The following is a 72,089-nucleotide window of genomic DNA, read 5'->3' on the forward strand; positions in this document are numbered from 1 at the left end:
GGGGGATGAGCAAGTACAGTTTGCACGCAGAGAGAAATAATTCAAAATGGTGGCACACATGCTAAGCTAAGAACACTGCAAACGATATCACACGCATAAGTGAATAACTGCATAATGAGAACATAAACGTAAATGCGTAAATGTAAGTAATTAGTTAGACACATTCCGCTAACTCATAAGCATAATGTACGAAGGGGGCGGGGCTTGGAATTGACGCCTATCAGACCCTCCTTTTAGCGGACTGTGGCTAACACGTTTGTTTCCATTTATTAACCAAAAGGAGGGCCTTTACAGCAAAATCTATGGGCCGGGCAAAACTGGAAAGACATACTTAAACCAGAACATCATCATGAATGAGTATCAACCAATTAGCATCAGTAAGTTCAACAGCATTGGAGACAGGGTATTGTTTCAATCTGTTCGTAGACTTTTTCATATTGCTGGCACACATAGAGCAACAAGGGGGAAGGCAGTAAACGCAGAGGCAGCATGACAGTAGGAAACCTATAACACCTATAATGACCATGAATATTTTCCAACCCCAAGAAGAGAAAAGACCCCACAACCATGTCTGTAGGGACCAGGTACCAGTATCTTGATGAAGTTCAGCAGCCAACCTATGAAGTTTCTGCACAGCCAAGTTAACTGTCGGGGCGGAGTCAGGAATATACACGCAGCAAGACGTCCCGATGACGCGGCAAGCTCCACCCCTATCTGCCAAGATGACGTCAAGAACCATTCTATTCTGAATCGTAAATAATCTCATAGCCTGCATCTCCAGTGACATATTAGCTGCAATATCAGCTTCAGTATTCACTACCTTTTCCATAACCCGTGAAAGACGTCTGATGGACCTACTATTAAAGATAGGGCCCCAGAATGGCAACAGGCCTTTAGAAAAATCGTTAAACTGCTGTCCAGCGGTGTCCGTCTGATCAACGTCATCAACTTGAAGATCCCTCCTTTTTCGCTGTCCTTGCACCACATCAAACCTCCTATGTGTCTTATGATAATCCGAAGGTGCTACATAAACAGGAGGGAGTAAATATGCCAGGTAACATGTCCCACCCCAACCCTCAGGCAACCACAGGTACCCGTTATCTCCACATACAAAGTAGACATTAGGGGGAGTGACAAGCGAAGGACTAAGGGTCAGCCGAATCGATGTCGTCACATTACAAATACTGTCGCCCACCTTAATCGGACCTCTACCCTGTATACAGAAATAAGGCGAGGGTCCCACTACTGCTAGGGGCACCAGAGAATGACCACTACTGTTTGTTGCAGGAGGGCGTCGGTATGCTAGAGAAGAGTTTAACTGTAGAAAACTCTCTCGTACCTTATCAGTGTCATTAGGTATCAGAAATTTGTCCAACTTTTTCGAGCAAGTCTCTAAAAACTTTTGGTCGAAACGTCCATCAGTAAATAATCGTCCAAGGGATGAGGGAGGCAAAGGGCGTACTCTCATCGTCAGTGTAGACTTACTGTAGGGGAGTCGTGGGGTGAGAGAGTCAGGCTGCTGGAAAAACTTCACCCTACCTATCAAGGTATACCAGCCCACGCAGCTATTCACAGGGGTCAATTGCAGTGCCAATAACCTGTCCTTCTTATATGCTGCAGAAGGAAGCAACCCACATACCCAGCAATCTGTCACATTGTATACAGCGTGTGCATGATGTAGCGTTTTTATGAAGACATTATCACGGTAACCTTTTCTCATACATTGTTCACCATAATCAACAGTAACCATATTATGTTCTGGTAAGGGAGAAGGGGTAGGAACCAATTTGTGGACGGGGTAAGCTTTATCCAGAAAAAACAGTATTCCAAGCATTATCAGAAAGACAATAATGAGCACCACAATAACCACAATTTTGCTTTTTCGTGATAGGGCACGCCATGGTGAATCTGGTTCTGGTCTGCGAGGGGCAGCAAAGGCTGTTCCTCATCAGGTATTGGGCGACCAAAAGGATACATTTCTGCTAAAGAACGGGGCAAAGGATATCCTAAAAGTTCAAAAGCTAGGGACACTACTAAAAGTTCAGACACTCCAAAACCGGCCAGAGGGGTTCTTCACCCTTCGATGGGCTGTTCTCCCTATGTCCGTTAAAGCCTCATAGGCAGGCTTTCGACTTCGTAAACCCTAATCCCTCGACGGAGTCACACAACTGCAGTGACTCAGGAGCACAAAACTTGGGCCCACGTACAATTCTAATGTTCCATCCAGCAATGTCTCAGAAGTGCACCAGGGCTCCTTTCAGCAGTCCATCCCTATTGCTACACTAACCTATCGACTATAGTCCACTCCTAGTCCCTATCTCAGCCCTTCTTCCAGTGCTCAATGCGTTTGCCTCTCTTTCCTGGGCCGCAAATTATAGCGAGTGCTCCCTCGCACTTCGGGGTCTGAAAACAGAATTGGTGGATCGTTTGGAAAAGAGGTGGCTTTGGTCACTTGAGCACCGTGACCGATAGGGGCCTCGCTACTCGTACTCAGGGCTGGCTTCCGTGCTTTGTCGTCGTGCTCCTCCCCAATCAACACAGCATCAGAGAAAGGGAGATACTTAGGCAACGATTCTGTTTCGTGATCTGCAATGCCACCTCTTACCCAGGCATCATAGGGTAAAGGCAGTGGAACTTTCTTTACGTGAGAGGCGTGCGTCCACGCTTTTCGACCCTCCACTCGAAGTGCGGTGCGGGTGGTGAGCAGCACCAACCGCGGCTCAGACCACCTGGGCTCCAAACAGGACTTCCGCTGGTACTTCTTAACGACGACCCAGTCCCCTGGGTTGATGCCGTGGCCGGGCCCCTCAGGCAGCGGCTTCAGTGTGTCTGCTACCTGCTGGTGAACAGAATGGAGGTCTTTAGTCAAAGCATACAAGTAGTCTGTCAACATAGGATATTCTATCTCTGAGAAACATTTTGGTCTAGGAACTCCCCACACATTGGCGGGCCTGCCGAATACAACTTCGTGGGGAGAAACACCTGTCTTGGAATTTACTGTAACTCGTGTGGAGAGTAGAGCAAGGGGAAGAGCGTCTGGCCAGCGTAGCCCAGTACTTTCCTGTATCTTGGCCATTTTCAGTTTCAACGTACCATTAAATCTTTCAACTAAACCCGCAGCCTGTGGGTGTAAGGCTGCGTGGAATTTTTGAGAAATTTGTAATCCCTTGCATATATTTTTCATCAGTTCTGCATTGAAAGATGTACCGTTATCACTCCAGATCACCCTAGGTAACCCGAACCTGCTAAAGTATTCCTTAATCAACATTTTAGCTGTCGACATGGCTGTACAGTCTTTCGTTGGAAAGGCCTCCACCCACCTACTGAATGCGCACACCACCACAAGTACATACTTAAGGTTGTTCACTCTTTCCATTTCAATGTAATCCATCTGTATTACTTCAAAGGGGTATGTTGGGGGTGCAAAATTACCCACAGGGACAGGTGTTCCCTTCCCAGGATTGTGTCGTAAACAAATCATGCACTGCTGTACCATACGTGTGGCCACCCTGGAAATATTCTTATTACTCCATACTGGGTCTAATAATTTACATATTCCTTTGGCACTTATATGAGCTGGTCCATGAGCCATTGTCACCACTGGGAGGACATATGCATTTGGGAGCAACCATCGTCTTTTGTCTGTCACATCCGTCCAACACTCATCCGAGTCCAACTGTCCCTTTCCATTCTTCCATTCCCTCAGCTCCTCCTCAGTCACTTTCTCCTGTATGTTCCGCACACTCTGTACAGTATCTGCAAACATATTAATGTCTGGTACCCATCTAGCCGGTCCAGCCACAAACATTCGCGGGAGTCTATTCCTGGCAGTTTCTTTGGCTGTCTGATCTGCAAACGCGTTTCCCCGCCCTACATCATCAACCACCGCTTTGTGTGCGCTGCACTTTATGACTGCTAGCCTTCTGGGAAGCGTTAGAGCCGTCAACAGGCGCAATATCAATGGGCCATGTTGAATTCGTTGTCCGTGTGATGTCAAGAATCCCCTCTCTGCCCACAGTCTTCCATAACTATGAGCCACGCCAAAGGCGTATTGGCTGTCAGTATAAATGTTCACATCCAATCCTTCACTCAGTTCACATGCACGCATCAACGCTATTATCTCTGCAGCTTGGGCTGAGTTGTACGGGACTCTAGAAGTCTCCACCACTGTTTGTAATGTCGTGACTGCATATGCTGCTGTTGTGGTGCCGTCCGCTAGTTTAAAACAAGACCCATCAACATACAACTCTCCGTCAGGGTCATCTAGGGGCTTATCCGTCAAATCTACTCTCCCTTTTGTCTCCTCCTCTGTTCGGAACAGGCAGTCATGCATTTCACCATCTTTCTCATCTGAAGGGAGAGGCAACAGTGTGGCTGGATTCAGGGTAGCGCATCTTTTTATCATTACATGTGGGGCAAATAGTGTCATCTCATAACCTGTCAGACGAGCGCTAGTTAAATGCTGCATCTGTGTTCTGTTTAGTAAAATGTCCACTGCATGTGGTACCATTACCGTAAGAGCTGAACCCAGTACGAGCCCTGCCGATTGTCTTATCGAGACTGCAGCAGCCGCTGTAGCCCTTAGACAGCTCGGAAGCGCTCTTGCCACATTGTCGAGCATTGCAGAGAAGTAAGCACACGGTCTCTGTTTCCCTCCAAAATCTTGTGTTAAGACAGACAACGCGCAACCTTCCGCCTCGTGCACATAGAGTACAAAAGGCTTCTGGTAATTCGGTGTTCCCAAAACGGGTGCAGAACATAGAGCAGTCTTCAACAACTCAAACGCTTCTTGGCATGCAGGTGTCCAAGGTAGGGGCTCACACACCTCTTTCGTGGTCAGATATAGCAGGGGTTTTGTTAGTAAAGCATAATTAGGTATCCACTGACGACAGTACGATGTTATACCCAAGAATGCGCGCACCTCTCGCTGTGTTTTAGGTACTGCCATGTTAGTTATTGCCTTAACGCGTTCTGGTGTCAGCCTTCTCCCGTCCTTCGATAGGAGGTGACCGAGGTAGGTGACTTCCTGTCGACAGTATTGGAATTTGGGGAGGGACACCTTGTGTCCCTTACGAGCCAAATGGTGTAACAATTTAACAGTAGACTCTCGGCACCCCTCCTCAGTATCAGAGGCGATGAGAATATCATCCACGTATTGCAACAAAACATTGCCTTGCGGGAGCTCCAAATCATCTAACTGTGCTTTTAATGCTTGGCTGTAAATACTAGGGCTTTCTGTATAACCTTGAGGAATTCTACAAAATCTAAAACTGCGGCCGGCCAATGAGAATCCGAAGAGATACCTGCTATCTGGGTGTACAGGTATACTGAAGAACGCATTCTTAAGGTCCAACACTGAAAAATATTTAGCTGAGGGGGGTATCATAGTCAAAATGGCAGTAATGTCAGAAACCACTGGGTACTGGGGCTCAACCACTTTGTTAACATGGCGTAAATCAATCACAAAACGATAGACATCAGGTGTATTCTCACCCGCGTCACCTGAGGATCTTTTAAGTATCGGAAGTATCGGACTATTACAGATATTCGAGTCCGTCTCCTCGACTACTCCCGATCCAATCAAATCCTGTATAATCTGCAACAGAGCCCTCTCTCCATCTCTAGATATCTTGTATTGAGGTATGCGAGGCAGCTTCGCTCCCACCTTAACATTTATGGACACCGGTGCAATGTCCATTTTTCCCACATCAGTATCGCTACTGGCCCACAGACTCGGAGGGACATCCCTGAACTCAACTGGGAGGGGCTCATCCTTAGAAAAACATTGCTGCGCACGCGCGACAGAAGGACCCATCGTAAGGTACACACCATCCGGGGAACAGAAAATCGTAGCATGCAACCTTTTTAACAAATCCAAACCCAGCAAGTTTTCACCACAATTCGAAGTCAAGAGAAAAGGGGAGTCAACAGTAAAGGGGCCAATCGTAAGTGTCAACGGCTTAGAGATGGGGCTAACCACCGGGGTACCAGAGAACCCCACTGAAACATTAGTCTTGCCAGACAGAGCCGCCCCTGGAACCTGAGAACGTGCTACAGAACTTTTCGTAGCACCTGTATCCAATAAAAATTTCTGATGGGATCCCGACAAGTCTGCCGTTACATAAGGCCCACGTTGATCAACATCCACAGAAACAGGTCCCTCACTCTGCCCTACGCTGTCCTAGTTATAAGAAAATCCTGTGAAATCATCCATAGCGTACGTATCGTTGTAGAACTGTCTATCCCTGCCATCATCGCCCTCCCTCTGAGAATGCTGTCTATCCCTTCCTCCGTCAAAATAATTTCCTCCTTGTCTCCTGCCCTCCTCAGACTGTCTAGTGTCTCTATTCGCTTCTCCCCGACCTCGTCCCCTACCAGGTCCAGCCTGGGATCGTAGTAGTGGACAATCTTTCCACCAGTGCCCTTCCTGTTTGCAGTTAGCGCACTGGTTGGGTCCCAAACGCTCTCTTCTCTCTCCTCTCCCGAAGCTACTTCCTCGACCACCTGACACGGGCGGGGCTCCCCGTCCTCTGCCCTTCGCTACTTGCTGCAACAAAACCTTCGTCTTTAAATCTTTCGCCTTCTTTTCCTGCCTGTCCTTATTCTCGTTCTCTCTATGTTCATAGTACTGGGCCATGCTCAAAATGCCTGAGGGGGTAGATGTTGTCCATGTACTCTCAGATGCTTGCAGTCGGGCCGATATTTCTGGCAGCAGATTCGTAACGAATCTATTGACAAAAAGACGGAGCCCTCCATCTTGAGAGATATCTTGTCCGCTAAAATCCATAAACGTTTCCTCAAAGCGGGGGAAGAAATCTGAAACTGCCTCATCCTTTTTCTGCTTGCAAGCCGTTAACTTATCCCAATCTACCTTTTTAGGAGGAATGAGTGAATGCATATATTGAATTATACGCCCTGGTAATGCTAGTATCTCAGATTTCGGCTTTTCGCCTGGCTTACGTTCCTTATCCCAATCTGTAAATTCTTCCCAAGTTCCGCCTAACTCATCTCGATGTTCCGCACCCTTCACCTGTCTCCACACATCCACGGGGACCAATAATCCGAAAAACAGTTCAATATCTGCTAACGTCATTACTGTCGAGGAGGCTGCCTCTGTTAATTCCTTGTAGTAAGCCGTTGGATTTTTTCTAGAGTCGGGTAACTGCGCCTTCAGAGCTAAAACCTCACTCCTTTTCCAGGGCGTATACACCCATTGTTCTTGGAAATGAGCATCTACACGTGGTCTAGTCACTACCAAGGTGGTCGGGTCTACTATTTCAGATACCTCAGGGTGAAATATAGGGTGTACTTCACGCATTGGATGTATCCCCGGGAAGTGGGTCTCACCTGTTGCTGTTAGCTCATTCCTGTATTCCAACAAATACCCCAAACTACGGAGCACTTCCGCTGCTCCAGTATTAGCCCTGTAGGCATGAGCCTTAATATCGCGAAGAATCGCTGGCGCCTCACCACCATATCCCTGCTCCCATAGCGCTATTAGTGTCGTTGACATGTGCCACAAAGCATGCTGCTGCATCAAAGGCTCATAATCCTTCATAGTAGACCAAATATCCTCTAGTGAATAAATGTTATTCCTGGCCCATTGACAAGCTTGATTAGCTACCATTGTCTTCTCGTCTAGGGGTACAGTAGCACGTGTGAGTAACTTTCGTACCTGATGGAGTAGTCCTCCCTCCGCTCCTCTAGCAGGTGTTCGCAACGCGCTCTGAGGGGTGGCGCTGGCAGAAACAGTGGGGATAGCAGGGCCAGCAGAGAACAGCGGGGATAGCGCCGCAGACGCAGGGCTCGCCGCCGAGAAAGGGAGCAAGGGTGCCGTGGTAGAAGGGGAAGTAGGTCCCCCTGCAGAGGAAGCAGGTGCACCGGACAAGGGATGGGCACTGACTTGGGGAACTGAAACCACCGCCTGTGGGGCGGAATCTCCGAGCACGGGGTACAGCGGCTGTGGAGCATATGGGGGAGGGGGTCGGGCGCTCAAAATATCTTCCATCTCGTCTGTATCCTCTTCCTTTACCACATAGCACTTATTTTCCAATAACCGAAAACGCCTATCTGCGCGCTCAATCCGCAGCTCATTCTCTTTCTTAGTGTGTTCCCTCGCCTTCTGCGCCGATCTTTTCTGAGCAACCTTCTCCTCCCTTATCTGCCGTTCTCGTGCCTCCTTCTGCCACATTCGCAAAGAATCAAACATACTCTGACGGCTGCGCCTAGCAAACAATTTGTCCTGTAAATAGTCTAATTTTTCCGCATCAAAAGAGCCTAGTAAAGGCCACTGCAAATCCACATTATCCATTGTATACTTATGCCATAAAGAGGAAAACAAAATAGGAGGCAAGCCATGTTTGACGTACATGTCGAAATTTGGAGAGCCTTCCTGCGGGGCAGGTTGGCTCTTAGCCAATCTCACATCTGAAACCTCCTCACAACACCCGAAACACCGCAATTTACTAAAGCACGGCATTTTGTTCTCTTACAAACACACAACAGCACAACAAAAATTCACAGTATCAATATGCATATATCAATCAAATAGAATCCGCACCAAAACACGTGTTACCAAAATGGGACAAGGCCCGTCGACCAAGTCCTGGGAAACCTGGACCCTACCGCAGACTGAACAGCACACACCCGCTGTTCCGAGACTGGGAAACCAATCCGTTTCCCGGGCAGCACTACAAATCGGCAGGCGCCACACCGCGCGGGACCCGGCACTCTCCCGTAAATCACCACATTAGGTGTTCGGGCGAGGCCAAAATCCTCGCGCAGCAGCCGCTCACCAACCCGCAGTACTATCCAGTCGGATTGTCACAAACCCACGTTCCCCAATCTCCATCAAGTCTGTCAGAGCGCTATCCGCACCCTGAGTTTCCCGGAGCACACTAGCCCCAGAAGCACACCGGCTCCTCCAATCACCAGAGACACACCGGTCTCACGGAGCACTCCGGCCCCTCAATCACCGGTCGGACCACTTACCTTCCGTGCGCGGTCCCGACCTCTACCGTTCTCCACTTCCGGCTGGCTGGACCAACACGGTCAGCTCCAAGGTTCTGCCTTCCGGACTCCGGCGTAGGATCATGGACCGAGACCTCCTCCGATCAGCAGGGTGGGGCAGCGCTGCGAGAACCAAGCTCAGCATCAAAGTGGGTACCCGGACCCACCGTGCCGACCAGGGGGTCTCCGGCCTTCTGCTACCCACTTACGGGTGAGAAAGGTCCTAATCGCGGAGTCCCTGTTCGGGCGCCATCTGATAAGCGTGGCTAAAATACCACCAGAGTGACTTACCTCACTCACCTATAGTTACCCAAAATAAGTCAGCCGGACAGTGGAGAAGAATAAACAAAGCAAGTTTATTAGGCCACAAACTCCCATATGAGAGGGCCCTATATCGACCTCACCCCTAAGAGTGTGCCGAGAAGGACTGACTCACATCATCATGGTGATACATTATATTACGAGAAGGCAAAGTAAACACGCCCATAATGGAAAAGTACTGGTCCACCAGGAGTGTGGACAATGGCCTCATACAAGAGGCATCTGCACCTGTAATAGCAACACTTGTTATCATCTCCCAAGGACACAGAGCCAGGCCGCTACATCCCCAGCGCATGAGAACGGCCTGATAAGGAGTTTCGCTAGCAGGAGCTTCAGCTACAGTAAACCAAGAAATGCATATATGCTGACACGAGGAGTTATTCCTATTCCTACGGGAGGGGGGATGAGCAAGTACAGTTTGCACGCAGAGAGAAATAATTCAAAATGGTGGCACACATGCTAAGCTAAGAACACTGCAAACGATATCACACGCATAAGTGAATAACTGCATAATGAGAACATAAACGTAAATGCGTAAATGCAAGTAATTAGTTAGACACATTCCGCTAACTCATAAGCATAATGTACGAAGGGGGCGGGGCTTGGAATTGACGCCTATCAATATCAGTAAAATTAGGCAAAGACAAGACACAAGCCAGGTGATGACGCAGATAGCTATACTAAAGTCAGAACTGAACTCTAAACTAAGTCAGAAAGCTGCTGAGATATATCAGTCGCATAGGAAACAAGTTTATGAAAGCGGAGAGAAAGTGGGCAGACAGCTGGCACTTAGTACGCGTCAGAAAATTACAAAAAGGGACATAGCTACTATAATAGAAAACGGGCAGACATTTACTCATGCAGTTGGAATTAACTCCCAGTTTCAAGGGTATTACCAGAAATTATATACAGAGGATATCAACAGATCAGAGAAAGAAATAGAAGCATTTATAAATAATTTTCTTAGTAACTTCGAGGCTATGGAAACATTGGACACTGATACAAGGGAGGACCTTGAAAAAGAAATAACAATTGCAGAAGTCAGGACTGCATTATCATTATTAGCTTCCGGCAAAGCAGCAGGTCCAGACAAGATACCGATTGAGCTATTTAAGATACTTAGCCATCAGTTACTACCGATCCTACATGATTTATTTCTTGGAATACAATATAATGGTGTACCTCCAACTTCTTGGGAGGAAGCTAATATAATCGTCTTTCCAAAAAAGGGAAAATCCCCAGAGCTTCTCACATCATATCGCCCTATATCCCTTATTAATTCGGATTCCAAATTATATGCAAAAGTCCTAGCACTCAGGCTCAGTGGGGTCATGGAACAGCTCGCCTCCCCATGGCAACATGGTTTCATCCCTGGAAAGGGAACCACTGAACACATCCGCAGGGCAATTGCCTTATTTGACGTCATGACAGCTAAGGGGGAGCGAATGTCTATGATTCTACTGGATGCTGAGAAAGCTTTCGATCGTGTCACCTGGAAATTTCTATGGGAAGTTATGGCACGTAATAATTTTGGCCCCAAATTTATTAACTCAATAAAATCAATGTATCACCGCCCCAAAGCGAAAGTCCTCGCGGCCAGATTATTCTCTGAATCTATTAATATAACAAGAGGTACTAGACAAGGTTGTCCATGTTCACCCTTGCTATTTGCTTTATATATCAACCCTCTTATTTTGAAATTATTAGAGAGCTCTGTTATAAAACCGATTGTTAGTTATCAGTTTGAAACGAAAGTATTGGCGTATGCTGACGATATTGCGATAGTCACACCGGATCCTACAGAAGCTATTCAGGAAATAGAGGTAATTACGTCGGAATTTCGGACTTACTCTGGGTACTCCCTTAACAAAGGAAAGACGATTATAATAAGCACACCCGATACAGTTTGTATTGATCCACGAAGAAGTGAAAAAGCTACTTATCTGGGCATTGAACTTTGTGCAAACACTAAAACAATCTCACAAATTAATTTTGATCCGTTACTGAAAAAAATTGAGAACGACTTTAAAAGCGTCAATAGCCTTCATCTGTCTATTATAGGGAGAGTTAACTATGTTAAAATGAATACGCTACCCAGATGTCTCTACTTATTTAGAGCAATACCGCTAGCCATTAAAAAGGAGGCTTTAACAGCGATTAATTCACTTATATCTAAGTTTGTGTGGCAGAATGGAAAAATTAGGAGATCTATTGAATTACTGTCTCTGCCTATTGAGAAAGGTGGCCTTACTATACCTAATATGGAACTATATTATTGGGCAGCACAACTAAAACAGCTTATGCCGTTGCTTAGAGGTTATAGCGAACGGAATTTAGAGGGTCGTGTTGAAATACCGTCCATATATGAACTTATAATCGGGCGGGAGGCAAAAGGTTTGTTATTGCGAAAAACTGAGACAAGAAACTATAAAGCTTTTAAAGGTGAAATTATGATCAATGTTTGGAAAATTTGGAGTAAAATTGCTAAATATAGTAAAATTGAGAAAATTAATCGTTATACACCACTTCTCTACTCTAATTTTATTCGAATACAGGATTCAGACGCCTTTTTAAAACATTGGGCTAAGATAGGAATTAAGACAATTGGTGATTTTCTAATAAAAGACTACGATACAACTTTTTCAGATTTAAAAATTTAATATAATTTACCAAATGGGGATTTTTTTAAGTTTGCACAGATATTTGCCACACTAAAAGCTAAGGAATCGTTAATTTGCCTACACAAGTATGAAATTATGGATGTAATTTTTAGAACAAATATTAGAATTGGAACTCTATATAATACTCTTTTAAGCATGAAGAAAGATGATCTTGATAAAACGGAAAAAAAGTGGTGCTTAAAATTGAATAACCCAAACGTGGATTTAGACCAGGTGTTAAATATGGGTCAAAAGTTATTGATGGCTAGTAATCTTAAGGCACAATTGTACAAAACTATCTTTGACCTTTACTTTACTCCTGCTAAACTATTTACATGGGGTAAACGAGAGAATGATTTATGCCCAAGATGTACTCAAGGGCCGGCAACTCTTACTCATATGTTGTATACTTGTCCTAGTCTGACATTAGTGAAAACCATGATAAATTCCTTTTGGGAGGAAATTTTTGGACACATTATACCAGAGTCGGAAACCCTATTTCTTTTTGGTTATGACCTTACCTTAAATTTGGAAAAAGCTGAAGAAAGATTAGTTTTTATTGGTATGGCTGTTTTCAGGATACTCCTATCTGCGAGATGGAAAGACACAGAGCCTCCAAGTTTTCAGATGTGGTTAGCACGCCTTTTGGCAGCTTACAGATATGAATCTGCAATATTTAAAACAAGAGGGATACGATCTAAATTACGAGGAGATGCGCTTTGGTGCCCAATAACTGAATGGAAAAATCGCATCCTCCCTGGTGGTATTGGGTGATTTTTTTTTTAATTTTTTTTTTTTCTTGACCATATTTATAACTGACTTAGAGTGTGTTTATACTGCTGTGTAATCTATAATTATCTAAAATGCTATCTATGCTGTTCCTTTGTTTTTTGTTTTTTTTTGTGTATCTCAAACCCTGCGATTCATTTATTTATAACATTGTATTATTTGAGTTGATTTTGAACTGATGTACTGCTGTAATGATGTCCTACTTATTATGCCTGAATAAAAAAATAATAAAAAAAAAAAAAAAAGGATCTCGAAACTCCTCCCACTTACGTGGGCGGAGGCCGAGCCCTAAAAAGGACAATAACAGTTACAGGCAAAATGATTGGTGTGAATAAGAGAGGCTTACATTATGTATCGAGATCATAATACAGGGTGAAAGATGACCAAATAAGATAATATTGACATGAAGGAAGTCATGGAGGTTTAGACACTTCTGGTTTTGCGGGATTCAAGCTATCTATAGGTGTTTATAGATGTCCAAATCCTCTATTGTAAATAAACAAAAGGACATTCACACTTCAGTCCGCACTGCTTATAAATGGAGGGTTGTGTTCTCCGCAGGCGCGCAACACCCTTTGGGCTCACGGGGCTTCAGCCCTCCCCCCGTTGTGCGTGTCAGCCCGGGCTGAGACACCTTCGTGGGCTGGCGACCATCTAATTGCAGCTGCACCTGACCTCACAGGTCTTTAAAAGACCATTTACTTGTTGACCCCTTGGCCGCCGCGGTGCTGGGGAGGAGGGGTGGGGCGCGCGGTGCCACCATGCTGGTGACGGAACCACTCCGTCACCAGCCACGGGTGGGCTGTGCTAATGACGGAGCGGTTCCGTCACACCCTCGCCTGCCTAATAGAACGCGCCGAGCAGGCGTGAAATTGGTGCCGCGCAGGCACGGCGGCCGGGCCGTGACGGAACCACTTCATCATTAGCACAGCCCACCTGTGGCTGGTGACGGAGTGGTTCTGTCACCAGCATGGAACGGGTTAATGAGGCTTTTGTTGTGTTTTCACCCCGTCTTAGAGCCACTCTGCCTATGGTTGGAAGAATTACTCCCCCCCCTCCTAATCGTTTCACCATCCCCCCCTCTGTAATTTGGCTCTAGTGCCCGCCTGGTTCTCCGTTACTGCCTTTTCCTAACAACACCTTCCTCAATGTCACAGAGTGACAAAGTGGAGCTGAAGGAACTGGATATTTCAGGGTTCTTGGTTTGCGTGGTTTGTCTGGTCAGATACTGCTGGGTGCCTTTATCTCTTCGCACATGCTGTTGAGGGCGTTGCTGCTGGTGCTGTTCCTCCTCAGTGGTTAACCCAAACTGCCTGACATTGGCATGCGAGAGTCACATCATGTAGAATGCTGCCCACTAAGAAAACAGCAGCAGAGTGGCGCAGCGGAAGCGTGCTGGGCCCATAACCCAGAGGTCGATGGATCGAAACCATCCTCTGCTAGCCTTTTGCTTTCTGTATTTTTTTGAATCACAATAATTTGTGTTTTTAGACATACATCGGTCTTATGTTCTTTATTGTGTAATTTTGCTATACATGCTCAATTGTGTCATCGTTGCGCCGGCTGGCACAGGGCATAATTAAGGGGCAGTTCTGAATCAGAACCTCACGAGCTCGGGACGCACCCGCACGCAGGTGGGCAGCACAGAGCTGTGAAGGTGGCTGGCACCGGTCACGCGGCGCTTTGTAATTAAAACAATATATGTGAGGTAGAATCGTGCCCTGAGCAGCCTTGGTCGCCAGCTCACTCCTCCAAACTGCAGCTACGATAAGTCTGCAGTGGGCAGGCGGGGTCCACAGAGCCACGCGGGAGACGCGGGACTTCTAAGCACGTGCTCGTGTTAGAAGCGACTCTGTGCTTTCTAATCGTATCGCACCCTCCCAGCAGCGAGTACCCGGGCAATGTTGGACGGAGCTGTGAGTTCGCCAAGAATATGTATTTTTCTACGTTTTGACCCAGTAGCTGCTAATGATCAAAAACCAAAGTGTCACCAGCGTAAGAAATTCATTGAACTATCACAAACGGGTGCAATGTATACAAAGGCAAATTGTATGCCTATGATGTAAAATTTAGTTCCAAAGTTTATATAGCGCTACTGGACCCGGTGGGAAATGAACTGGTTTACTATTCCAGTAACAGTTATTTGGCATCTTAAAGTGCTCAAACTCCCCCTCCTCCCCTTTGCCCCTGGGCTACCAACGATTGGGGGGAGAGGGGCAGAGCTTAGAGGGCAAACAAAAGCAGCGGTTGTAAAAGTACCCAAAAGGAAAGACATGAAAACACAGGAGATTAATGAACAGAAGCAGTTTAAACTGACAGGAGGTGACCGTTAAAGGACATTTTGCAAAGTGTGCATGGGTAGATGTAAAGCCACTAGTTACACCGTTCCAGTGGTGATTCTGTAAGTCCTGCTACCAGCATATGTGAATACAGAGAGAAAGGAGAACCCGTTTAATGCTTCTGATAATGAAAGGGGAAAATAAAATGAATAAACAAAGAGGAGTACTTCCTCCTCTACCTAGAAACAATTTCATTTTGGGAGACCTATTCATACATCTAGTTTCCGTAGTGTAGTGGTTATCAGCATTCGCCTAACACGCGAAAGGTCCCCGGTTCGAGACCGGGCGGAAACACTTTTTTTTCGAGTACGATTTTGCATGTGAAATCATAAAGTTGTTTTCATTATAATGTATATTTCTAACCGCTAAACCCTCTGCCTGACATCGGTGTCATGTACATTGCTTTACCTAATTAAGAAATCTCTGTCCTTCTAGCGCCACATTTACAACACAAGAATGTTCTGCTGCACGAGGAGCTCACGATGAGCTGTGTGACATGACTGCATTGCCACGCTATGGATCCATATCTGGTGTATATATCAGCAGTTATTCTGCTGTCATCATGTGACAAAGAACTGGTTGAATATTTGCTGCGTTTATTTTCTCTTTATGCTCGCAGCTCAGGGCCAGAGGTGCTACAAAGCCTGTTCCAATCACAGTGCTTAATTTGGGCTGGTGGTTGCAGGTGGGAAACACCTGCACTCGTTTTTAGGGACCAGCACTTATTTTCAGGCGAGGCTCTTCCGTAATGGCGGAGGAGTGTCACCCCACAGTCCACGCCTGCAGAGGTCGGTTACCGTCATTTTATTTAGGCTGTCTGCCAGACTCCCCAATGAACATAGGGCAGGGCATGTCAGGGGGGAGTAGAGGGCACTCATACGTGCACATGTGTGCTTGGCCGGGCGCCCTAGGCCAGCCAAGCGCACATGCTCACTTAATGTTTCTCCAACCCAGCTGTGTCACACAGCCGGTTGGAGAAAAGGCACAGGCTCCAATGCACCATCTGAGCGGCACTAATCCTGGCACTGCCCTCATGTGAGAGCAGCGTCATGATTGGGCTCATCCCAGGGCCGGCGCTAGGCATGGGCAGTGTAGGCAGCTGCCCAAAGCCCGGTGCTCAGTTCAAAACATGGGGCCCGCTTCTGTCTGAAAGGCTACACTATCATAGTCAGCCAGGCAACAGAAGGCTCTTTTGTTTCCAAAAGGAGCCAGACATTCACTGGTAATTGGGCCATTATCCAGTTCTGAGAAGTCCAAGGCAGGTGGGCCTTGCACCCCTCCATCAAGCTGCAAGGTCTAGATGTGACCCCCTTTTGCAGGGCGTTGTAGCCATTATGTAGTGGTAGGAGGCCCAGGGCAGGGGGACCCTATCCTTGCCCTCGCCGTGCTATACTGTTGGATCACTACATTTAATTCCACAGAGGGACTAGCATGTTTGCTTCCCAGGTCACCAGTGCTAAACTTAGAGGGCTGTCTAGTAAATGCAGCTAAGTGCGGAAAATCTGTTAGTTAAGTTTCTATTATTTTGCTAAGTCTTTGATTAGTTTGCACTCATCAGGTCTCACCTACGCAGCGCAAATGCGTTGCATAGGAGGCCCTTTAGCCGTCTCTCTGCTCTTTTTGGTAGCACATACTCATGCTTGTGGCGGCATCCACCTTGTGGGAGCGAGTAGGGGCATGCCACAAGCACAAATATGTGCTATCAAAAAGTCCAGACTGCGAGCGCACGCATGCAGCACTCCCGGGCTCTCTCCCTTGCTCTCTCTCTCTCCTCTCGCTTTCTCTCTCTCTCTTTCTCTCTGTCTCTCCCGCTATCTCTTTCTCTTTCTTTCTGTCGCTCTCTCTCTCCCCCTCTCTCTCTTTCTCACTCTTTCCTTTTCTCTCTCCCCCTCCCACCCCACTATTTTTGTCGGCCCCCCCCCAAAAAAAACAATGGAGGAGTGCTTGTTAATTCGAGGGCCGATTTAAACAAAAAGAGACCTTCCTGAACCACCGAAAAGTAAAACACAAGTCCGTCAATTACCTGAGAAGCCAGTAAACCTATCTCTTGCTCCTGTCCAGATAAAGGCTTCTCCCTACACCAAAAAGCAGATGGCGGGAAGCGTTGAAGAAAGCTGCAATACTCCCCAAAAAGAAGTTGAGGAAGCAACATGTCCACTCTTGTAAATACCCTACTTAATCTTGCTGATCCACTCCGCGTTGCCCAAACAATTGCACGGTGAGCCTAAATGACGTCCCTTCTGGTGCCACCGGAAGTGCGTGCCAACAATACTTCAACCAACATGTTACGTTTTGCTTATAAATGTGACCCCCACAGTTCTTTAAACAGCTGTTGCAAGAAAATGAGATTGCAAGCTGGCTTGCAGGACTCTACTGAGATACTTACATTTTCTATTCGTGAGTATCATAACCTCACCCAATCCAGGCGTTTTGCTGTGCATTCTGGGATTTGTTGTTATGTTTATCTCAACTTGCAATTGGGACTATAAGTCTCAGAATGCACACCCAAAACGTGGACTGGATGATTTGTGCAGAAATCAAGATGCAGTGAAGGGGCTGTACCAGTCATTTCATCCAATAGTCGATTGTAGTCTGAGGTTTGTAGTTTCACTTTTTGTCTTATATTGATACGGGACTCCAAATCCCAGGGTGCAACATGGTGTTGCTAAAAAAACACACAAACAAAAAGCTTACAAATACTTGTTTACTCAAAATGTAATGTTGCCTCACCGATCCTGCCAGAGCACAATTTCCCCCTCACTGTTCCTTGGTTATTTATGTTTTGTTGGACCTGCTGAATGAGGAATAACAACAGGAACCGGTTTCTCTCAGGTCTACTGGCACACATAATTCCCTATGACGTGCAGACTATCTCTCCCCTTCATCACCTATTACAGATGATAAATATGAGTGGCTGGTGGTGCAGGGCTGGTGGGTGGGAGTTGGAGAGTCACCAGGTGGGGAGTGGAGAGGGCATCAGTGAGCGCTGGAGGTTAGAGCCAGGCAGTGGAAGCACCACCGTGCTGTAGGAGAGCATTGAATGTTGAGTGCAGCTTTTTATATGATTTAAACAAGGCTTTTAGTCGGATGAAAAAACTGGGGGTCTATCAAAGGGACGTGTCCAAGGGCGTGGCTTAAAAATGTATGCAAAAAAAAAATCTGTGCTCAGCATATTATTCCGCCTGACTGGTATTTTGATGCTTCTGGTATTGACTCCACATATATAATATAACCAATTATATTACACCTACAACAAGCCAGGACTACTGGCTTTGTCAAAGGTTGTTAGTTGCATAAGATAAATATACTACATGCATACATACAACTAGGGCTTCGTTGTGTATAATATTGAAACTGCTTTAGTTCTTGCGCGAGAGGTTGTGGCGTAATGGCTAGAGCCGACAACTTTGGAGCTGAGGAAGCACGTTTGGATCTTCAGTGTCGGCTTAACATCCTGGGGCTTATTTACAAGCCTCTTGCGCTGCCAGTACGTCCCTTTTTGCCATTTTAAAAGTGACACACCAGCAACTTGTGTTGAGTATTCATTATTTACTGAATTGGTGTTTTTAAATGCTTGCCTTAATACAAGGAGAGGGGGCTCTTTATACCAAAGGAATGGAGCACCCAGATACTGGTGGAGCAAGGATTCGCATGTAACGCGACTTGCTTGTATTCAGTCCTCTCGACATAACAATATGTACTAATCAACATGCTTGTTTTATTAATATTGCAATTCACAACACTTTGGGTATCTAGAAGAAGCTTGCATATGTGTTTTTACTAACGATAATTTGCTCGCATTAAAAATGGCCACTGCTACGCGGGATTTCTTATTGCGCATGCGTCAGTCCCATTCGGTAAACACCCTTCACAACGCGGTCAAAACACCGGGGTGCCATTACGACACGTCTTTTACAACGCAAGTTGTTACCACGACTTGCGCTGGAGGGCGCTCTAGACTAAGGAATAGTAGATTTACTATTCCAACACCTTCCCTACTGTACGTAGGCTGGAGTTGGAATAGTAAATCTTACTATTCCTAAGTCCAGCACCCTACAGCGCAAGTCGTGGTAACGACTTGAGTTGTAAAAGATGCGTTGTGATGTACAGCGATCATTTTGATCGCGTTGTTACATCATACATCCTCACATTCACGTGACATGATATATTCTTTGCTTTTGGAGGGAATATTTGGCTTCTGCGCACTAGAACTAAGATGGCTGCTTAGTGTTACAAGATGGATGAAGCTTGCACTGCTGCTTTTTGCCAAGCCGTTCGTTCTGCCTAATTTCTAATGCAATAGATAAAATAAAATAACGGGAATCGAGTAGAGATAAGTGGTATACAGTACATTCATTTATTCTGTATTCTAAAACTGTTTCTTTTCTGCTTTACTATCATCTCGTGTTTGGGCCTGAAATGTATCTGTGACTCCATTTTAAAACCCACACCACGCATGTGCAAACTTTGCAAGAAAAAACTCAAGCTGTGGCAGTGAACCATTGCCAGCTACTGTCCTACCAGATGATGCTCATGAGAGCGTGAACTTTCAACCCCAGAAGAAGAAGTTGGACTGTACAAGTATAAGTACATTGTTGATATTGTTACATTCACTGCCGAGTGGAATAAAAGTGCATGAGAAAAATAAATTGATGGGCGGGAACGCAAACATTAATATTCAGTTTAAAAGTTTAATTTTGGTATGGTGTGATGACCTCTCCCCGTCTGTTGTCCAATCAAATTTGGGGATCCTTACACTTGCAACATTGGGGGGTGGTACATTGACCTGAAAAATAGTATAACTAGGGTAGGCTTAGTTAGTCAATTTGTCCGACTTGTCTGAATAGCTGACGTGTCACCGACCCAACGCACTCAATAGGGATCAAGAGCAGAGGTGCTGGCGGAGCACTCTGTCAGAAGGTTCAAAACCCAAATCGGGGTTTGAGAGCTGACGGGCTGGCGAAGCACTTTGTCGGTGAGATCTATAACTCTTACCGGGCTCTGGCTGTTAGCTGCAGAGGGGAGTAACCCAGGCGTTGCAACTTTAACTACGGGTGACGGTCTTAGCCTGTGGAGGTCCTGTCCTGATCCAAATTGGTTTTTCCTGTCCTGATACTGATCTACACCTGCATGCCTTTATGGTGCCTGCGCTTTTGGGGTTCTGTCCTTTAAACTGACCCGTGGCCAGGGTTAGTTCTTCACACCATTCTAGGTAAATATTGAATGTGGGTATGTCATTGGTCTGTTTCCTTCTCTCTTCCCACCCTAATGTTAAACAATAAAGGTTTTGCATATTTTCGCATGTCATAGTTCTTTTCCTTCTCTCTTCCCACCCTAATGTCAAATGCGTAAAGACTGCCTTATAAAATCTTTGCAAAATTTTATTCTAATCGTTATCTTCCTGATTGAAAATGTTCTATTGCTCAATGCTTGGATTAAGACATTAAAGCATTTTAGAAAAAGAGTTTAAACTTTCCCGAGTTTGTGGGTATTATATGAGTGCATTGTTATTTTTCTACCTATTATTCTAACTCCCTTGATCCCTTAGGACTTTAGGTATCGATGACAAGGATTGGTAAATGAATGGTATAGGTCCTAAGTGAAATTCATAAACCACTGATTAGAGTAAGTGCACAGGTTACCTGATTAAAATCACAATAAGTTATGTTGTTTTATGGGCCCAGGTGAGTATGGTAAACTGAGTCGAGTGACCTGCGTGCTTTATCAATACAATAGAGTAGAAGAAAAAGCTTTCCCTTTGGTTTCAATCTATATGAAGGCCAATAGCTCCTAAAAATTCCATTCACATACAACATACCTCTCGTACCATTCCGAGCATATCAAAGCACTTACAAAGAATTTTTTTTAAAACAAAACACTGTATTCATCATTAAATAAAAACAAATATCATGGCACAATATTTCATTATAGTTTCTAAAACCATTACATAAAAACACATACACAAAGAAAAAGCATATCATCTGGCTACAACAGTCCTAAAGAAGAAAAGACATAGACAACAAACTTTGTCTTGTAAGTGTTAATTTGGATCTTATTTGAACAACAGAGGGCATAGATCTTGTTGGACTTGGCCCTTCTGGCAGGTTCACCCCTAAACTTTTTGCTTTTTGTATGTGACCCGGTGATAGTGATTTTTGGTTTCTGCGCACTTTACCACTGTGTCCCAGGGTAAAGTGTGTGTGTGTGGTGAGGTTGGCCTGCCCTCCCATAGGAATGCATGGGGAATGCATGTGTCCCTGGTAGTTCCTGATGCGTGGGGAGTGCAGGCTCGAGTATGGTATGTGCGGACTCGTGTGATTAAATGCTGCGCAATAATGTATGAGGCGTGATTGTGTCTAGTGTGGAAGTGCCACTTCTAGAAGTTGGCATGTTTGTGTAATCTGTGTCTGGCATGTGATTGGCTGGAGCTGGCTGGTGAGCCTAGCTCCAGGAGTCCGGATGGGTCTGCCCTGGTGGTGAGTGGAGAGATTAGCATGCTGATGTGAGGGAGGGGTGCACCTGGGACCTGAATAGGGCTGGGCTTTCCCCACACAATGCTGGCTCCGCCCCCTGTGGTGCGACTGATGACCCTAGCCTAACTAGTGAATAGGAAGGGTGGCTGAGCACATCAAGAGTGCTCCAAAACTAGCTGCGACTGGTTTCTCTCCCACCCTGCACCCAGACAAAGGTTTTCACTGTATAAAAAGGGTCTGTGTCCCCTTACAAATAGTTCTCTTCTTGAATCCTTTCCAGAGGGGGGCTGCTCTTGGGTGCCAGGAGGACCGCCACTGGGGATTGCCTCCCTGCCTAGGAGGACCCTGTGAGCTGGCTCTGGGCCCAGCCTTGCCCCCCCACCCCTTGAAGGAGTTGTTGCTGGACTCTGCTTGAGTTTGTGGCTGATTTTGCTAGAATCGCCTGGGAAGCGCTGTTTCTACCTTCCAGGAGCGCTGGGCTTTGTATCTGCAGCCCGGAGCTGCAGTCCCCATTCTGGAGGGATTCCCCGGCATGGGGATCCCCCTGGTGCTGATTTACGGTGCAGGTGCCCACCCCGCTTATTTGCCATCTTTGTGACCCCTAGTGCTTAGGAGCGCTTTCTTTTAAATTATGCTTCGCCCGTTTTATTACATTTAATTATCGGGAGCCCACCCCGTAACTTTCTTGGCAATTGCTGGCTGCGAGTGCCTGACGAGATCCGCTGCGCTGCCCGCGGAGACCCGGAAGGACTTCCTCCCCGAAACCAGAAGTTGACGGGAGCCCACCCTGCGCTCCGGTGAGGAAGTTATAAGCCAACGGAAACTTTCCTGACCTCCGCGGGGCCCTCCCGAGTGAGAGAGCGTCTAGGGACACTCCCCGCAGCCGCCGGCGAGAGACGCCTCCAACGAGGCAGACGCACCGAGGTACGGCTGAGGGGCTGCTGGTGAAGAGAGGCTCCCGGCATTGGAGCCTGCCCGTGGACCGGAGCAGAGCCAGAGGAGCCCTGCAAGGTCTGGTGAGTGCAGCTGAGTCCGCTGTTCTGCTTTCGAGCCCCCGAAGGCTCAGGGGGCATTTGTTTAGAGCCGGAGAGGCTCTACCTTGTTAGGGGCAATTGTGATTCTGAGTCCCCGAGGGGGACTCCACCAATTGCGGGGGCAGCCCTCCTGGTATAGAGCGGCCCCGGTTGGCAGCGGGCCGCTCCCACGGAAGTTGGGGGCATTTTCTATTTGAGTCCCAGAGCGGGACTTCAGCGACGGGGGGCCCCTTTCCCAGAGCCCACGAGAGGCTTCACCTCTGCAGGGCATTTGTATTTCGAGCCTGTCGAGCCTCCAACATTGGGGGCCACATTTGGATCTTGAGAGCCCACGAGAGGCTCTTGGGCATTTTCTTGGTCCCTGATTTCCCAGAGGGGGGACTCCAACATCGGGGGCATCATTCTTAAGAGCCCACGAGAGGTTCAGGGCACATTTTGTTGGTTTAGAACCCACAAGGTTCTTGGGGACAGTTATTTAATTTTGAGTCCACCGAGAGGGACTCCAACGTGTTGGCCCCATTGTCTCCTCAGCTGCCCAGCACTTATTGGGCAGCTGCTCCGTTTAGGCCCCCCTGACATTGGGACACAGGGCATTTCAACCCCAGAGAGGCCAGTTGGCCGGGGGACGGTCACAGGTTGTGGCCTATGTGATTTCTGCGCAATTGTTTTTTGCTACACCTCTGAATGTTGTGATGCATCATGTATAACTGCTTATACCCCTACATGTATTGTGATGCTTAGGTGGTTGTTCTTCTAGTTTAGGTGTACTAGTGAGGTCCTGGTTCCTTGCGTGACATTCTCCTAAGGTGGTTAGGGTTGCGTAGGTGGGACTTACCTTTTACCAGTGGTTACTGGTTGTGTGCTTTATTTCCTATTTGGTTCTACAATTGTTCTAGATGCTAAGGTTTATCCCTACAAAGTGCTAATTCTACCAAGTGCTGGTTCTAAAAGTGTTTATTCCTGACAGTGGCGCCCGTGGCCCTGTCCCATGAACCTAATCCCCTGTAAATTCTGCCCATGCCTGTATGGCACATTGTAAAGTGTGTATTTATTATCTAATGTGTTTTTTATAATACAAAGGCTATTTTTTATATATAACCTTGTGTGGAGTTTCCTTTGTGGTGGGCCTTGGGTGTTGTTGCTGGGTGCGCGCGCAAATACTTAACTCACATTGCCTCCGAGTTTAGCCTTACTGCTCGTGTCACGTTACCAAGAGGGTGAGCAGGGGTTATCTTGGCGTGTAACTCCCTTGCCCTGACTTAGAGTAGTGGTTTTTGCCTGCCTTTGGCGCAAGCCTCAGCCAGCCAGAAATCCCATTTCTAACATTGGTAGGCAGCGGAAGGATCCGGATTTGTGTTTGCGCTGTACCACAGTAGCAGCTGGCTGCACCACAAAACTCTGCATTTTAGATAAATCACATTTTGGGGATTATTGTTTCAAAATTGTTCTAAAAGTTATTTCTTGGGAAATGTGTTTCTCGTGTACTATGAGTTAGGTGTCACTAGCTCTGGGTGGTTCCTATCCCCTAAGTGCAGTTTGAATTTTCTGGATTCACCAGAGGGTGGGATCCAGTGGTAGCAGCGTAATTGTGTCCAGTACATTTGTTCCCCGCCCCGCTCCCAAAGTTTGGTACCTGTGTCACGTGTGGTCAGGTTGAGAAATGAGGGGTGGTAGAAACTGTTTTACCTGTCCGAGGGGGGGGTTGTGTGTGGATGAATGGTGTGTTGCACTGGACAAGTGAGTGTGAGTTCTCTGGGACAGGGAGCTTGCTGAATACTTTGTGAATTGTGTACTCTTGCTTCAGCTCAGACAGTTAAGTCCCCTGTGTTGCACATGTCTGTGAGCATCCTGCCAAGATGGAATCTTCTTTTAACCTCTGTGGTCTGTTTAGGTACAGTATGCATGAGTTGGTACAGTTTTGTGAGAAGAGAGACATCACAGTGAATGAGTCAGACACCCAGTCCAAGCTTAGGGATAACCTGATGACTGGGAACATGAGCACAGTGAGGAAGAGAGGGCCCGGGCCTCACACCATGTGGGTGGTGGGTCTGTGGGAATCCCTGAGGATTCTTAAGAAGAGGGAGAAGATGACGGTACCTGGACGCCAGTAGAGAGTGAAGACCCCATAGATAGGGAGTCCCTTGCTGGATCCAGCATAGGAGGCAGCGCCTATCCCTTTCCCTGTCCCCAGAGGAGTGGGAAGATAGGAGGAAAGAAAGGGAGCACGAGCTGGCTTTAGAAAAGCTCAGGTTAGAGCATGCCCAGGCTATGGCGCAGCTGGGTGTTAAGAAGCAAGAGCTAGAGACTGAGAGGGTCTTAGCGCAGGAGAGGATAGAGGAGGCTGAGAGGGCCTTCACCAGAGAGAGATTACCTCTGGAGGGTAGACTATCCCCTGCGCGCAGTTTTAATTTTCTGGACTCCCCAGGGCGGGCTGAGTCCAGTGGTGGCAGCTATATAGAGTCCCATGCCAGCAGTCCCATTCCTAGTTCCCATAGTATGGTACCTGTTCCCCAAGAAGAGGAGTATAGGTTGAAATTCAGGGGCAGTAGGAAACTGTCTCACCAGTCTTGGGAGGAGTTTGAGGATGAATGTCATGGAGCACTGTTTGATTGGGTACAGGTTCACACGGAAGATGATTTTGGCGTATTGAGCGGAATGATTGCCAAAGAGCACCTGTTTAGTTGTTCACCAGGGTTGCGCCAACACCTGTTGGAATATGGGTCTACTAGTTCAGAGCAGCTTGCAGGTGAAGCACACCACTGGGAAAGGACCAGAGGTTCTGCAGAGTCCTTAGTGGGTGATTCCAAAAGTAGTGGTTCAGGTATCTTCCAGCCCAGCTTGGTAGAAGAGGCTCAGTGTAGCCCAGCTAGGTCCCAGTATAGTGAGAGGGGTGGAGAGGCTTACTACCTGGCTCAGTGGAGCGGGAGTCAGTGGGTGGCTGAGAGTCCCTAGGTGCCCGAAGCCCTATCTCAGAACCTGGGTGGTTTCTTGAGGGAACACCAGGTTGGGGACCTAGGGTGTTCTGTTAGTCCATTTGAGGACGTTCACCTAGTGTCTAGGGACCCTGGAGCATCTGTAACTAGAGCTCCAGAGGTTCCAGTGTCCGGCAGTGCTACTCAAGTTGGGAGGGCACAGGAGTCCAAAGTGAGGATTGATTGGGGGATGAGTTCCCCAGTGGAAGAACCAGTGGGTCAGGGACTACCCAGTTGGGCTAGGTTCCCATGTAGTGACCAGGGTGACACCACTTCTTTTCTGGGGGATCTTCGCGCACTGTCAGATGGACAGGGGATGGGAGATCTGCGCCAGACAAACAGTCACACGACATATGGGTCATGTGTCAGCCTCAGGGGGTTAGTGTGTGAATCCTCAGAAGTCCTGGAGTGCCAGGCAGTTATTCCTCCAAAGGTTCTATACCAGAGGTTAGAAGGCCAGGTTCAGGATCCGCCTGACCTAAAGGGTAGGACGTCTGTAACCAGCGTCCTGACCGGTTCATCTTCCAGGGGTACCACTCCAGCTTGGAGGGTGTGGAACTCTGGAAGGGGGTGCAGAGGGTGGGAGAGCCCGCCTCTGACCCCGGTCCAACCTGAGGGGTTAAACCCTAGGTTGGGAGAATGGCATTCTAGGGGTACCCCTTGCAGGAGGAGGAGGAACCCTAGACGGAGAGGTAGGGGGAGGAGAGCCTCCCCTGAGACTCCTGGTCCGCCTGAGGGTGTAGACCCTAGGCTGGAGAACCAGTGGCAGTCTAGCCCTGTCTTACAGACAGGAAGAGTGGAGCATGGCTACTATGTACCAGGGGTTAGTACCCCCCGCTCTGTGAATAGGCAGGGACCAGTGGCACCTGGGTGGCCTAGGGCCTGGTCCTGGCCGCGGACAGCTTGGGAGTACCAGTGGGGGAGCCCAGTTAGCCCAGACAGTGGTTGTAGAAGGAACCCGAGGGGTTCACCGTGGTAGAGAACAGGAGGTTGTCCCTGCAGTTGCGGGCCCGCGTCCGTGTTCTATCGCCCCAAGCAAGGAAGCCCATCACGGTGGTGATTGGTCTGCCCTGTGTTTTGGCTGGAAGGGGGTTGTGTTGGACTTGGCCCTTCTGGCAGGTTCACCCTTAAATTTGTTGCTTTTGGTATGAGACCTGGTGATAGTGATTTTTGGTTTCTGCGCACTTTACCACTGTGTCCCAGGGTAAAGTGCGTGTGTGTGGTGAGGTTGGCCTGCCCTCCCATAGGAATGCATGGGGAATGTATGTGTCCCTGGTAGTTCCTGATGAGTGGGGAGTGCAGGCTCGAGTTTGGTATGTGCGGACTCGTGTGATTAAATGCTGCGCAATAATGTATGATGCGTGATTGTGTCTAGTGTGGAAGTGCCACTTCTAGAAGTTGGCATGTTTGTGTAATTTGTGTCTGGCATGTGATTGGCTGGAGCTGGCTGGTGAGCCTAGCTCCAGGAGTCCGGATGGGTCTGCCCCGGTGGTGAGTGGAGAGATTAGCATGCTGATGTGAGGGAGGGGTGCACCTGGGACCTGAATAGGGCTGGGCTTTCCCCACACAATGCTGGCTCCGCCCCCTGTGGTGCGACTGATGACCCTAGCCTAACTAGTGAATAGGAAGGGTGGCTGAGCACATCAAGAGTGCTCCAAAACCAGCTGCGACTGGTTTCTCTCCCACCCTGCACCCAGACAAAGGTTTTCACTGTATAAAAAGGGTCTGTGTCCCCTTACAAATAGTTCTCTTCTTGAATCCTTTCCAGAGGGGGGCTGCTCTTGGGTGCCAGGAGGACCGCCACTGGGGATTGCCTCCCTGCCTAGGAGGACCCTGTGAGCTGACTCTGTGCCCAGCCTTGCCCCCCCCACTCCTTGAAGGACTTGTTGCTGGACTCTGCTTGAGTTTGTGGCTGATTTTGCTAGAAGCGCCTGGGAATCGCTGTTTCTACCTTCCAGGAGCGCTGGGCTTTGTATCTGCAGCCCGGAGCTGCAGTCCCCCTTCTGGAGGGATTGCCCGGCGTGGGGATCCCCCTGGTGCTGATTTACGGCACGGGTGCCCACCTTGCTTTTTTGCCGTCTTTGTTCCCCCTAGCACTTAGGAGAGCTTTCTTTTAAATTATGCTTAGCCCGTTTTATTACATTTAATTATCGGGAGCCCACCCCGTAACTTTCTCTGCAATTGCTGCCTGCGAGTGCCTGACGAGGTCCGCCGCGCTGTCCGCGGTGACCCGGAAGGACTTCCTCCCCGAAACCGGAAGCGGACGGGAGCCCACCCCGCGCTCCGGTGAGGAAGTGAAGGAGAAGCCTACGGAAACTTTCCTGACCTCCGCGGGGCCCTCCCGAGTGAGAGAGCGTCTAGGGATGCTCCCTGCAGCTGCCGGCAGGAGACACCTCCAACGAGGGAGACGCACCGAGGTACGGCTGAGGGGCTGCTGGTGAAGAGAAGCCGCCGGCATTGGAGCCTGCCCGCGGACCAGAGCAGAGCCAGAGGAGTCCTACAGGGTCTGGTGAGTGCAGCTGAGTCTGGTGTTCTGCTTGCGAGCCCCCGAAGGCTCAGGGTCCATTTGTTTAGAGCCGGAGAGGCTCTACCTTGTAAGGGGCCATTGTGTTTCTGAGCCCCCGAGGGGGACTCCACCAATAGCGGGGGCAGCCCTCCTGGTATAGAGGGCCCCGGTTGGCAGTGGACCGCTCCCACGGAAGTTGGGGGCATTTTCTATTCGAGTCCCAAAGCGGGACTTCAACGACGGGGGCCCCCTTTCCCAGAGTCCACGAGAGGCTTCACCTGTGCAGGGCATTTGTATTTCAAGCCTGTCGAGGCTCCAACATTGGGGGCCACATCTGGATCTTGAGAGCCCACGAGAGGCTCTTGGGCATTTTCTTGGTCCCTGAGTCCCCAGAGGGGGGACTCCAACGTCGGGGGCATCATTCTTAAGAGCCCACGAGAGGTTCAGGCACATTTTGTTGGTTTAGAACCCACGAGGTTCTTGGGGACAGTTATTTAATTTCGAGTCCCCAAGAGGGACTCCAACGTGTTGGCCCTATTGTCTCCCCAGCTGCCCAGCACTTAGTGGGCAGCTGCTCCATTTAGGCCCCCCTGACATTGGGACACAGGGCGTTTCAGACCCAGAGAGGCCAGTTGGCCGGGGGACAGTCACAGGTTGTGGCCTATGTGATTTCTGCGCAATTGTTTTTTGCTATACCTCTGAATGTTGTGTTGCATCATGTGTATCTGCTTATACCCCTACATCAGAGGTCTTCAAACTTTTGGATGCCGAGACCCCCCTTTCAACATTTTCAGGTGTGAGGACCCCCTCCTCACAAAAATGTCTAAACCTGTAGGCCGGGCTACTGGAATTATTAGGCAGGTGAGGACCAAATTACGCGACAGGTTTGACTAAATTGTGTGGGAAGAAAACGTAAATAATATTATGTTATTCTGCGTATTTTGGGACAGCATTGCTTCATTATTTTGACATTTTTTACACACAGTAACACTGAGGAACGATTTCACCACATCAGTACCAGTTTATAACCAAAATACAGCAATTAACATCAGAATGAGGTCTAGTCAAACTTTCTGAAGGCCACTCCACTCTGCAGGAATACATGCTGCTACATTAGAAGCCCACCTGGCCCTGGCCATGAGCAGCAGGGTAACTTAAAACCCTGGCGGTCTTGTGCAGAGTTAAGCGGTTTACCAATGCTGCTTTCCTCTCACCCCCTCCCTTCCATCCCTCCCTTCTCTCGTCTCCCAACCCTGGATCCTCTCTCACTTAGCAGGCCATTTTCTTTCACCCCTTTTTACAACTTCTGAACTCTCCCCATGCAACCTCTCACTTCACCTTTAATCACCCCTTGCCATTCTGTATTTTCACTGCCCTCATCTCTAACAGACTCTCGCATTCATCGCATTTATCTCATCGCCTCTCTGGCCCCGTCACCTCTTGTGCTCCTCAGCACTTCCCATTCACCTCAAGTCTCTTAATTCAAATTTTTGTCTGTTTGTATCTTACAACTCTCCAGTCCCCCATTCATCTTTCACATCTCCCCTTTGTTCTTCCACACCTTCTTGAACCAACGTCCCTCTCCCCTGTTACCTCAGCACCAGTGCCTAATTTGAGCAGGTGGTTTCCGGTGCTCCGTACTGGCACCTAACTGTGCGCACTGGCACTATGACAGACTTCCACATGGTGGCTCTGCTCTGTCTGTATAATATAGAGATGAGCAGAACTGCTGTTTATTAATTCAATATACATTAAAATCAATAAACCCCTGACACCCATGCCATTCTTATAGCGTTGGGGGATTGCAATAGTCTCAAAAGCCACACTTGTACAAGTGTTATGGTAGGTAGTTGCATAGGTATGGTCAGTGGCCGCGCAGGCCAGGCAATGGGTTGGTGGGTAAAGTTGCAGTGACCTACTGGTGAGGGCCCTGGCACATTTTGTATTGCAAATTAATCACTGCTGAGCACCCAACCCAGTAATCCCTCTCATCCCCTATCACTGCTGTCTCTCACCCATGTTGCATCAAATTATCTTTTTAGGTAACAGATCATCTCTCAGTTATCTTCTCTCACGCTTTAACAGTAGCCCTCACCTTTCGCTCACACTCACTTCTTGCGTGTCCACACTTCCCTTCAGCACTTCACATTTCTCCTCATCCCTGACCTCTTCAATCGAATACTCTCCTTTGCCGTCCTCTCTCATCCTCTCATCTCTCCTCACGGAGCTTGCGGGTCGGACCGGTATGCTCCTCCCGGCCTGTGCCACACTGCTTATTGTTTCCTAGTTCAGGAAGGCATGAATTGTCTGTCTCACTGCTTTGGTGCAGGCCGCACAGTTATGGAGCTTGCACCCTCCTTTGCTTCGCTCCACCAAGAATATATAACTAAATCTACATATTCATCAAACTCCAGCTCTGGTCCAGGCAGCACAACAAGTTTTGGTCCCAGAGCAGGAGCGGGCAAAAAGCATGGATTCATGGCTGTGCCAATGTCGCAGGTTAACAAACGGTTCCCTAAGCCTACATACTCAGTGCTTTAAATTTTTTACGACCCCAGCACATCCACCGGACCAAATTCTCACAAGTTGGAGTGCCGAGATGCAATGGGACTTGCATATAATGTTTTTATAAGATAAATTATTCTTATAATAGAAATTGGCAAAAGTGGAAAACACTTTGTGTACAGAAAAAAACCTTTTAAGATATATGAACCCCTGGGAATTAGATGAAAGGTGGGATATTGGTGCTTTACAAATACACAGATAAATTGTTTCATTAAGTGACAACTTGCTTATGTGCTGTTTTCAGACACGCACTATCAATAAACACCATGTAAAATAAGTGTTACTGCACATGATCCCTGCTAAATGGCTCTCTCTTTAATGACCTCAGATGAAGGCAAGGTTGTGCAATCCCTCCGTGATTTGCTCACGAAACTTGCAGTCTGTATGAACATTTTATTCACTTATTTGTACAGCGCTATTTCACCCTTCTGTCACTTCTGAGCGCTAGGAATTAGATGAAAGGTGGGATATTGGTGCTTTACAAATACACAGATAAATTGTTTCATTAAGGGACAACTTGCTTATGTGCTGTTTTCAGACAAGCACTATCAATAAACACCATGTAAAATAAGTGTTACTGCACACGATCCCTGCTAAATGGCTCTCTCTTTAATGACCTCCGATAAAGGAAAGGTTGTGCAATCCCTCAATGATTTGCTCACGAGACTTGAAGTCTGTATGAACATTTATTCACTTATTTGTACAGCGCTATTTCACCCTTCTGTCACTTCTGAGCGCTAGGGCGTTAAACGATTTTTTTGTTCTTGGTAAATTTAATTTGTTGTTGAAGTGTGACATTCTTAACTTCCTGGAGTTTTATTCACAGCTGCGTTTCATAGAACTGTTTGAATGTAAGGAATAGGCAGAGTGAAAAAAAAACGTAGCCTTCGTAAGCATTAGAAAGGCAAGTTAATATGCAAATGGTCTTTAACGATCTGTCAAAAACTCGGGAGTGTCGGAGATAAGACTCCAGACACTGCCCAGCCAAGCCCACAGCTGCAGCAGCCCGGCTGAGACACACGAAGGGAGCAGGGGGGCTGAAGCCATTAAAGTTCGATGGGCCTGGGCAGAAGTGTGAATGGGAGTGCGCGACCCCCTTTGTATTACTCCACGCCCCCCCTGGGGGTCGCGCCCCACAGTTTGAAGACCCCTGCGCTACATGTATTGTGATGCTTAGGTGGTTGTTCTTCTAGTATAGGTGTACTAGTGAGGTCCTGGTTCCCTGCTTGACATTCTCCTAAGGTTGTTAGGGTTGCGTAGGTGGTACTTACCTATTACCAGTGGTTACTGGTTGTGTGCTTTATTTCCTATTTGGTTCTACAATTGTTCTAGTTGCTAAGGGTTATCCCTACAAAGTGCTAATTCTACCAAGTGCTGGTTCTAAAAGTGTTTATTCCTAACAGTGGTGCCCGTGGCCCTATCCCATGAACCTAATACCCTGTTAAATCTGCCTGTGCCTGTATGGCACATTGTAAAGTGTGTATTTATTATCTAATGTGTTTTTTATAATACAAAGGCTATTTTTATATATAACCTTGTATGGAGTTTCCTTTGTGGCGGGGCTTGGGTGTTGTTGCTGGGTGCGCGCGCAAACACTTAACTCACATTGCCTCCGAGTTTAGCCTTACTGCTCGTGTCACGTTACCAAGGGGGTGAGCAGGGGTTATCTTCGCGTGTAACTCCCTTGCCCTGACTTAGAGTGGTGGTTTCTGCCTGGCTTTGGCGCAAGCCTCAGCCAGCCGGAAATCCCATTTCTAACAGATCTTAATTCCCTGCCACCAAAACACTGTTGAACCTTCCAAATTTAACAAAAAGGTGGAGCGTCGACCCGTTTCAGTGGTATCTTTTCAATAAAACCACCTAAGTCAGGACAAAAGTAATTTGTTTATCCTTAAAACGGTTTTAGTCTCACCGGTGCAACCGCACATCTGTGAGAATACTCCCAATCTATTAAGGGGTATGTAGTCCCAAGTTTGGAATCTATTCAGGCCGTCTTTAAATGCCCTTCACTGGTCTTCTCTTGGTGCCAAAAATAAGCAATATTTAAAATCTACCCTTAAAGTTATTTACGGTAGTCGTGGATTCCCCATATGTTTGCTGTAAGACTTCTTGTCGGTTTTCTTCTAATTAAAACAACCGTATTAGTGTCACCATGCAATTTTATATGCTTCTTTTTTGATCACGGGGTATAGTTTTGTCATGGCTTTTTTATCCGACGACCGGCCTCCCCCGCTCTTCTCTCAGTCGTGTCTCTTGGTCACGGTACAAGCAATCCACGACCAAGAGACGCAACTGAGATGAGAGCGGGGGAAAAGATACCACTGAAACGCGTCGATGCTCCACTTTTTTGTTACATTTGGAAGGTTCAACAGTGTTTTGGTGACAGGGAATTAAGATAAATGCCCTCTGTTGTTCAAAGAAGATCCAAATGAACACTTACAAGACAAAGTTTGTTGTCTATGTCTTTTCCCCTGGAGGACTGTTGTAGCCAGATGATATGATTTTTCTTTGTGTATGTGTTTTTATGTAATGGTTTTAGAAATTATAATGAAATATTGTACCATGATATTTGTTTTTAATTAATAATAAATACAGTGTTTTGTATAAAAAAATATATTTGTAAGCGCTTTAATACGCTCGGAATAACAAGGCTTGTGCACAACAGCTGGGGCAATAGTTAAAGGAGAATCTAACCATTTTAATCTATTATCTGATTCAATTGCTTGTCTGTCCATGCGAAGCAGGGTCGGGCCTGGTTAGTATGTGGATCGGAGACCGCATGGGATTTTGAGAACACTTGTTTGGGGGACTGTCTTTAAAAATACTGGAGCATACACCTGTGCAATTGTTAATTTAGGAGCAGGTTGAGGTTTGGGTAATTTGAATACTTAGCTGGCCCTGTCCTCTTGTGGTGAGAAACAAAAGCAGGGTTTTCAGTGACCAGCCCCATTTTTCTTGCAAAAGAGGCAGTACTGTGTTCTAACTTTCCTTTCATCATGGACCATCATACGGGGCCATTGTGGACGGAGCTAACGGAGAAGGTCACGGTGGACGGCGCTATCCGAGGATACGGGCAGGCCTGCATTTCACTGTTTCTGTCGGGCCCGGGCTAGAGTGCGCTTGCCCAAACACCCAGGTTATCTGGTGTGTCGCGGTCACAGTTGTGTGGTGCTCACGGCCAGCCTGTGTGCCTCCAACTTTGTACAGGTACAAGGGCACATCCTGCTCATTGGTAGGGCATTGAGTTAGGTCATTCCCTGTCGCAAAGGAAAGGAGAATGTCTAGTGGGCGTGCGCGAAGCGTTCCCGCATGGAACTTATGCTGCAGGGCATGATGCGCAGGATGTCAGCCATGGACAGGAGACTGGGGAAAGTGGACCTGTTAGGCAAGAATGTAGCGGAGCTCAGTCAGAGGTTAGAAGATCAAGCAGGGCCTTCGGGGAGACCCAAGTGAGTCATAGTGCCCCCGCAACCCAGGGGGGAACTGGAGGCTTTGCAGAAGCGGAGCAGGGCCAAGCGGGGTAATGGTCGGGTCCCCAGGTCACGTGTAGTAGGGGGGTCACCTACGATGGTCCCAGATGGAGTTCCCACACCACCAGTAGCACCCATACCTACCCCACCAACCCCGATAAGTTTACCGGTGTCACCGGCTCATGCCACACCACCGCCAGCCCCAATCATAGCGTCCCTGGTGGTCCCACCGATAATTCCAATGGCTCCGGTGGTGTACCCCGCAACTACCCCGGTGCCCGACAAGGGATCACCCGCCCCAGTTAGTGCTCCCCCTGGGGTTGGGCAGGTGCCCCCTGAGCTGGCAGCACAGATAGCGGCAGTACTCCCATGGCTGGGCATTGGGGGGATGTTACCTTCCTCGGAGGATCCCTCCGCAGAGGCACAGAAAATGGTAGCAAAGATCTTGTTGGCCAGGGGTGGTGGCGGGGAGCCAAGCGCACCTATTTCTCCTCAAGCAACAGGTTCAGGCAGCGATGCAGGAACAGACAAGAGTATTGAGCCAACGCGAGTTGCTGAAAGCGGTAAGGAGGTGGCATTGCCGCTACTAGGGGCAGGTACAATACCCTCCAGGAGAGAATACCTGCCCCAGCATGTTACACAAGGATTGAAAGAGTTGATTTGGGCTGGCAAATATGTTAATATATTTTCACTGCTAGTTGATAACAGGGAAATGGAGTATGCTAGGACGCAGAAAGATTGGATGTTCCCTAGCGAATGGCGGGTCCAATTGGCAAAATGCAGGGTGGATGAAACATTGATTAATTGGATAAGAGCCTTTTCTGTGCTTATGGCGATCACGGCCGAGCGTTCCCCAAAAGTGCTTACTGAAATGGCATGTTACCAGAGTTGAATTACAACTTTCAGTGATCAGTATGGAGGGGATAAGTGGAAAGAATATGACATGGCATTCAGGAAAGCAAAAGAGTTTGACAAGTCATTATCCTGGGACAGGGTTGACTCGATTTCATGGTATGGCCAATTTACAGGGGGGCAAACAGTGAGTGCAGGCCCTAGCAGCTACAAGGGTTACCCCGCCAAACCTCAGCAGCCCATTCGGTCAGCGCATGGGGGTGACGCGTCCGGTAAGGCCAGAGGCAGTGGGGATCGAAATGGGGTGTGTTGGGATTTTAACAAAGGTACATGCACCAGGGCAGCGTCTACTTGTAAGTTCAAGCACGCATGTTACATATGTGGCCACTCTTCCCACCCAGAAACAACATGCCGCTCAAAAGGTAACGTTTCCGGAAACAGGGGAAGAAGGAAACAGGACTAGGGGGGAGGCTGGCGGGTCACTCACTCACCCATTGACGTTATGGCTATGATTCCTTGGCTGAACAGGTACCCAGGCCATGCCTCTGCAATGATGCTGCAGGAAGGTTTCTCACAAGGCTTCAGGATTCCAGCGTTAGGGTATACTGGGACGTCAGAATGTAGGAATCAATTGTCAATTAGGCACAACCCAGTAGTAGTGGCAACAAAAATTGAAAAAGAACTGCGCCTGGGTAGAATACCCAATTTTGTCTGCTCACCCCTCGGGGGTCCCAAAAAAAAAGAAAAGGGCGAGTACAGACTCATTCACAACCTCTCAGCACCTAGGGGTGCATCTTTAAATGACGCCATCGACGAAGAAATTTGTAGCGTTAAGTATGTGTCCTTTGACCAGGCAGTGGAGATGTTGAGGACTCTTGGGCCAGGGGCCCTGATGGCTAAATCAGATATTGAATCTGATTTTTGGCTGCTGCCAATGCATCCTCTAGATCAGCATCTGTTAGGTTTTTCTTTCCAAGGCAAATTCTATATGGATATGTGTATGCCCATGGGTTGCTCGGTTTCATGTGCCTACTTTGTAACATTCAATTCCTTTTTGGAATGTGTTTTTAGACAATCATCGGGACACCGTCATATCATGCACTACTTGGATGACTTTCTTTTTCTGGGCATGGCGGGCTTGCAGGAGTGTGCGTGGGCATTGCAGGAATTTTTCATGCTCATGCCGGCTTTTGGGGTCCCGCTTGCGCCTGGAAAAACGGTCGGGCCAGGAACATCCTCGGAATTTCTAGGCATAGAATTAGACTCAGAAGAAGGTTGTTTCATGTTACCCAAGGAAAAATCAGGAAATTCAGAGCAGCCCTACAACAATGTTTAGAAAAAGAGAAAGTGACGTTGCAGCAGCAGCTACAACAGACTGTGGGGCAGCTGAATTTTGCACTATGAGTAATACCCATGGCACGCCCTTTCTCCCGCTCAATCTCGCAGGCCATGACGGGCTTGCGGGAGAAACACCATCACACGAGACTGTCGGCAGAGGTTCGCCAGGACTTGCGTATATGGATGGCATTCCTGGAGGATTTCAACGGCAGGGTAGTGTGGCGGGGTCCCCCCACTACGTCGGCCGAGTTAGGTCTATGGACCGATTCTGCGGGCAGTGTAGGGTTTGGTGCCATACTTGGGAACAAGTGGGTGGCACAGGGGTGGCCGGCTTGGTGGGAAGAAAGCGGCTTGACAGCGAACATCGGTTTTCTGGAGCTATTTCCAATATGGGTTGCCCTAACAGTCTGGCCTGAATTTCTGTGTAATCAATCTGTGATCTCCTGGTCTGATAACATGACCGTAGTGGAATGTATCAATCAGCAGGCGGCACGGTGTAAGTTCATACTTCGCCTCCTGAAAGAGATTGTGCTCAGGTGCATGAAATTGAATGTACAGTTAGGGCCAAGCACGTTCCAGGAGTTTGGAATAACGCAGCTGACACACTCTCTCGCTTTAAGATGCAGGTATTCAGGGAGCATCTACCAGCGGCAGAGGCAACACCGTCACACTTCCCAACCACTCTCTGGCAAATTGGTGCCCCCAGATACAGAACCTCGTGGCACCTAGCCTAGCCCCCAGGACCAGGACGGCTTACGAAGGGGCGTTTATGTCTTATTGCTCCTTTTTGGGTCAGGACTGGGTGGAGAAGTGGGATCAGGAGGGGTACTTTACCCAGTACATGGACACATTGCATAATGAAGGGCGCTCAGCAGCCACAGCTAGCAGACACAAGGTGGCCGTTTCTTTATTTGCGCAGCTAAAAGGGGCAAAGGATCCCACAAATAGTTTCATAGTGTGGAAGACTCTGAGGGGGTGGCAGCGCCTGCAAACAACTAACACTGATTCCAGACAACCAATTGGTTTAGAGCGGCTTGCGGCATTATTGAATATCTTGTCTGACACTTGTAGCTCCTCATGGGAGGTATTATTATTCAGAGCCGCCTTTTCGTTAGCCTTCTATGGGGCATTACGGGTAAGCGAACTGGCGACTAGCAGCAAGCTGGACATACTAGGGGGTCTCCGACGTGAACACACAAAGATAGTGGAGGATACGCTGTTGATTACCATACTTAAATCAAAAACAAACCAGGAGGCTCGGGGAGATAGTCTGGTACTTCACCGGGCTTGGACCAATCCTTGCTGCCCTGTGTTCCATGTTAAGTCCCTTCTCGAGCAACGGGTAGGCGTAGCAGAGGGGGCACTGTTAATGCATTGCGGACGGTACCCCATTGTCAAGGTTTCAGTTCCAAAGAGTTTTGGCAATGGCAATTAGCAATGCTGGTTTAAATCCGAAGGATTTTGGGACACATTCTTTCAGAATAGGGGCGGCCACCGAAGCAACGGCGAGAGGGTTGCATGCCAGCAGTGTAAAGAGGATTGGGAGATGGTCTTCTGACTGTTATAAACGTTATATGCGGCTGTACATGTTGTAAGGTAACAAATAAGTTACGCTGACACCTGTCGTGTTGTTTATTTATATTTCAGTTTCTCGGGCCTGTCACGCAGGACGGAAACTATCAACGGAACATCATCAGCAAGCATCCTCATCACGACGGACTCAAGAACACAGGAATGAGACACAAGTAGTGTGGGTGGTTGGTCACTCGTACGTTAAGCGCGCTAAACCTGTTTTCTTTTCAGGCGACTTTAGACAGAGGGCCGAACAGGGAGGTTTTAAGGTTTCCTATCATGGTAGGGGGGGCTTTGCCTCAGCCAGTTTACGTTTTTTTTTTACAGAATTGCTGGATAGACACACCCCACCGCCCTCAGTGATTATTTTACACGCGGGGGGCAACGATTTGGTTAAATTGGGCTGGAGGGTGCTGATGGAAGAGATAATTTCAGTAGCGGGTTGGCTAGCAAAAATACGTCCCGGCTGTACCATAGTGTGGTCTCAGTTGATTCCTAGGCTGCAATGGAGGGGGGGAATCTGTCAAGGCATTGAATCACTCGGTAAAGAGGATCAACAACAAAATAGAGGAGTTATTTTGATCGCCTCAATTGCAGAATATTCCACATGGGTGCATCTGGGGGGAAAGTTTTTACCTACAGGATGGGGCTCACCTGACTAGAGAGGGCAACGAATTACTGACAAAGAATATTTTGGCATGGCTGGGAGGTTTTTCTAGGTAGGCATGACCTTTCAGAGTAGGAGTTTTGGGGGGGCGCCAGATAGTCGGCCAACTATGCTGGACTGTGGCGGTAAGGGCATGATCGGTGAGCAGTCAATTTAAGGTCCTTAAGGGGCGTCACGATTCTTCAATGGGGTCGCCAGGGGGAGGGGCCAATGGTCTCTCCTAGAACTCCAGGGGCCGGATATCCGCTTGGTTGGATGGGTGCGGGGGAGGGAGTCACGCTTTCTTTGGGCTGGTTAGCCACCCCGCATGTACACTATAACATCACTAAACGGCGCAGAGTGAAAGGGACCCCCTTTTGATTAATGGAGTTCATGGAGCGTACGGGGTAACTGGGAGGGGGGGAAGTACCCTCCCGGTAAACGGGCCACCATCCCCTGAAGCAGAAGCTAGGTTGTGTGTTGGTCGGTCTTACCGCTGTAAGTGAAATTTTCACTGTAAATATGGTTGGTGATAATTTCTTCCTTAGGCCTTTTTTCCCGTTAACAGGCTGTGTTATTTAAACGCAAGCAATCTTGTGTATAGTAAAGTGTGGTGTACTTGTTTTCTTAGGGATTTTTTCCCATTCACCGGTCCCATAATTGTCGTATTTATTGTAGTTCTTGGTCAGGCGGTAAGGTCATGATCGGTGAGAAGTCAATTTAAGGTCCTTAAGGGGCATCACCATTCTTATTTTTTTTAATATATTTTTATTAACTCCATAGATAAAACAATGGTGTACATCACAGTTTAAGCATTATTTTTCCGCAGTTTCGCACCAGATCAGAGCAAGACTCAGCGCATGCAGCAACAGATACAAATTTCACAGTGAGCAGGATTACATCAATCATGCAGTATTTCGAGTGGATCATCAACCCTAGATGTAGCTGGGGGCTCGCAGATGTGTCCCGTGTACTCATTCCAGCTGGACCAAATGTCAGCCCATTTCCGTGGGCAGCCCCTTGCCACATATACTGTCTTTTCCTGGAGCATGCACCAATCCATGTCTTTTTTCCATGGATCAATCTTCGTTGGCGCACCAGCCCCCCACAGTCTCGCTATATTCCGTTTTGCGATTACAAATCCAAGTGTAGCCCACGTCTTACCCCGTATAGACAGATCGGTGGGTTCCCATATATTAAGCATGCAACGTTTAGCCTCCACTCGCAATTGCACCCCCCAAACCTCATGCATGTATTATTGTGTTTAAAGTTGATGTATTTTACGCCAGTATCGCTGTATGAGAGGGCATTCCCACAAAATATGGAAAAGGGATCCCACCTCCCCGCATCCCCTCCAGCAAAGCCCGTCAGAGCCACGGCCCATAAGGCGCAGCCTTGTGCCTGAAATGTACACTCGATGAAGTATTTTAAGTTGAATAAGACGGAGTCTGGCCAGTATAGCCACCTCCCTGGGAGATGCCAACGCTCCATTCCATTCCTCTTCATCGATTTCCAACCCGTCCGCCTCCCATTTCCCTTTAAGAGAGTGCAGTAGCTCAGGGGAGTTAATAACGATCTTCTTATATGTGAGGGAGATGGCGTGGTCAGGGATGTGGCCATCAAGTAATCTGTCCTCCAAGGGGGAGGACGCTGGAGGAAGGGTCCCAGGAGGAATGTTGTATTGAAGGGAGTGGTGAACCTGCAAGTAACGATAAAATTCCCTAGGGGCAAGCTCATAGGTCTGTTGGAGGTGTTTGAACGAAACCACCCCGTTGGGCCCCCACAAGTCTCGGACGTGAGATATCCCTATTAGGTCCCAGCCACGGAACCCTTTCGTGCGGTGCAGGCCACCCAAACTCTCAGAGACCCATAATGGAGTGGACATAGTGATGGTATTTGCCCAACCAAGCTTCTTCTGCACCACGTGCCAGATTTGCACAGAGTGTTTGGTGGGCCCGGTGAGTGGGAACCTACCCGGCTTAGAGTAAAGCGCTCTTTCATAGTTCCCCCCTGGCAGTAGCCAACGGTCCATCCCGTACCCGGGTTCACCTCCAGCACAATACGTGCCTTGGTTAATGGCGGATAGGTGTGCTGCCCAGTAGTATTTGCGGATATCAGATAAGGCAATACCCACATCAAACCAGCCAAGCGTTAGCTTTTGAATGGATATGCGGGGCGCTCCTGCCCACATCAGCTCATGGAGTGAGGCTTCGGGTGTAGCAAAGTAGGACTGCGGCACTAGATCCGGGTGGTTCTGTAGTGCATACAAGAATCTGGGCAGGACCATCATCTTAAACAGTGATGCCCTACCTAAAAGGGACAATGGGAGCTTGCGCCACGCAGCCGAGTCCCACGGGAACCTCTGCAGGGGGGGAGGAGATTTATCGTATATCGTGTGCTAGCAGTCTTGGAAATATAGACCCCCAAGTACTTAAACCCGTCTTTAGCTATAGAAATCGGGCAGCCACGGAGTACCACAGGTGGGCCCCCATGGAGGACATAAAGGATCGATTTACTCCAATTTATACTGTAGCCAGAGTTACGCCCAAAGCTAGTAAAAATGTCCAATGCAACAATTAGAGATTTACGGGGACTAGTCAGGTAGAGAAGGATGTCGTCCGCATAGAGCGAGATCCTGTCCTCCCAGCTGTCCGCCCAATGGATCCCCTTTATGGAGAGGTCTTGCCAGATCCAGGCCACCAAGGGCTCAAGGGACAAGGCAAAGAGCAGTGGCGAGAGTGGGCACCCCTGTCGCATTCCCCTCTCCAGGGCCAACACCTCAGAAAGTTTATTGTTGACAGTAACTCTGGCGAGTGCCCCCGAGTAAAGGAGGCGGACCCATCCAATGAATTCAGGCCCAAAACCCAACTTTCGGAGGACCGCCATCATGTATGGCCACTCCAGAGTGTCAAACGCCATGGCCGCATCCAGGGACACTATGGCAGCGCCCCACTACTCCCTGCACGCGGCGGAGGTTAAGCGCAGTGTTTCGGCATGACATAAACCCCGACTGGTCCGGGTGGACTAGTGTCGACAAGACCGGTCGGAGTCTATTGGCTAGGACTTTAACTAGGATCTTGGGTTCAGAATTGAGTAGGGAGATAGGCCTATAGGAGGCACAAAGGTTACTAGGTTTGCCTTCCTTTGGAATGGCTACTATGGTAGCTATCCGTTGATACCTGCCCCAGCGCCGGGACGCCCCGTTGCTGGGGCAGCTGTGCGCTTTACAAGTATACTACATTACAAGTATACTACACATCCCTGGGTAATAGGCACTGTTCTTTACTGTCCTCGAACATCCTCTTAAGGTATGGACTGAGGCCGTCAGCCTTGATCTTATATAGCTTGATAGGGAGTCCGTTAGGTCCCATAGCCTTCCCAGACCTCAGATCGCACATGGCCCTGCTCAGCTCCTCTACCGAGAGAGGGGCCTCCAAAAGCTCCCTTTCCACCTCCGTAAGGGTAGGCATTCGGATGTCAGCCAACAAGTTGACAGAGTCCTCCTCCGGCCGGTCAGACCCCCTACTGTACACCCGCCGGTAATGTTTCTCAAACTCATGTACCACCTCTCTGGGTTCAGTTACCACTGTGCCGGAGTCCGTCAAAATTTCTGCTACTACCTTGTGCGACTGCTGCTTCTTGTCCAGCCATGCAATAAGTTTGCCGGCCTTGTCTCCCTGGTCATAACTTCTCCCCTCCCTATCTCTCAGGGTGGTGCGCGCAGAATCCGTGGCTAGCACCTTGTATTCCTCGCGTTTGAGGTGCAGCCAGTGCGCCTCATCCGGGTCGTCACTAGCGAGTACCGCTGCCTCAAGGGCATGCAAGTCCCCTTCTACCTTAAGCATCTGCACCTCCCGCTCTCTCCGGCGGCCGGCAATCACCGACAGAGCCTGCCCCCTCAACCCCGTTTTAAAGGCCTCCCATAATATGGCTGAGGACTCTACCGTACCTCCGTTTTCTTCAAAGTAACGGTCAATCACCTTAGCTAGGACCTTACGGGTTTCGGGATTTCGGAGATGCCAGGCACTGATCGGAGCTACCAGTCCCTCTCGCGCACTCCCTATCGTGATGTGGATCAGCAGAGGGGAATGGTCTGATATGCCGCGCGCCAGATGGGTGGCCTAGCAGACAACCGTACCGCACTGTAGAGGAGCAAAGATATAATCCAAACGGGAGAAGGAATGGTGGGGACCAGACAGAAAGGTGTATTGCCTGTCGGCAGGATGTTTAAAGCACCAGAGGTCCGTGAGACCAAAAGTATCCGCAAAATCAGCAAGCCACAACTGACCATGGGGAAGATCTCTAGGGGGATGTCTATCACAGTGACCTGAAATCACTGCGTTGAAGTCGCCTCCAACAAAAAGTCGACCATCTGGAAGGGAGAGGAGGAGCTTCCCTAAAGCCTGAAAGGACTGGGTTTGTAGTCCCGGTGGGACATAGCAAGTAACCAGGTTGAGTGTGCCCCCCTCCCATTGACCTGATAGAGCTGCATATCTTCCCAATGAATCTATCTCAGTGTGGTCAATGGAAAGGGGCAGGCCTCGACGTATCATAATGCCAACTCCTCGGGAGCCAGAGGTGAAGCCAGCATGAAGAACCAGGGAGTAGCCAAATCTGTTAAGCGCGTGACATGTGTTTCCCAGAAGGTGGGTCTCTTGCAGAAGAACCACATCAGGAGCGTGCCGTTTAAGAAATTGCAAGACTATTGTTCTCTTCAGCTTATCCCCCAGCCCGTTAACGTTCCAACTTAGAATTTTAAGACTCTTATCCCACCCCATGTCGGAAGATCTGGTGAACTGCATGCAGAGCCTCGCTACCACCGGTACCACAGTGTAAAAGAGTCATATTCATCATGAGTGACAACACCAAACAAACCCAACCCCCACCCACCAACTCTCCCCGTCCCCATCCACCCATCCGGTCCAAACACCCCACCAGATCCCACCCCCACTTTCTCCCCAAACAGACCCCCCTCCCTGCATCCCTGCTCCGTAGGTGTACAACTACCCTCATCCCGAATTAGCAGAGTGCCTTTCGCCCAAAAACCCCAACGTAGAGTGGAGATAGGCTCCTCTCCTCTAGAAGCTTGATGCTAAGGGGAACGTGCGCCGGCCCAAGCTCCATCCTACACCAACCCCCAACTTGGAATATTGTGGCATACCAATCCAGCTCTCTAGCCACTGTAACAGTTAGCCCCTAGACAGGGGTCGGCACTAACATCGTAAAACAGTGTCTCAACATGTTCTCAGCAAATATATCCCACGGAGTCAGTTGCCCAAGGGGAGCAGCACAAATATACTCCCCGACTAATAACAGAACGGCAGCCCAGTACAGCAACTATATGCCGCCCGATTGCTCCCCCAAAGAAGGGGCATGACCACTATGCGCAGGCTGTGTAATACGTAACAGTTCGTAGAAGTTCACTCCTTTTGGTCAGCTCCATTACCGCTATTCTGTCTCCTGAAGAACGTCACGACGAGGACTGGCCGACCTTGACCTCCAGGAGCGCTGGCTCCGGCCCCCTGTCTCCGACTGTCCCGCAGTCGAGCCAGGCGAAGCAGCCTGCGTGTCTCTCCAGCTGCCTCCGTCCCGGCTGTCCAGACTCCTGGACGCCCCCTTGTCCAGCCAACTCTGTACATCCGAGGGATTTGTGAAAAATAGGGATTTGCCACCGGCGATAACCTTAAGCTTGGCTGGGAAGAATATCATATACTTTATCCCCTTCTCACGCAGTGCTGCCTTGACACCTATAAAGGTACGGCGCTCCCTCTGGACCTGTAGCATGAAATCCGGGAAGAAACGGATAGTGGCATTTCCATATAGAAGGTCACCCGATAGCCTAGCCGCTTGTAAGATGGCATCTCTATCGTGATAATTCAGGACCTTCGCTATAATAGTTCTCGGTGGTGCGCCTGGTTTCAGCTTGGGGATGGGCCCCCGATGTGCACGCTCAATGGTGAAGATTCGAGAGTGTCGCTTAGGTTTCAGGTGGTTGAGTATAAGGTCCTCAAGGAAAAGCTCCACGCTTGGCCCCTCCATTTCCTCCGGAACACCCACCACGCGTATATTGCTCCTCCGGGCCCGCCCTTCCTGGTCCTCAAGCCTGAGGGCCGTCTGTCGGTGTTGGTGGACCAGCTCATTGACCCGGGTCTCTAATGTTTTAGTGGCAGTCTGAAGCTCCCTGAGTCCGTCTTCATTGGCACGGGCTCTGTCAGATGTCTTGTTGAGGTCCGCTCGAAGAAGGTTGACCTCGATGGAGACCCTGTCGATTTTAGTCTTGAGATTAGTGCCCAGGGACTGTATAGCCGCCATGATAGAAGCAAGTGATGGCTCTTTAGGGGGAGCCGCCTCATCCGCAGCACCACCTTTAGGGGGGTCCCCTTTTGGACGGCATATTTTTCCAATTTGTTGGATTGCGTGGGGACATTAGGCTTTGGCCTCATGATGGCTTGTAGGAGGCACAGACCCCTCGCAGCCAGAACAGGAGATCAGCGAGGGAAGGCCCCAGCACCCCGGCCCAACCGGGCTCCACTCTGCGAGACTCAGAGGCAGTGCGCAACCAGTCCCGACCCGGGGCTCGTTCAGGAGAGACCAGCCACAATCGTTCAAGCCCTCAAACTAGGGACAGCACGCACCATCAGCACCCTCCTGTCAACCTCTCCAGCAGTGGGCGTCCCCTTGTGTCTCACAGCCGGTAAGGATAGTTGCTGGTAGGCAGTGTCGGGGCCCAGAGTGGCCCAGGAACCCTCCGCACCGTTCCGCTCCAGGCCACATCCGTCTTCACCTCTCAAGATCCACAGCCGCCTTCCGCAGTAGGACGTTGACTCAGGCGTGGGGCACCCCCTAAACTCGGGTGCTCAAAAAGGGTTCAGTGCCCGGTGTGAGCAGCCAGCAGAAAAATTCAGAGTGTTCGGCGAGAGTCCGTGCCGCAGTAGGCCAGAGCCCCAGTTCCAGCACTCCCAAAAAACAGGCAACACGGAGGGAGGGGGGGCCTCCGCAGTGTCCCAGTGAATCCCCACCTTAAGCGTGTCCGACTGTATCCGGCGGGGCAGACCCAACCCAGCCGTGCCCCTCACCACCTCAAGGAGCCGGCCCCCGGTGGCCGGGGGGGAGGGGCAGGAACGGCTATCTCCAGGGTCCCGAGAGCTTATTAGCATGTGGCAAAAGACGGTTGCACCCCCCTCCTCCTAACCAACCAATGTGGGCAGGCTGGTCTTTCCCCCCGGCGGGCCGCCCAAGGCCGCAAAGCCGGGGTCTCGCCTGAGACCCGGCCCGCCCGCGGTAGGAGCCGTCACCAGCCGACGGACAGCAACAATTTTTAATTTGTTTTCATATTTTAATAAGTACGGCCGGAGGGTCGTGAGACTCCCTGACTTCCAAAGAAAATTTCTCTCATGTCTAAGTGTTTTAAGGATGGATGATTTTGGTGCGCAAGACAGGGAGGGGGTGGTCGGTAGTCCCAGACCTTATTGAAATCCATTGGGGTCTCCCCACGCAGGTTCGAATCCTGCCGACTACGTTTGATTTTTGGCACATTTCCGGTTGTTGCTCATCATCTTTATGACTTTAAGCTCTTTCCTCACCCCTCAGTCCACTGTCTTACTCCAGCTTTTAGGACTCCTCTTACATCCTTTTATCAGCCTTTCAAACTCTTCTTCTAAGGTGTAAATAAGACCTTATTTCATCGCATTAGACCCAGCAGTCACTTACCTCCTTTATGAATTCACACCCACCCTGCTCCCCCCGCCCTCCTTTCCTTTGTTCTCCTTCTCTCTGACGTGCTCTTCTCCTTTCTTTCTACCAGTTTTCCTGCAAAGTCGCCTTTTTGTCTCCCACACGTCTTGGTGCGAAAGGAACATTAAATGTGCCCCGAACTCTCAGCCTGTGTTCATCTCGCCTTCAGTCAAAGAGGTGGAAAAATAAACCAACACGTCTTGGTACCAGGCCCGGTTCTAGCGGGTGGGCCAGGTGGGCCTGGCCCACTCAAACTGGATCCTTGGCCCTCGCAGTGAGGGCTTGAAGGCAGGCTGCGTGCAACTCCATTGGGCTCAAAGTGCTTCAACCCTCCCCGTCTTGTGTGCGCGCCCGGGCCGAGACAGTTTCCCGGGTGCACACACAGAGACAGTTTTAGAGATTATCGCAGCCTCACCCGAGTACTTCACAGGTCTTTAAACGACCATTTAAATGTTAATGAGGCTTCGTTTTCCATTTAGAGGTGGAACAAAGGTAAACCGGGAGTCTCCAGTGTTGAAGGACACTCCCCGTTTTCACCACCGTTTTTCACCATTTTGTCTCAGTAAATTTCAGTAAATGTATCCCGTCGTCTTTTTTTTGGAGAAGGTCGACGCAATAGCGAGGGCGGCAAGTTTTCATAAGTTCCTGGGGAGGATTAAGTGGCAGCCCTGATCAGAAAACAGTTCACTTAAGAGATGCAGCTGTGTGAAAATTAAATGTCATTACCCGGTGCTTCGTTGTGTGTGCTTTCCGTGGTTATGGGGGCTGCCAGCTGCACTCTGTGCCCCTCAAACGAAGCACAGGTGTACTCCTGCTTTGTTGTGAAATGCCCCTGATTTTGATGTAAAAATATTGTTACTCCTAGAGGAGCTGGGAACCAAAGGGCCTATTACAGCACCTTATGCATGCGCTGTGCCTGCACTGAAGCACTTTCAGAATGCACTGTACATTACAGTAAAGTGCATCAAACCCAAGTTGTCTGTTGCATGCTCGCACTCCTCACGTGGTCGCACGGGGTCACTGAATGCACAGCTTTTTATTTAGAGTATATCAGGGTGGTGATGTGTGTGCTGGGGCAGTGATTGTTATAAACTGACGGGGCGTTCTCTGCTCCCGGAGTGATGTGCAGGTCTCCTGTGCAAGGCATAGCTGTGTTTCACTCTCACAAGTGACCAGGTGCGTATTTTACCCAAGTAGGTGTCTGTTCATTAGTGGAAAAAACAAGTCAAAGTGAATTTTGGTTATCAGGCGCCCATCGCGCTAGTATTTTCATACTGGTGGACGACCGCTTAAAGCTCGAGATTGGCTCGAGACCGATGTCTGGCTCTGACTCGGGGTCCTCTTAGACCCTTGAGCCTATCACAGTCCGAGCCCAGACCCGTCTTGAGGCAAGAAACACCAAAACTGACACATTGCCATCTTTTACCGATAGACTATGCGCCTGTGTTGGTGTATTTTTAAAGTTGAACCAGCTTGCTGGTCTTCACAAGCAATGAAAAGCAGCATTGTGTTGCAACTCTAAAAACACCAACAGGAACACACTGCCTTTAGCAGCTCTGTCTAAAAGACCCAACTTAGCGTTTAAAAAAAAAGTTTTAACACAATATTGTGGGAGGATGAGGTGTTATGACCAGAAATGCTGACTTTGGACCTTGGTAACCTGGTTCAAGTCCTGGTGTCGCTTAACGTCCTGTGATTTTGGGCAAATCACCTATTCGCTCTGTGCTTAAAAATGAATGGGGCCGTGTGTTAATGTTACGAGTGCTCATGAAAAGAGCTCCAATACCTTCAGGCCCAGTTCACGCTATATAAAACTGCACAAAAGAAATAGAAGAAAAAATCAAATGCTGGTTTTCAGAGGCGACGAAAGCAGATTGGCCTAAAATACTTTCACAGGTTCTGATGAGCAGAATTGTGCTAAAATTGTAAAAGCACCCAAGAAGGAAAGCACTACCTTTTAGCTCATCATAACGACCCCCCACCCCATGCCCACTGCTCAGGTCTGGCTCGGCTTGTCCCATGAGTACTTGGGCTCGCCCATCTGTATTTTTTATAGCATACGCTTGAATAAGACGGCGCAGTTTAAGATACACTTCTCATCACAAATGGATGTTACCATTTTATAAGCCTATGTACGTTTTAATAGCGAAATTGCCGCAGAATTGTTTTGTCCTAGTTGCACTATTAACTTTTTTTTCCAGAATAATTTTAATCTCTTTTTTTTTTTTTTTTTTTTTAAATATCTTTATTCAAGAAATTTCCCCCCCCCCCCATTTTTCTGTTACAACCAGTGTGTTTTTATACATTTACAGATTCTTTTACAACTAATGCAGATTTGTACTGCTAAATAATATGCAGATTAAAGTACTAATATTCAATAACATAAGATCACAGTTATGATTATGGCAATAATTTTAATCTCGACTGTAAATTTAAAGGGATCTGTTAAGAATTGTACGAAATCTAGTGTTGGGGAAGTTGGCAGGCCCTCATCAGTCTAAAATAATAATATTGGCTGAAAGCAAAAATATTTGGTCTGAGAAAGCACACCTTAGTTTTGCAGCAGTCGCTGGCACTTAACGGAACTACTTTGGGTGAGTTTATGCTCCGTGTCAAATGAACAAATGGCATTGTTCACAGTGAAGCTATCCTGTGGCTGAATTGGACTGTAGTGGGCGCAATGAAAATCTGAATAACACAACAGCAGACTGATGAATGAAAAAAGCTGGCTGAAAAAAACTACACGTAGGTATATTACATAAGGCTTAAATAACCTTACTGTACATAATAAGGATTTAGCAAGTTACAGACAAGTCCCATGACTATATAGACGAATGAGACTGAAGGCAAAGTTCCTTTATAAGGTTGTGGAGGTAACTTGCATTATCACATTAATGTATGCCAGTGTGTACCATATTCCTTATAATACATGGTCACACACTTGCCTTCCCACAATACTCAAATATCCTTGGTATTTTGCTTTTTCATATGAAATAGATAGGATGGGTGCAGGTGTGGAGAATAAAAGTAGAATCTGTATTGTAAAATTAAACACACTAAAAAGCAGTTAGATATTTGTTGCAAAATATATTTATATCAGTTTAACATGCCATTTTAAAAATTACGCTCTTTAATTACATGAAGTGCACAAAAAATAAACATGTTGCCATAATATCGTCCTTCTGCATATCACTGTTCATCTAGAAAAACAAATCAGAAGAAACAAACATTGGAATAGCCAATAGGTCTTGCCTTTGGGACCTTATAAGTGTTTAGCCATGCAACAGTTGATGTTGTTGCACCAAGGATATTGTGCTGGATAACTAAACATTTATAAGGTCCCAAAGGCGAGACCTATTGAGTAGGCCAATGCTTGTTATCATTATCAATGGCCGATGCAGGACAACAATAAGACAATACAAAATGTCCAGATAACGCTGGTGATTAATGATCCTGCTGGAGAGCAATCATTTGTCTGTTAGTAGTTTTTAAATGCAGATGAACTGTGTTTTATGTGGATAGCTCGGTGGGTTACTGCCTTTGTCACAGATATCCTTGTGTTACTTGCAGTTCAGAAGTTACAATCCTAACATAGGACAGTGACCAATGAACTGTCATCAAAGAGCTGCATACAAACATGAATGGTATAGTCAGAACTTCACTTTTTTTTGTTTTTTGATATAGTTAGAACTGCCCCAGTCTTTCATTATTCTAATGTTGCTAAAATGAGTATGTTTGGGCAGATATACATTTTTATCCGTAAAGCTGACCTCCATGGAATACTTTTTAAATCCTACGGTTGTGTTTCCCCAGACCAAACCCTCTTAAAATATACTGCCCACCAGTATGGATGACTCGTGATTCCTACACCTTGTAATCCTCATTGGCTTATGTGACATTCCCAGTAGACTGATTTACATACTTGTATGATTCAGTATCTCTGTGTAATGTGTGCGTGGTGTAAAGTACTGACACACACTACACTGATATGAGTAGCGCTATACAACAAATAAAATGCATATGAGAGAGGGGCTACGTAAAGATAAGGGGCACTGTTGGAGAGTGGCAGTGAGGGAGACTGAGGTGGGGATCATGAGAGGAAGGGGCTACAGAGAGATGAGGGGCACTGGTGCAGGGTTGCAATGAGGGAGTCTGAGGACGAGGTCATGAGGGGGAGGGGCTACAGAGAGATGACGGGCACTGGTGGAGGGTGGCAGTGAGGGAATCCGAGGAGGAGGTCATAAGGGGAGGGGCTATGGGGAGATGAGGGGCACTTGTGGCATGTGGCAGTGAGGGAATCCGAGGAGGAGGTCAATAGGGGGGCCATGGAGGGATAAGGGGCACTGTTGGAAGGTGGTGGTAAAGGCATTTACAGAGAAAGAGGTTATTGGTGCGGCACCAAAAAATAATTTTGCATCAGCGCTGAAGCCGGCCCTGTAATGGCCTTTCTGTTTTTGTTCATTTAATTACCAGTCTGGTCATAAGGGCTACGGTGGAGCATACTTTAAAGTGTGTGCTACTTATATTTACTGCTATATTCAAAGTTTTAAGTTTGAAGGTGATTTTACTAATGTTTTTATCGGGAAAAATGAAAGTGGAGCCCGATGGTGCCTGATATGGGACTGGGGCCCAAGGTCAGCTGTGAGATAAGGTGCACTGGAGAGGAGTAGTGGATAATCAAGCCTGTAAGGGAGTAAGTTGCAGAGTCCGGGGTCAGGTGGAGGTAGTAATGAAGAGGGATTCTCCCTGAAGGCTCGCACAGAGAGAACCCATGAAGTGTCACTTGCCTGGTACTCCCACCTCAGAAACCTCCTCTTCACATCATAGGAACATTACATGGAAAAAACACTTTTTGAGAGTGATAATATTTAGAAAGAGATTTGGAAAAGAGTGCGTTTTACTGGGCCTTGTAAGACTAAGAAGAGATAAAGGAGGGCCCTGAAGCAGACCTGCCCAGACATATATGCGACAAATCGAGCCAGCAGAGGCCCACCCAAATGTACCCTTGGCCCACCCTAGTAAAAATTCCTGGAGCCGGGCCTGCTTGGTACAAAAGTAACATTAAATGTGCACCGAATTCACAGACTGTGTTCATTTCGTTTTCAGTTACAGAGGTGGAAAAATAAAATATCCGTAACGAGGAACCTAAGACTTTTATTTTATTAATCACTGTACCTAACAGAGGAAAGGGTAGCTTTTGGTGCCTTAAAAGTGTGTAGATAAAAAAGGCAACCGACCTTTAGTTACTGCTTTACCACCAACCTACAAGAGGCAGTGAGAGGAAAATACCTTCTGTGTCCAGTTAGCTCAGTTGGTTAGAGCTGGTGCTGACTAAGCGGTAATCGGGGGTCCAATAACCTTTCAATGAATCTACTTCCAACATGCTGACACCTGTCCTATGCCAGCTCAAAGAGGACTGGCCAATCAAAGAATGCCACATTAACTCGTTACAAGACTGACAGCTAGGAGACAAGGGACAGCCCCGTGCTTAATTTGTAAAAAAGAAACAAGCACTTGCAATACAATAGGTCTTGCATCATTAAAATTTGGAGCAATTGGCATTGTAAATTACACTGTTTATTAATCATATTTCTTGTTTTCAGTGGAGTGAAAATTTGACATATATGCAATTACACCACTGCAGGAGACAATCGGAAGAGCACATATGGGTGAACTACCTGAATATTATATGCACGCTAAAATTGAGAGCATTATGTTACAAGCAGCTAGCTAGACAGGGTGCTGCGAAAGAGGCTTGATATGCAATAGTCAGCCAACTGAGAGCTCCTGCACTCAAAACACCAGGCCAACACATGACCATGTGAGACACAGCGGAAGCGGCCTTTCAGCGATGTGAACATCTGCACCCATAGACTTGAGATTTGTGTGACCCTTATTCCCTTAGGAAGGAGGTTTGTCCTGGCGAAGGTTTGCTGTAGTTCAGCTTAACCAAGGCCAACACAAAGAATAACTTCCAAGCTCAACCCGAGTGGTTGTCTAAAGGTTAGTTCAGGAATTCAGCTCATGTCTCGGTCTTTTGAGAGGGTCGGCAGAAAAGGGTGGGAGGTATTTTTTTATGTTTCGCAAAGCAGGGATAGTTAGCAGCTGTTAATGGAAAGCAATTTAATTAACAGGCATACAAATTTTGGGCATTGTGGGCACTTACCGCCTGATTCATCAAGCTAAATTGCACTCGCAAAGGGCAAGATTCTCAGAATCTTGCCTTTTGCGAGTGCAATTTTTGCATTTGGGATTCATCATCCCAAATGCAAAATGCGCTATTTAAGAATTCGCACATTTGCGAAGAATTGATTTTAAGGAATCTCTATTTGAGATTCTTTAAATGCAAATTCATGAAGCATTTTAAAATTGCGAAAATGCAATTTTGGGCCGCTATTTACCGAGAGGTCAGACTTCTCGGTAAATAGCAAAAACTTAGAAAAATGCATTTAAATGCATTTTTCTAAGTTGCATGTTACACACACACATATGTCCTTTGGACATGTGTGTGCGCAACACCAATGTAGATTACATTTCAGGGGTGCTACAGGGTGTCCTTTGGATACCCCTGCACCCTTGAAATTGCATCCTTATTTGCGATTAGCTAATTGCTAATCGCAAATAAGGAATAACTCCCCATTCATTCCTATGGGCCTGTAGGCCCATAGGAAAGCATGGGGAGTTATGCCTTATTAGCGATTAGCAATTAGCTAATCTCAAATAAGGAACATGTAGGAATCGCAATATTTATTGCAATTCCTACATGAATCCCGTTTTGCAAGTCCTTAATAGCGATTCGTTATGAATCGCTATTAAGGGCTCGCAAAACAGGAGAATGATGAATCAGGCTGTTAATTGTTAGATTTATGGTCATATTCTTTTCAGGATAGAGCGACACATACTTGCAATTACACAGGAAATATGTCAAGCTGAGTCAGTTTTCTGAAGAGTCAAGGATTTTAGGGGCATATTATCAAGAAACAGTGTTAAAATTATCGCCGCTTTAGCCAAATTGACCTTCACTGATGACAGACAATTCATGAGCCACTAATAAGGAGTCCCATCCTTGGCAGTAGTTTGTGGCTGTGCACAGTACCTTCTGTCCATTAAATTCAGGTAAAGCTGACATCACCCGAAGTGTTCAGTGGTCATTGGGGAGGCGCCACTCCAAATGGAGAGCACTCAGCACGGTCCACCAAGCAGGGATTGTAATGCCTATGCCATGACAAAGCCACCATGGTCACAGTCTCTCACTAGTTCAGCTGCACATGCAGCTTTAGGTAAGCAGTGGTAGCACCAGTACTGGGTGGAAGGTAGCTGTTCCTGAGTTAAGTTGCTCGCTGTCAGGTTGATTATGCCTTTTGGGTTCTTCCTAAGACCCAATTACATACCCATCACCCAAATAAGCTTGTTGCCCACCCTAGGTTGCAGTGGTAAATGTTTTGATTGGTTGAAGTCCCCTACAAACATAGGGGGGGCACCTTTCTCCTTAGTACAGAATCTTTGATCTGGTCCTTTGTTTGAGACTAGGGGTGGGTGGGATTTGCGAAATTGACTTTCGCAAACTATCGCGAAATTGCGCAAAATCTCAGTGAGCATGCGGAAATTTCGCGAAGATGAGGAGATTGCTTTTCCCGCCCATTCACGATGTGGTTTTGCAAGCTCGCGGGGATATTTACCTCTAACTTGCCCATGTGGTCACTAATGGGCACGGCCATCTTGCTTGCGATGCTTATTTCCTGTTCCGGGTCGAATGACGTGTTCGCGATCGCAAACTCGCGCAGGATAACGCGACCGGTTACCAACAATCCAACATCTCGTGGCATACACGAACGGATAGGAAAATTCATCGGCGAATGCAGGGACCCGGTAAGTCGCTACCGTGCGCGCGAGAACGCATTTTTAAAGCGCGAACAAGAAAAAACTTCCATTTCACGGCAGATTGCGAAAGTTTTGACATTTTCTCGCTCTCCACGGAACGCAAAAATGTCAAAATATTGCAAATTCTGCGAGCGGAACAAAATTTACCACACAGGCCTATTTGAGTCCTTGTTAATGAAGTCAGTATTCTCTAGGTCACTTATGCTTCTAAGTGCTTGGTCACTTCAGCTGCACTCACACAAAGTCTAATTCCCCTGCATTCTACAGACATAGGTACATAGGCCCCAGCTCTCACTGCAGTGATACCCCAGAACATTCAGCTCTCACCCTTTGGGCAAGCGATGTGGTACTTTCCTTCTGTTTCAATGGGTGGCTAATTTGTTATCTCTTCAACTCCATCTCATACCCTCTCCTCTTATTAAAGATCTTCCTTGTGCAAGGGCACATCTAATGCCCTTCCTGAGCTGTCAGCCAGCTTCCTTCTTTCAATCAGGGTCAGAGCAACTTCTCCCTGCAGGCGGCTGGTTGTACTCCCCAGTTGTCTGGTCCCAAACCTGGAAAATAGAGGTTTAAACAGAGAGCATTTATTGATCATCACTGGTACAGAGGCTTCGGATATTCTGGTACAGAGATCTTGGCACAATGGGTAGAAGTTTTGGTCCCATGTTTATTCTGAAGCTGCACACAGCATTGGTGTATTCCAACACTCAATTCTGGGACCACTTTTGGCAAGTTCTAGCTCTTTGCTTATTCTACTCAGCCTGGTCCAGCTAGATTCTTTGCTTTCTGGTGTTAGCAGGAAGGTGGGGTGCAGTTAGGAGTCTCCTGTCTGGTGAGACCCAAAGCAAGGGTGCACACGAGAGAGACGCTGCCTCACATAAGTGCAAATTGTGATATGTGGGGTGGGGGTAACATTTCAGTAAACAAAGGGGCATAAAAGGGCAAGGTATAATCCATAGGCTTCAAAGGAGCATTTTGCCTCCTCTCCTCCACACCTAAATGTCTGGCTTGCTACTAAGGAGCTCTGTGGTGATCTGGGGGAGCTCTGCAGTTCACATTTTGTCTTGGGATCACTCCAACTTCAATCCTAAGCACCTCTTGGATGAGGAAAATAAAATGTATTCCAATATGGCTACAGTCACAGGTGACTTACACACTCCACACACATCTCCTACACACAAATGTTATGCATACACATATCATCTATGTCCCACATGTGTTGGCAAAGGACCCAGTTGCAGGAGACTGGCACACCACTTTAAACATATAGAGAGGCCAGTAAGTAACTCTCCCAGGGAAAGGCTTCTCTTGTCACAACAGTCTTTTCAGTGCAACCACTGTCAGTTCGGTACAGAGGGTGCACATGTCGTGCTCCTCAAGAGTGCAGACCACTGCTCTGGGTCACTATCCTATCACAGGAACTGCCACCGGTGAAAATGCAGGCTTATCATGTATTATGAAGAGTGGTCCAAAACCTTTAGAGCTTACTATGATGAACTTGAGGCTGGGCCACATGTCCTTTAGAGCCATGCCCCAAAAGGGCCTCTTCTCATTTAAAGCTTGCTGCACTGGCTCTTTCTGATTGATTTAGGTCTGCAAATGATGAGGCCTTCTGGTTGGGTTCCAACAATGATTTCACTTGAGTTTGGTGGAGCCAGCTCAAAAGAGGACTATGGTGGAGTCAATAGCTTTAAGCTCTGTGCTTACCTTCCATTACAACAAAGATTTCCAATGATTGGGGGTCCTTTCAGTGGTTGAAGTGGGGGGGAAAAAAGTAGGAGAACTGTGGGCAGAGAATCAGAGGGCGGGAATAACCCAAGGATTGGGTCTAAGGGCGGAGTTAGAGGTGTGGCAAGAAAGAGCAAATCATTCTAATTTTTAGTATTTGTTTGGAATTTCACTACCCAGTTACAGCTTTATATGTTATTTAATTCAACCAATGGATACAGGTTAGTTTAAAGTTTAATATGAGTTATTGACATTAAAATACATTCACAAAGTGGGATACGTTTTCAATCACAGAATGTCCCAAATACACTTAAAAGTGGAAGCGCAAGCATCATTAGCACTTCTCCCTTTTTCCTCAAGAGCAGTTCAAACATCAATGATAAAATATCCTAAGTTGCAAATGTTTTCTATAAAATTATGGCTCTGCAATATTTGCCACATAATGCATCATCAGCTGCACAATTTGAAGATTGTATCTAATAAATTGTTTGTAGCTCGAATGGAACAAAATTTACAAACAAATGTGACTTGTGTTTCTGCAAAGAGGACAGCCCTATGCAAAGGTTGACTGATGCCTTTCTCACTGCTGCATTTGTATGTTACACTGGTACTAATAAGGCAAAATCTTTGCAGAGACTATTAGCATGTGTAAAAATTTCAAAATAATAAAGTATTAGTAAATATATTGCATTACGCAGAAGCCTTTTTTTGCTGCATAATTTAGTCAACACTACAGCATAATTTTGTCCTCTATTGTGGCATAATTCCAGTGGCCCCAAAGCAGACAGCTCATGTTAAAAGTGCTTGTGCATGAAGCAGAACAGTGAAGTTTATGACATTAGTTTGGCGTGCATGCAAATCCTGCATTGCCGACCCCTGGTGAGTTGCAACTACTTCTGCTGAAACAAGGCCAATGGAAGTACCAATGGGTGAGGTGGACTGGCCTCAAGGGCAGGGCCGGCTTTAATGCTGGTCAGCCGCAGCCCATGCAGGTGAGAGAAATGGGGCCAGTTGGGGGGGGGGAGATTTCGACAGACGACAATGAGGGAAAATTAATGATTTCATTTTCCCTCATGGTCATATGTTGAATAATCCCCAACCCGGTCCACCGCTCTTACCTGCACGGGCCACCACCACATCGCTCAGGGACACCACCACACCACTCTGGGACACAATCACATCACTCAGCCCAACCACAACAGCATCACTCAGCACCAAAACAGCACTGTCCTTGCTTGCTACCAACAAGCATTGCCATAGCCAATAGGACTTGCATTAGGAAAGTGTAAGCTATTGGCTTTGTGAATAACAATGCTATTAATTTATATATTTTCAAAGCCAACACATATTAAAAAAAATTTCATTTACAATACCAATAGCTCACACTTTCCTAATGCGAGACCTATTCCATTGCAAATGCTTGTTTAGGACTTGTGCCCTGACAAAACTCTCTGATGGGGCTGACTCAAGAGCTCTCTTTGGCAGTGCCGTCAGAAAGGTCCATTATATACACCTCAATAAAATAGCCTTCAAATTCAGACGACCAGCGCTCACGTGCCATTATATGCCTCGAGAAAGTCACCATAAATCTGTTCAATTGCATAGAATACCAGTGAGTGCCACCCTGAGCTGCGGGGGTATCATACAGAGTAGCCTGGCAATCAGTGTCCAGGCTGTGTCCTCCAAAGGACGCTTAATGTCGTTATATGACCATGTAAAGTGCCAGCCCAATATTAACCAACATTTCAAATGGCTGCACCAGTACGGCCCCCACTGGACCAGAGATGGGGGGGGGGAACAAGCGCCAGAGTGAGCCCATGCACTTGAATGTTGTATTTAAAGTTTATCATTAAAAGTGGTTACCATGGGCCGGGCTTCCTCAGACGCCCCCTGCTGGCATTAGATGCCCCTTCAAGTAACACCAGAGGATGGGATTTAAGAGTTATAGAAATGAAAGACAATCAGTGAAATGCGCCGCTGTCTTTGAAGGGAGTCGAGCGGTTCACCTGAGCCCATCCGGGGCAAGGAGGGGGGGGGGCGGATGCAGTCACCAGGAGCCCTGGGAAATAATTGATGATTCACAGCGAGAAATGCAGAGTCTTCAAAGAGTTATGCATCAATTCACATTCATAGAACCTGTCAGGACTGCACGTGACGAAAGAGAGCATTCAAAGGGCACATTGTGTCTCATCACATCAGGTAGTCGTGGCCGAGCGGTTAAGGCGATGGACTTGAATTCCATTGGGGTCTCCCCGCGCAGGTTTGAACCCTGCCGACTACGTGTGACTTTTGGCACATTCTCCGGGTGTTGCTCATCATCTTTATGACTTTAATCTCTTTCCTCACCCCTTAGTCCATTCTCTTACTCCCGCTCTTAGGACTCGTCTTCCATCCTTTTATCAGCCTTTCAAATTCTTCTTCTAAGGTGCAAATAAGACCTTATTTCATCGCATTAGACCCAGCAGTCTCTTACCTCTCTTTATGACTTCACCCCACCCTTCTCCCTCCGCCCTCCTTTCCTTTGTTCTCCTTCTCTCTGACGTGCTCTTCTCTTTTCTTTCTACCAGTTTTCCTGCAAACTCGCATTCATGTCTCCCGCACGTCTTGGTGCGAAAGTAACATTAAATGTGCTCCGAATTCACAGCCTGTGTTCATCTCGTCTTCAGTCACAGAGGTGGAAAAATAAAGTATCCGCAGCGAGGAACCTAAGACTTTTATTTAGTTAGTCACAGTACCAACAGGAGAGGTACGGGCAGCTTTTGGCGCCTTAAAAGTGTGTAGACAAAAAGAGTAACCGACCTTCAGTGACTGCTTTACCACCAACCGACAAGAGGCAGTGAGAGGAAAATCCCTTCTGTGTCCAGTTAGCTCAGCTGGTTAGAGCTGGTGCTGACTACGCGGAAATCGGTGGTCCAATAACCTTTCAATGAATTTACTTCCACCATGCTGACACCTTTCCTCTGCTATCTCAACGAGGGCTGGGCCGCTGGCCAATCAAGTAAACCACATTAACTCTTTACAAGTCTGACAGCTAGGAGACAAGGGACAGCCAGGTGCTTAATTAGTGCAAAAGGGCCCTCTCAGGAGTCCACTGCATCCAGCATCACCCATGGCCCCGGCGAGCGCTGCCGACAGCACCTACACAACTATTAACCATCACACTCGACAAGTCTGACAATTCAGACTATTTCAGGCCCCCCTAAGCTATAAGAATGGCCTGATGGAAATTATTCATTTTTAATGTATATTGAATTGATAAACAACTGTTGTTCTGCTCATCTGTAGTATGCACAAACAGTGCCACCATTTGGTAGCCTGTAATGAGTGCCAGTATTAATAATTAAGTGCAGGTGCCGAGCACCTTGAAACCACTGGTTGAAATTAAGCACTGACCTGAAGCACACAACGGGGCAACCTGCACTAGAAGACTTACATTTAACACACAACTTCACACTGGATAAACCAGGAGATGCCAGGAGAGAAGGAAAACCAAAGGGGGTTCCAGGTTTAGAGAAAGACAAGACAAACACAGGAACATCTTAAGGATTTTGGAGGCCCTGGGCCAAAAGTTTGTTTGGGGCTCCCGTTGGGAACAGTTTTGAATTCCTGAGTCACTTTCAGCTCGTTCATGCAGTCTTTGTCCAGATCACTAACAGGCAGATTGGTCCAAATTCTAAATGTCTTTACATAAATTATTCAGGGATAGTGAAGTGTGTTTTCAACATTGCAACACAGCAGTAGCTCACTAATTATGCTGCAAATATTCTCTGAGACACCTTCCCATTTCTCATATGTGAGGTCCTGTTTTGACATAAAAGAACGTTTTTTATATGGATGGTGCATGAAACAAACAAAACATTTCTCGGCAAAATATCTGTAATAGTCTCTCACATATCGCCCACTATAAAAATAAATTAAAGGAAACATGGTATTTAAAATAAATTGTTTAAGAATTTGTACATGTCATAAGCGCAAGACTCTCTGCAGAACAGAGCTGGCTCTGTCTGGGGGCCCCCTGAAAGACTGGGGCCCTGGGCCATAGCCCACTTTTCCCATGCCTTAAAATGTCTCTGGACAAACAAAGCAGTAGGGAGGAGATGCTGAACAGAGTCAAGCGCATAGAAAAACGAATTTGAACAGGAGCAGGCTAGGATAGAAAATCATTACCACCTTGTACCTCTCAATTGTCTTCCTTACATGTTGAGGCCCCCATGCCTCCCCTGACATCAGTTATTAAAGTGGGCCGGGTCTCACCTGCAGTTTTTTTTAGGGGGGTCGACACGGGTTTCCATCGGGCTCTGTTTTGTGCCCTGGCACAGGCAGTCTGCTTTTTTCCAGACTGCAGTGACAGCAGGCACATCGATGTTCGTGTGCTCACACTGCTCACTTCTCACTAGTGGAGAAGTGACGGCATGGCATCTTGCCAGGTGAGAGTTGTAGGGGAAGGGAAATCCTTTCAAGAGATCCATCTCTCTTGATTTCCCTTCTCTTTTCGAAACTCAGCAGCAACATTGTCATGGTGTCAGCAGGGCTTTAAGTGGAAGCTTTTTCAATGTTATATACAAGCCATAGTTACTGCTTATTTGTCTTATGCAACTAAGACCCATTGCAAAGCCAATAGTCCTGCCTTGTTATAGGTATACTGTTACTTGTATCATATATCTGGATGCAATGTCAGAAACCGCAAAATACAAGGCGGGCGGCACACTATGCTAAGCACAGATTTTTAGTTTATGTGTTTTTAAACCATGCCCTTAATTACATTGGCCACACCCCTTTGAGAGACCCCCAAGTTTTTTCATCCCACTTAAAGCCCTGCCTCACATTCTTTTTCCCAGCATAAAAAGCTGTTCCACCCATTCTATCTCCTGTTTCTTTTTGTCATCTCCTTCTACAGGGCAGGTGTGGTGCGCTCGCTCTGGCATGATGGCGCTATGCTACCCCACCCCAGAGACTCAATGTGGGTGTGGCTCAGGGGACTACTCAGACTTGCATGAAGGGTTCACATCGGGGGTGTAGTGTCCTGCTGGACCACGTTCTAGTGTTCCATAAATGTGCTGTACAAACACCTTACACCCACCCATCACAGGCATCACAGGTCAGGTGACCCTGCTAATAAAAGGGGCCGGGTGCCCGTGCCTTATAGGCCAGTTCCAGTTACTGGATGCTGTGTCTGAGTCATTATTGTGCTAGCGCCCAAGACTCTACAGGCAGCAGAGATCTCTGGAATGGCTCAATGTAATGCCTCCGATGTGGGGCACTTCTGGTTTGCAGAGGACCGGGGTCTCTCCTGGATAGCTGTGCTTCCAGGTGGAGGTGCGATGCCTCTCCAGGGCTAGGCAGCTGGCGGCAGCAGTGCTCTCCCACGCTTGTAGGGTAGAATAGCAGGTAAGGGGGAACTCATATAGGTTTGTAGCTATGCTATGGCTTTTTTGGGATTGGCCTCCTTTTCTTTCCTGTTCCTTTATTGGGGGGCCGGTATGGTCTTCACAATTGGGCTATTGCCCTTTGTGAGTCTCATTTAGATTCTGCTTCCTGTGATTTTTTTGTGTCTTCAAATGAAGGGGATATGGGGTGAGAAGCAGAGGCTTTCTTCTTCTTCCTCTTTTGAGGGTGAGGAGGGAATGGTGTATGTGCAGCTTGCCAGGCGCTCGCCTGAGGTACAGGACAGGTTGATGGCTGAGCAATTCAGGCTATGACTGATGAGGTGGTGGAGGAGGCTTTAGCTGCTGAGCCTTCTCATCCCAGGAAAAAGGAGTCTTTGGATTTACCCTCTGATACAGAAAATGACTCTTTGTCAGAAATAACTGGTTCCTCTTGTGGTAAGATAATTTCCAGAGAAGAATTAGGAGCTATTTAGTGGCAAATGCGGGACAATTTGGGGTCTGATCAGCCCCACTGCTAAAGGGGATGTTGATTGTCTTTTTCTTCAATTTGTAAATCTGCTCCTGTGATGTATTCCTATAGGTTCTGTATCGATCCCCCTATTCCTGACCCTGTTCTGGTTAACAAGTTAACTAGCAGCCATCCCATGATGCAGAAACCGTTATCTGATTAAGTCACACCACGGCACAGGAACGCGTTATCTGATTAGGTCATAACGCTTGCCATCTAATTAGACAAGCAATATTCCTCCAGCCCCTGATAAGGCATACGGAGTTCTCAAAACAAATCAAACCTATGACAACCTGGGAAAAACCCTGCGGCCATTGTTTTGATTTCACCGAGAACTTCAGCAAAAGAATGTGCTAACGACCAGTTCGTATGACATCCTTATTGACGTATCTATGTCCATCCTTACGTCAATCTCGGCACCTTACAGGTATAAATATTACCGATATTGCCTTAAGCAAACACACGCGGTGGTGACGAGATCGGAGCAGCGAGACTTGCCGAAGCCCAGCAGAGAGCGAAGCCCGCCGGCGCTGCCCCGCCTTCCTGACGCACTGAGAACGAGACGCTGCCTTTCTCCTGCCGAGAAATCCAGCTCCGGCGCTTCCGAGCAGCCCTTGCAGGCAGCCTGGAATATCGAGACCAAAGATGAGAGATACCATCCCTCAACCATCCTAGATTCAAGGTACAGAACTGAATAACCCCTTGCAGAGAATTCTTGAATCAGTCACTTGGCAAAACAGACTTAACTTAAACTGCTACTTTCTATCCCCGCCCACGTATTAGGCTTAGGTCAGGTACACTGGGGTAGGCGTAGTTAGAAGCACCAGTTGAGTACGATTAGTCAAATGTTTATATGTATATATCTATTTTATCCATTTTAAACCACCATATGGCTTAGAAACCATATAAATGTTTTTACAGTATTATTTTATACTTCTGCTTTTATTGTATGCACTTTACTTAACCATAAGTATTGCAATAATATCGATTCATTTCTCTTGTACGAGAAAAGAGACTGATCAATAAATAGCATCTTTTATTGAACACGCCCGTCTCTTCCTTTTCTCTACAAACTGGTGAAACTAAGAATGCACGTACTGACTGAGTAAAATAAGTTGTCTTTTGTTTTCACACGACTCTAGAGATACACTCTTGATTAGGGGAGAGCAAAGTTGTCATGTTCTATGGTTGTCAGAAACTAAATCCCTTCTTGTCTATCCAGGGAGGTTCAACTCCTCCTTGCCTATTCGAGAAAGTTTCTAGTGAACTCTGAGCTAGCTGGCAAACCCAAAACTTTAAGTCTAATATCGACAATAGAAGACCTAGTTAACGTCTGGTCTAGGCCTATACTATTGAAGGTATTATTCCAATGCGCAGAGCCTATTGGGATAATAGGAACTACACTACATGGCGCCCAACGTTTGGAAAGGCGATAAAACTAACGCAAGACATTAGAGTAACTCAGTCGTGCTCTTTCACTCAGACCCTTTTTTCCCATAATACTCCAAAGACGTCTGGAGTGGGTGAAAGGTAATATCCGCCAAACCTCGCAGGAGGAAACTCCTATGTATGGTTCTTGGTTTAGTCAACGTTGAAGGATACACTGTTCCAAAATATTGTGCATCTAATCTTTGTTTCCGTAAGAAACCTGATCTGCAAACAAACAGAAAAACCTTCCTGTCGGTAAAATGGTAGACAGTGATGATGAAAGAGAGAGAGTTAGATTAGCAGCTGAACTAATAGAAGCTGATAATACTATGCAAGAAGCGGACCCGGATATAAAACTCATCCCGGTCAACATAAGAAGATCTATAACGTTAAAACTTATAGACAATGGACTGACACCAAGAGGTGGTACAGTCATATTCGTAATTAAGGCACACAAATATCGGCAGACAGAGGTATTCTATTCATGGATAAACTTTCCAGCAGCAAATGCTGTAACGAAGGAGTTCCACTATTATAAAATAGAGGAACCTCCTAATGAGTACACTCCTTTCGAGGAAGTAGAAGTACCACTTAAATTCCAAGAGCACCTGCTCTTGTTTAATGGCGCCCTAAAACATAATAATCACATCACCAGGCTCGGTCCACTAGGTAGACCAGGAGCAACGTGGCCGGTCCAAGCCGGATACACACCACATCCAGACATCGAAAGAATGTCTGCAGCAGATGTTTTAGTACAACTAAAACAATTAATTAAAATATATAGACAACTAGTCCAATATGTAATGCGGACTTCAACAATCCAACCAGCAATTAAAAATTCACAGCTGACCCCTCATCAGGGGAACACAAATAAAATTACACCACAGAACATACAGTCCTGCCTAGGTAAAGTACCAGCTAAACGGGAACAAATACCATTCTGGTTAGCACAAAAAATCACCCAAATAGAGGCGGTGTTTCCAGACACCACCCCTGTGGATAAACACAGGATTCTGACTATCTGTCTTCCAATGGGAATCGCACCACACGTGGAGGACTGTGACACTTGGGGTACAGTCTTTGCTTCCATTTACACAAAAACACATGGAGTTCCATCCATGTCAGTAATACCAGATGTGCTAAAACAAATTCAAGACGAATACGGTCCAGAACCCGCTTTAACTCTTGGTATGAAATTACTAAAAGACTTCAAGCAGGTCTCGGCAATATTACTAGCCAACATAAAAGGAGAAGCAGCGAATGTGGCGATCCGCCAGAGGTTAAAAGAGACAGATGTAGCAGACCAACCAGCTGAAATTGCCAGAATTATAGAAAAATCCTATGAAGAACTAGGTAGAGATAGTTTGGGTGGAATACCAGTGAAGCCCCAACTAATTGAAAGTCCTGAAAAAATATTTATTAAAAATAATCTAAACAGTCAAAAGAAGAACTGGGATGGAAACAAACAATCCAATTCAAAGGAAAAAAGATTCCAGTCCAGAGGAAGGTCTCCTCGGCGGAGAGAAAGATCTCCGGACCAAGGACCCAAGTCTCCCCAAAGGGAGCCCTCTGTGAAAAGATACAACCTTAGAAATAGGGATAACATAAAGAAACCTGATAGATATCAAGATTTTGATACACGTCCCTGCACGCAAAGTCCTTATGAATCATCTGGAGACAGTGGACACGAATGAATACATTCAAGTGGAAACTGCTGACACCAGAGTTAGCAAACCTCACAAAATATATGAAATAACTTTACGTATAGAAGGGGATAAGACTAGAAAAATAAGGGGCCTTTTTTGGGATAATCTCTCCAAGGGCTATGACATCCTTCTAGCTGAAAAAGATTGGCCACCAGAGTTTGTCAGGGAGTGCCCACATGGTGAAGAAATAATTATGCCTGCCTTCTTAAATCATATTCCAATTCATAAAAAATATACACTTGCAAGAAAGTGGGCAGTAGCTCAAGCTCCTGCTTTATATAGAAATCATGTGGTATGGGATGAGGAATCTCCACCACACAAAATCCAGTTAAAATCACAACCTACTGCACAAAGGCAGTATCCAATCAAGCAAGAAGCTAAAAAACAGGTAAAAGAAATTCTAGATCAACTAGAATACCAGGGGGTGATTGAAACTTGCACCTCACAAATGAACAACCCTTTGTTTCCTGTCTCCAAACCAGACAACTCATATCGTCTAGTTTTGGATTACAGACACCTTAACTTATGTTGCAAAACTTTTGCAGTACAAAACTCGCATAGTGCTGCACTAATGAATAACATAGTGCGCAAAAAATATAAAACAACATTAGACATCTCTAATGGATTCTTTTGTCAAAATATAGCACCAGAGAGCAGATACTTATCAGCGTTCTCAATAAATGGCACTCAAAAAGAATTCTGTCGGTTACCCCAGGGGTACAAGAACAGCCCAGGATTATTCTCAGCGAGGGTAACAGAGTTACTACAAACCTATGATGACGAAGCATTATCTTATGTCGACGACATATACCTAACAGATGATGACTTGGATACTCACTTGAAGAGAGTGAACACCATAATACTTGGGTTCGCAGCAGAGGGTTACAAATTCAACTTTAAAAAATCTAGAATTGCCCATCTAACAGTCCTGTTCTTAGGATATGAATTATCAAGTGAAGGCAAAAGCCTGGCTGACAATTTCCTAGAGAAATGTGCCGTACTCCAAGCACCTAGAACACTAAAAAACCTACAGTCAATTCTAGGTTTCCTAAATTTCGGAAGAACATACATTGCAAATTACGCAGAAAGGGTCAAACCCCTTTATGATCTAATAAAACCAGATTTTAAAAAAACCAATTGGACTCAAATACACACAGAAATTCTGAGATCCTTACAAACAGATATGTTAATTAAAACAAAATTAGAAACACGTGATAACACACGCAACCTTGTGATTCGAGTCATCCCAGGAAGATGCGGATTCACTTACCTGACCTCTAACGAGGGAGAAAAGGTACCAATTGCATTCAAATCACACTTGTACACTAAAGCTGAAATGAAATTTAGCCCAACGGAAAAAATTCTTACTGCAACACAGACAGCTATAACAAAAGAACGAGCCCTGTCACAAGGTAAACGAATAATAATCGTTACACCGATACCAGCCCTAGAGGCTGTAACGAAAGCAAGCATACCGAATGCTAAAGCGCTCCATCCGAGATGGATACAATGGGCTAATTCTCTTGCTGCAACAGACGTGGCATACGAATTTGATCCTAACTTAAAAACACAAGAGTTTCTCCAATATGAATTCGAATGTCCGCCGCCGACCGAAATTCTGCCTCTAGAACATTACGGCTGTATAATATATACAGACGGATCAGCACAACCCGCAGTAGGGGGTAAACAAGCTTACAGTGCTGCGTGTGCGATTGTAAAAGGTCGCTGGCACGATGGGAAATTCAAACCAGCGGTCACTAAAACACAATCTCTAGGAGATTGTACAGCTCAGCGAGCAGAACTACTGGCATTCAAGATGGCACTTGAAAATACCGATCGGGAATTCCCCACACTCATAGTGTGTGATTCGTATTATTGCGTTCAGTCTTACAATGAATACTTACAGATCTGGCTTCAGAATGGTTTTAAGGATGCAAAAGGAGGCACAATAAAGCATAAAATGCTCTGGGAACAAGTAGTTCTTTTACAGAAAGAACTACCAAAGACTCACGTGATACATACACTGAGTCATCAACGTGATGGCGTTCACGTTGCAGGGAATTCATTGGCTGATGAGGCCGCAAAGGCAGCTGTGCAAACGGCTTCCGTAGCTGCCATCACCCGGTCAAAAACAAAAATAGACAGCGATATATTACAGGCTGTCAGCGCTACAGTAAAAGATGCGATAGAAACACTCCCGAAAGGCTTTCCAGTAAAGTACTCATACATAACTGATGCGAATAATGTTCCATTTGCTCGAATCCCTGGAGTGGGGGATAGAGTAATTCCAAACATGGAACATAGGTCAGGACTCATCATAGCGGCACACGAAGGACTTGCTTCTGTACATGCTGGCGTCTCAGCCACAGTTTCGTTATTAAAACAGAGATACTGGTGGCCACAAATGAGAAGACAAACCAGGAACTATGTTCTAGAATGTGAAATATGTCAAAGAATGAAAGTATCAACAGTGAGACGACCAGCGCAGACGCCCCTTCTAATCTCGGATAAACCATTAGCCTGTGTTTACCTGGACCACTGTGGTCCCTTACAAAGGGATGGTAACTATAAATATATCTTGGTCGCAGTGGATTCATGCACGAGATTCATATGGATGTGGCCCCAGCGATCGGCTGACGCCAGAACTGTTATAAAAGATTTGCGAGTCTTTATCGGCACATACGCAATTGGCATGCTGCATTCTGACCAGGGTCCTGCTTTTAGCTCTAGGGCTTATAAGGAGCCCATGACCAGCATGGGCATTGCATTGCGGTAGTCTTGTCCATTTCATCCCGAGGGAAACGGAATTGTTGAAAGAAAAAACCGTGACATAAAGCAATCTATAACAGCTAAGGTATTAGGTTCGGGAGCTGGGTGGGTCAAACATCTAATAAGTGTCCAACGTAGTCTAAACAACTTGCCAAGAAATTCTCTGAAGGGATTCAGTCCGTACGAATTGTTGTTTGGAACAAGGATGTTAGTCTTAGATCTTGACAGTCAGACTTCAGTGTTGAAAGAAAAAGGCTTTGATATCAAAGACCGTTTGGCTATTTTGCAGGACTTAAACGAAACAAGAAAAGACCTGAGCAACATAAAGTTGAAACAGCAGCCAACAACCACTGAAGAACCACCACCTGTCCCAGCAAGACCTGTCTGGATTCCAAAAGTCGGGGATCTAGTCAGAGAAAAGATCGCGGTAAAGAAGGAATTTGGGCCTTCTTACAGAAAAGCAGTTCCTGTCTTGTCCATCAACGGGACAAGATCAGTTGTACTACCGCCGCTTGCTGGTAAAAAGGAGAACCGAGTTGTATCCATCAACCTGGTAAAACCACAATCATGTGGCCGATAACAAACAGTAGGCCAAGTGGACTCCCGATAAGTAGTAGAACACCAAGGTTTGCTACAAGTACAGAGGTGCTAACTAAAAGGCTAATCACATTCGAAACGCCTACAGAACAACAACAAGGACTATGCAACAATGCAATGGACCTCACACCTCTGAAAACCCAAATAAAAACATTTAGTAGAGACACACCAACCTACAATGAAGTAACAAATGAATATGCTGAAGCTGCAAGAAACAGTAACCCTGAAGCAATTGGAACAATAGACAGAACGGCATCTGGCTACTTCATAAACTTCAATGATTCCTCTGAAGACCTCAGTGAATCAAAGACACAGCCATCAACAAAAACCCTTAAAGACAAAGCTAAGGAACTTTTGAAACAACTGAAAGAAACCTATCTGATTTCTCCATGGATTGAATTTTGGGTGTCCTTTGGTGTATTTATCCTCATACTTTGGCTCATCATGGTACTATGTTTGGGACACTTCATTGAGGGAAAATATGCAAAAATGGACACAGCAAGCCAGAAAATCAACCTGATCCTCAAGCCACACACGTCTTCACACGTCGAGAAAAGAGAACTTTCTTCAGTCAACTTCACAGCCAATCCTATACCGGGTGGGGTAGCATGGGACAATACTGACTATGAAATTTATGGTCCGGTTGAAATCCTCAAATATCCACACCAAATCAAGATCTCGTTGAGTGACTTTGTAAAACCAAACTCATTTGCTGATGATTGGGACTTTGAAAGTATTAATGACATGATGTCTGACCTAGTGATGTCTGCTAAATTTACCAAACATGATTATTTGCAGGGTTCGTCTAATTATGATAGTATGTACTGCTACAACCACTATGGTAACCATTTTCCACATAAATCTGCACAACCTAGAAATGTTTTAAATTATAATCAATGGGAACATTGTGCAACCCCTCCAAAAGGAAGCTCAAGAACCGTTTATGACAAATATTCATATTTTTCAGGGTTCAATACAAGTAAAGCTGAAACATTTTATTTTAAATTGTCAAATAAGACAGGAACAAAAACCATGCTTACAAACACAAAATTGATATATTCGGACTCATTTTTTGAACAGATGAATACATTTGGTTTTGATTATTGGGACAAAAATGTGGAAGTAAAAAGTGTTTGGGGTACAAGAGAATGGCAAGTTCAGGGTATAGAATCATTGTTTAGAGCCTGCATGATCCCAGAACAAATTATATTCTTGAATGACACTATTCAACAAACTACCTGTCTTGGATTAGCCAAAATCAAAGACTTAAATAAACCGTCTATTCCAAAGCCAACTATGAACAGCAATAACTCTACAGATGAAGAGATAGACGTAAACTATGTATTAAACCAAAACAGAACAAATCCTGATTGGAAACAATGGTTAATCTGGCCCACAGATACTAATAACTGTCAAGACAGATTCCTGAACAAAACACAGGGATTCACATTGACCAGGCCAGACCCTAGATATTCCCAAAGACAACACCCAGGGATAATCACCACCTACAGTGTGGGAAAACTCTGCCTTCAATGGCTACAAACTTCCACACTGACAGAAATTAAGCAACACCTAACTTTACTTACTGATGGTGCTGACTTGCGTGATTTCATTATGGGACCACGCAAACAGCGTCAAAAATGCTTCATAGCAGCCTCTATATATGCAGCTTACAACGAGGCCTGGAAGATAACTCAAATTGAGACAGCAGAAAGTATACGGGAAATTGACCGTATTAATTTGGAAAAATCACTTTCTGTAGTGGACAATGGGTTAATGACTCTGTCCTCCAGAATTTTTTCATTGGACAGTATTGTGTCTTCAGCAATCGACATAATATCGCAAGACTTACTGTTGTTACAACACGGTCAGTCTCAATTGCGTTCTATTGTACAGCTTGGCTGGACGTTACAAAACCTGCGTTCAGGCTATGTGCCTTGGCGTTTAATCAACACAACGTCACTATTCAATATCTTTAACCTTACTGATAAACAAATCAGTATGGCACAGAAGGGTGCTGATTATACAATCCTGAGCATTGAGAAACTCGAGAGATTACCATTGACAATGTCAGAACGACCTGTCATTGAATGGATAATACATGGGATAATTAATATTCCAATATCGACTTTCAGGTTTCAATACTGCCAAAAATATATACAGGCTGGCATGTACGAAAAATTGGGAAAAGGGTACATTAAGACAACATGGAACTTGCCCTATTCACATGCATGTGTCAGTAATAAAGGACAGAAAGTGTTTCTTAGTGGCAATAATTCTGCGATGTCACTAAGCGGTACACTTCTGTGTAATGGAATTAGTTTGCATGGAGCCTGTGAAGGGAACTCAAATAACCTTTCATGTCACCAGCTAGGCGCACCTGCAACAGAGATAGAACCATTCTTTAAAAGACTCTATAACGGGAGTTACGTTCTAATTGTGGATCGCAGATGTTGTAGTCTACTGCCCGGGGTTCCTTATCTCGTAAGTACGACTGCGAAGGTCATGTGCTGTGGACGCTTATTGTTCCCCAGCTCCTTTCCAGACAGGGAGGCAAGGGCATGGCCTAACTTGAAAATTACTTCTATTCAAGTTGATACTTTAAGCAGAATGAAAACAGTGCTTCTTCAGACGCCGACCAGGCTCACGTCATCAAAAGAAACGTATGATCTCCTAGTCGCAAGGACGACTGCAGAGATTCACTCATTGCTATCAACTAATTCCCCCATACATTTCGCAGAAATCCTGAATGAAATCTTAAATATTTCTGATACCAGTGGAGTCTCAAATGTATTTAAGACAGTATTTTCGATGGCATTAACACCATTCAAAGCCATACTGGGTATTTTTCCAGACTTCGTCCATTCGATTTTTGGCGGACTTCCCCTCATTTTGGGACTAATTGCAGGAATCCTATTCTTAGTCCTAATATTTCGTTATGGCAAACCATGTCACAGACAAAACACCTGCGACAAGGGAAGAAACAATCCGAACCATTGGATACCGGGACCGGATATCAAAAATCCTGGGACTAACCCGGCTTAGAGACCTGAACATGACTTGGTTTCTTTCATTTCGGCCGATATGGCAAAGATGTGTTTTACCTGTACTAAGGTGCATGCTGTGCGGAGAAGAATGCGTGTTGGACACCTGTCTGACGCTACAATCGGATGCGCCAATGGATACAGAAACATTGTTGGGTCCGGTAACGGCTCATGCATTGTGCTGCCCTCAACGGCTGCCAATCCTGATGACGGCATTCGTGGAAACTTCACCACTACGATTGAGGGGTAGTGAAGATCAAGATGAAAGCAGCATCGATCAGGTACGACCTTCTGTCAGCAATACTAATCAAAACGTCAATGGAGACAATCATGCACACGAATGCATGGTTACATCTTTTTCCGAGTTAGTGGAACTCTCACAGGAAGCTGTTGACAGCTTTTTCAGCAGTCTCAATGATATGATGTTCTCACCAGAGCAGAAATAATGACTCTTGAACAGGCTAGCACACGGCGTTCCCGACACCTTGAATTTGGCCTTCAACTTTAATAATAAAGTAAGCAAGATCAACATTTCCTCCAGTCCACGGACAGCAATTTTTTTAGCAGCCCCAAAATATTTTTTTTACGATTTTTCGGGACACTTATCTTCTGCTTAAAGTAAGAACTATTCTTAAAGAACTAATTTCTGTTTTTAGAAACTTCATAGACATTAGCTGCCCGCTGGTATGTTCGTAAATGTTTTTTGAACTGTGATGAAGTGGTCTCGAACCTTTCTTCTGTATTAAGAGCCATTTCATGTG

The 72,089-nt window shown here is 46.7% G+C and overlaps 3 non-coding genes across 3 annotated transcripts; all 3 read left to right on the forward strand.

The window, feature by feature from the left end:
- The first annotated feature begins 14,149 nt into the window (after positions 1 to 14,149).
- TRNAM-CAU (transfer RNA methionine (anticodon CAU)) lies at positions 14,150 to 14,221 on the forward strand. Its single transcript has one exon. It is a non-coding gene; the product is annotated as a tRNA-Met (tRNA).
- Positions 14,222 to 15,338: 1,117 nt separating this feature from the next.
- Positions 15,339 to 15,412, forward strand: TRNAV-AAC (transfer RNA valine (anticodon AAC)). Its single transcript has one exon. It is a non-coding gene; the product is annotated as a tRNA-Val (tRNA).
- Positions 15,413 to 58,088: 42,676 nt separating this feature from the next.
- TRNAS-UGA (transfer RNA serine (anticodon UGA)) lies at positions 58,089 to 58,170 on the forward strand. The gene has a single exon. It is a non-coding gene; the product is annotated as a tRNA-Ser (tRNA).
- Positions 58,171 to 72,089: the final 13,919 nt, after the last annotated feature.

This window comes from Lissotriton helveticus, chromosome 12 (genome assembly GCF_964261635.1).
Source record: "Lissotriton helveticus chromosome 12, aLisHel1.1, whole genome shotgun sequence".
NCBI lineage: Eukaryota > Metazoa > Chordata > Amphibia > Caudata > Salamandridae > Lissotriton > Lissotriton helveticus.